At 29.9% G+C, this 68653-nt stretch overlaps 2 protein-coding genes and 1 long non-coding RNA gene across 7 annotated transcripts; 2 read left to right on the forward strand and 1 right to left on the reverse strand.

Moving 5' to 3' along the window:
- Positions 1-18685: 18685 nt before the first annotated feature.
- On the forward strand, positions 18686-27216 carry LOC111033226 (facilitated trehalose transporter Tret1-like). 2 transcript variants are annotated; one of them, XM_022313873.1, is made up of 6 exons: positions 18686-18883; positions 19087-19126; positions 19252-19387; positions 22749-22934; positions 24199-25026; positions 25901-27216. In XM_022313873.1, the coding sequence occupies exons 2-6, from the start codon at positions 19091-19093 to the stop codon at positions 26140-26142; spliced, it is 1428 nt and encodes a 475-aa protein (XP_022169565.1). In that variant the 5' UTR covers positions 18686-18883; positions 19087-19090; the 3' UTR covers positions 26143-27216. The 2 variants fall into 2 exon arrangements, with proteins under 2 accessions (XP_022169565.1, XP_022169564.1); XM_022313872.1 differs by lacking the exon at positions 18686-18883 and having other exon boundaries at positions 18911-19126.
- Positions 27217-35943: 8727 nt separating this feature from the next.
- On the forward strand, positions 35944-43352 carry LOC111033229 (facilitated trehalose transporter Tret1-like). 3 transcript variants are annotated; one of them, XM_022313879.1, is made up of 6 exons: positions 35944-36037; positions 36103-36142; positions 37531-37666; positions 39827-40012; positions 40570-41415; positions 42519-43352. In XM_022313879.1, the coding sequence occupies exons 2-6, from the start codon at positions 36107-36109 to the stop codon at positions 42749-42751; spliced, it is 1437 nt and encodes a 478-aa protein (XP_022169571.1). In that variant the 5' UTR covers positions 35944-36037; positions 36103-36106; the 3' UTR covers positions 42752-43352. The 3 variants fall into 3 exon arrangements, with proteins under 3 accessions (XP_022169571.1, XP_022169572.1, XP_022169570.1); XM_022313880.1 differs by having other exon boundaries at positions 35944-36146; XM_022313878.1 differs by having other exon boundaries at positions 35944-36142.
- LOC111033230 lies at positions 43087-45944 on the reverse strand. 2 transcript variants are annotated; one of them, XR_002604387.1, is made up of 2 exons: positions 44016-45944; positions 43087-43551 (listed from the first exon to the last, which is right to left on the reverse strand). It is a non-coding gene; the product is annotated as an uncharacterized LOC111033230 (long non-coding RNA). The 2 variants fall into 2 exon arrangements; XR_002604386.1 differs by having other exon boundaries at positions 44012-45944.
- Positions 45945-68653: the final 22709 nt, after the last annotated feature.

Below are 68653 nucleotides of genomic sequence, written 5' to 3' on the forward strand. Positions count from 1 at the left end.
AAATTGTTTTGATGCCTATAAATAGCTTAAACAGAGATGCAATATTTCCAAAAATGGTATGGTGCGTGTGCAAAAAGCATGTATATTATATATTATGCAATATTGCTTTTATAATCATTCAGTGAAAATTTCATATAAATATGGATTTTTTTTTATTAGAGTTACACTAAAAAATAAAATCAATATTTTCTATCACTGGATTCGCATACATATTTTCTTTAATCGTTTGTTTGTTTTTCCTGTCACTTTTGAAAACTATTGGAATTTTACTAGATTCACCTAGTAGAAAAAAATATTCTAAATCGAAGCATTCTTACTGCCACCAAAATGTGATGAAAGACGGAAGTAAAAGAACACACATCATTGTGAAATCGATGAGCTCAGAATCTAAAACAATCATAAACGACGGAGTGTTCCATCAGTAGTGAACTACAAAGTATTTTTCCCCAAACCACAAACACCATCTGTCACTTGTATCAAATGCGAATTCGATACATCGTTGCGGTATTTGCAAAGCGAAATTCATGAACTGCAGTTATATACGATCATAATATTTTGTGTTTTAATAGATGTTAAAACTTCAGATACAACATAATTTTGGTTTTCGCCAAATTTACAGTCGACATACTCTTTTTAGAACAGCTGAGAAAGTAGACGGAGTGCGTATATACTTAAGAGGATCGAGGAGGGAATACAAAATATCGACTTTAATTAATTGTCTATAATTGCTAATCGTTGACAAATATTTAATTTAGTACCTACAGTAGAGCCTCGATAGTCCGGACTCCCGATAATGTGGCGAACGCGGTAATCTGGACGTCAAAATTCCAGGTTAGGTTATGAAAATTAAAAGTATTGTTCAGAAAAAAATTACCGATAACTATACTTCAGTTCTACATACATATTATTATAAACATTTTTTTTTTGTAATTCATTAGTTTAGTTTTAATTTAATTTAATTATTATTCTTGTAATTTAAAATGCAATAAATATAAAGATGGTGAAATTAAAGTTAAATCTTAATCATTTGAGTAGGTAGTTTTGAAAAACCTCCGGTAATCCGGAAAATCGATAATCCGGACGATGCACGGTCTGAATTCGTCCGGACTATCGAGGCTCTACTGTATTTATTAAGTTTTGATAGATTTAGTATTGAAGAATATACCAGGCACATCGCACACGGAATGAAGTACTCGTACATGCGTAGGTGCTGTGAAATTTTTACAATTTTTGTGAATGATTGTGTTAGACGTGACTAAATCAACGAAGTCCGGTAGGCCACCATTCTTAAGAAAATGGTTATAATCGTCGTTAAAAACATCACAATATTTTGACTATTAAAAATTAAAACTAGCGATTTACAGATTATTGACTGTCACACTTGGTGAATTTGCTTTGGTAAACTGAGGCGCAGAATACACGTTAATGTGAATCATTGTCAACTCAATGGTTAGCCAGTTAGTTGAGTTTGAATGACCAAGTAGAGGCTATCAGACAACATTAATCTCTTCATTTTTAAGTAACGTTAATATTTCAATTTACTATTAGCATAATATCCTAAATTATAGCCAAACTATAATTATTCAATTTTTTTCCAATTCGTACTCCTGTGATCTTAAATATACCACTCTTCGGAACGGAGTTACTCAGGTGCAGTGGCTTGGCGAACTGAAAATATTCCAGAGGCAAGAAACAAAAAGCCCGAAGACCCGCCCACCCCCCTACTGTAAACCCAAATAGAGGTGGGGAGGGGTGGCTTAATAAAATACTGTTTGAATTTGTATCAACTTGAATTACAATAATAATATAGTGCTCGAATATTTATTTAGTATCTTATACCGGAAAACCGAAGTCACGTCAGTGATGTACCCGAATTGCCTACTCAAAACGCCGTGCGGTGTACAAAGGATATAAGTGGTGCGTAACCTTTAAATACATATTAAATTAATTTATCTTTACTAACCTATTATATAAATAATAATTATATCTAATTTGTTTTTGGTTTTTTTTTTTTTTGGGTTTTTTTTTTTTTTTTAAGCTTCAAATTAAAATATTGTCTATTGTCTATTACTTTTACACTTGATTTCAATTTTTACTTCAGTCGCTGAACTGGATTTGATCATTCATTATCTAGTATCGATTCCATGTATCCGGATAAATCTGATCTCGTGATTTGACCAAACAATATTGTGACCTGAACATTTTTTTGGAAAGAGGAACTGAAGCACATTCATATTATATTTTCCAAAAAAGTAACCCTTTGCTTCCATCCTCATTCATTACCTTTTTTCATTAAACAAAAAAATTATTTTTGCCCTAGTATAATTTTTATTTTATTATTACTACCTAAATGAAAGTGTTCACTTTTTTACTAATTGAACAAGTTTTTAAAAAGGTACATTTTATACTTTTTAAATTGACTGAATAGGGTCTGTAATTTGAGTTATATATAATAGTCGAATATACAATTTAACAACAGAACATAAATACACTTTGCAAAACACTAAACAAGTAAAAATTACAAAATGTCAAAGGACATGTTTTGATTCGTCTCATTAAGTTTTAAGATATATTATATTAATACAAGTCATAGATTATCGATTTTAAATAACTAGTAAATCGACAACCATAGAAAAAAATTATTAAAAAAACAATAAAAACGTTTGTATGGGAGGGAAGACGAGTTCCCTATTTGATTTATACCTGTTTTTATTTCAAATACTTTATAGTATATAATATGTTACAGTTAAAGTGTTGAATCAGTTTGCTTATGAAATAACTGGGTAATTTATAAAATAACTAAGGCTTGTAGGTGATGTCAATAATTTATACTTTAACTAGTTATTTTATGCATTCCCTGGCATCACTTCGTCAATGGGTCAAATTGTAAATAACAAAATATCATGATAAATAAAGATAGTTCTAACATTTTCAACAATTTAATATAACATACTAAATCAAATAAGATCGATATATGTTTTGTCGGTGACCGCAATGTACGTTTATCGTGTTATTATAAGATTTTCGTTGTTGGTATTCGGTTCATGTATTAGACAGGCTTAAAGTTTAGAAATAGTTTTACAGTTACGCGTGTTCGCTGTTGGTCCGTCTGTCTCTACACTATTATTTTAAGTATTAACTATATTGTTCACAATGAATTCAAATTCGACTAAACGAAAGAAAAGTTTTTGATAAGCGTTAAAAATCGTTCATTAAAACCAAATAGTACAGTTATAACAAAAGAAAAATATGCAAGTTTGATGATAGACGTGAAAAATATGAAAATAAAAAAGGAATATTTTCGTGACTATTGGTTAGAAAGACATTACAATATTGTAAAAATAATGGCATTGAAAAATTAATGCTAAACGTAAGTAATCAAAATGAAAATGTTAAATTACATGTTATTACTGAAGAGATATTTGATTATTTACATGAAATTCATATTTCTATCGGACAAGGGGGGTAGAGATCGCGTGTTATATGAAATACATAAACGTTATAAAAATACGGAATTCAACACTTTAGCTGTAACACGTATGTATATTGATTGTGACAATCGATGGTGTTATAATTTATAAATTTAGGCCTCAGATTTATATGTAAAACATATTATTTTTACTGTGGTTCAGTAATTTAATTTGGTCGATTGGTGATAAATTCGTTTCATATGATTTTAATAAAATGAACCATATTTTAAATGACATCACGCGTTTTGTCATATAAACACATTATTTCCAATTTCTCAATAATTTTATTTTTTCCTACATATCTATTTATACAACTTTGATAATATACGTTTATATTTTGGTCAACTGTAAAAACGTATCGTAATTTTTTGAAAATTTCGTGTTTCCAAAAGTATGTGTAAAAAATAATATCAGTCATAAAATATAAAAAAAAAGTCGACAATAATATGGTTAAGTCATCGAGCCGGGTGAACCAAACAAAGAAATTATGATAATTTTTTTTCATTTTTCTAACCCACTTCCGTGGTACCGTAATGATTCAGCTTGGTTTGAACTGCCTAAAATTGATGAAAGATGTTCATCAAGAAAAAAGTGTTCAGTTGCTAAAACCATGCATATAGTTGCCTTATAATCGTATTCGTAGACCATAGATAGAGGGAAAATCTTAACATTATGTCAATATTGCCAACATGATTTTGTTTCAACAACCATCATAGGTTAAATATTTTGTTAATGTAACACAACAATCATTAGTTAAAATCACATTCTCATTGCAAATCTCCCATAGCTATTTTGTTGCACCTACCTACTGACCACAAACATATCATTGAGATAACAACTAAAACGATTGTTTTTAATGTTTTTTTATTCGGACGATGTATTTCAGTAACTCCAAATGCGTCATTAGTCGCAGTTACATAATATACTTATTTTAATTTAACCATTTGATTGTATTGCCATGGTTTTGAGATAACATGACGAAAATGATTTCAATAATTACGATAAAAATGAATATATCAAACCAATGTTTTTTTTTCCATTCATAGGTAATACACTGATAAGTGATAATCAATACAATAATGCATAATATATTATATTTTATACTTGAGTATTTAGTCGAAGAAAATTAACAGATAGGTAGATATGTAGAAATATACGTAGGTATGTTCATAATAAATGTCCGTGTATTTATATTTTAAATGTTTTTTAAAATATAATACATGACATAACACATAATATCAATTATATAATAAAAAAACGTCTATAAGCTGCATGAAATATATGAACAGCTATTTGATTGTTTATTCAGAACACCACCGCTGCCATCAATTATATCGTTGAAAGCGATACAAATAAAATCAAAACAATACTCGACTTCATTGGCTTGTAAACGCATTTCGGAACAAATGGATACTATTTTCAGACTGTGCCCACTGCTTTGCACATTTCAAACATGACGTTTTGCACACATTACATATTTCGTCGAAGTCGAGTTTGTTGAGTACACTACGATTTGCGTCAGGACAACACCGAAGAGCTATTGATTTCGACAATCTTTGAGTACCTATATATGAGTGTGATATCTTATTGCGGTCAAGATTCAGAATACGCTTTAATCAAACCTATCAAAATTGTAATTTTTTAAAAAATGTTTCATACGTACTTCTATACTTTATTTTTTTTTTTTTTTTTTTTATCAGCATAGAATATAAAGCTATATTTTTATTACATACCTACATATGGCATATATTTATATATTTTAGTTTTTTTAATTCAAATAAATCCAAGCCCTTATATTAAACATATAATAATAACCACCTGCAATATTTTTGAGTTCTATGATTTTAGTAAAGATTTTCAATAACAGTTATGAAGAAGAGTTTCATTCATACTGTTTTCTTTTCGATGATTTAAGGTATTCCGCAAAACAGTATACAAGTCACAATTTCCATCGCCGGGAAATAAATGTCCCGTTGGAAATTTGTGTTGGAAATGTTTGTTTTATGAAATTAATTTTAATTTTATCAATATAAGTCATAACTATTGATTATTTCATTTCAACAGCGGTTCTAAAATATAATTATACGATTTGTGTGTGCTCTATTGATTTCCAAGAGTTTGTTATATTAAAATTATTATCTTTGTCACACATGAGTAGTTTCGTATTGTTGTATTGGATTTCAGAATAAATGAATTGTTTTATGATGGTCCAGTTCAGTGGCTGTGGTTGTGGCACAATAACCAATTATTACGATAATTGAACCAAATCAAATTTAATGTTGTTCGAAATTCATTCGTTAAAATTATATTATTATGTTTTCTGTGTATAAATACTAAATAGTATTTGATCATGGCCTTCGGGTTGTATAGACAAGTTGAACAAAAATTTTATTCACTGCGCTATTAGGGTATTTTTTTTTTTTATCAACATTGGTTATATTCATTGTGTTAACAATAATTTCCAGTTTTTACTCACACAAGTACCTACGTGTAAAAATATAAACAAATCATTCAGTATGATAACATCCACCATCAAAAAAAAATAATAATAAAAGTAATGAACTTGAAAATCTTGTGTCACAAAAAATTAACCGGACAAATTTTCTCAGATCACCATTTTATTTAAACAGACAGATAGAATGATGCTTTAAATTATTATTTACATCTACAAACTATAAATAAGTATCATTATCTAGGTATCATATTAATAATGCAAGACATTGGGAGCGCTGTTATAATTCAGTGAGTGATATTTGCTTCTGTTTTTCTAAACCTTTTAAGCTCTTGTTTTATGTGCGAATACTTGCTTCCGGGTGTTCATGTTCTTCTCTATTTTTCATATAGTTAGAGACTTAGATAGTATTACAACGAAAGTATACAATAGGTTGCCACTCAACTATACTGGCTAAAAAAAAAAAATTTGTTTTTCCAATACCTTAACTAGTAATATTGATTCAAATTATGTTGAAAACAATTGATCAAATAATTGTCATTAAGATAATTACATATTTAGTGGTCGCTCAAGGTTATCAAAGTTGTATACCCGGCTACGATCAATTGATTACAACATTTTTATTTTTTAACTTTGTTAATATTTACAAATTATTTTGACACAAACTATTACTAACTATTATACTACGGTCTACTGGTATTTATATGCCAGGAAGAAGTTAAAGATTTTATCTGTGAAATCGAAAATCAATCAAATATATTATAATCGAATTAAATACAACATATACATTCAAATATTTATCTAAATTATTGGTATGTACGTACAGTAAATATTGAGAGTACGTACGAACCGCACACTTGTCACTTTGCACCTATTCAATTTTTCATTCATATACAATCTTGATTAGCTCCACAAAGTATAATATACAATACAAACAAATACTTAGTCTTCAGACATTTATTGATATTAACTTTTATTGAAAACGCGACCGTAGTTTTTGAGTCTATATACAGAGAATGGACAGACAATATATATATATATTTATTTATTTATTTTATTTTATTGATCTTTAAATACAACTCATTAGTTGAAATGTCTTGATTTCTATTCACAATTATTATACATTAGGTACACAATGTTACATTGGTCAAACAATTCGATTATATTTTGTCGATTATTAAATTGGTGATTTTAAAAATTGTATGATTTTCTTGTATAGGCTGGTTTCAGTCCAAGAGCTGCGTCTTGAGTTTCAATAAAGTTGAGATTTATTCACTCCTACAGATGATCTTCCGTGAGGATATGTTTGACAGTGAGTCGTGACTCGTGGGTAAGAAGATTCACAGATGGGAGGTTCGTCTTTTGACATGATAAATCCATGAATTAGCCTCATTTATTTTTATATCTTAGAAAAGACAGGTACAGTATTTTATATAATTTTAACCTAAAATTTAATTTCTGTTATGGATATCTACTCAAGTTATTTTTCAAAAATCAGACAAGCGACATTATCAGAATTCTTTTTTGCGATTTATGCGAAAAATGAACAATGAACATGTATAAGTATATGTACCCTTAATTAATAAGTTAATTTAAAAAAAATTATTACTGTTGGGAATTAATAATATAAATCTAACAAAAATCGAATTAAATAAATATGGCTAGCCGGTGCAGCTTGCAGATTTCTACAATAAAAACGTATAATCATTTATTTGAAAAAAATTTGGTTACCTATATACAGGTATACCTACTACTATACCTACTTATATATTTCTAAATTATTATAAGTGAGTTAATTAAATGAATGATGTTGATTTTTAATTCAATAATGTAATATAATTGTTTACGAAAAACGATGGTGAGCAGAGGTCAACCTATATTATAATAATAGTTTTAAATTACAACAAAATAACTATGATCGTTGTTCTTCGTTTGAATGTCTAATGTCGCCCAATTTTTAATTTAAAATAGCAATAAAAAAACTGTGCTTATATATATTTTTTTAAACTTAGCGATGACAGCATTAAGAGTCAACTATCTCCAATAATTTACACATTTTCGAGATTTAGACAAATTGTTTCTAATTTTAAACTTTAAATGCTTAAAAAAAAAACGTGTCCGTGTATCTTTAATGTTTTTTTAGCTGTTATTATAACAGTTTATGAGAAACCTCTTATACAATTTTCAAGTATTTAGATTAAGCGAAAATGCTTTATCAACAAAAAGTTTTTAAAAAACTAATAAAAACTGAAATGTTCTTAGAACTAAAAACAACTCAATAAGAGTCTACATATTTTTAAAATCGAATGGTGTATAGGAAATTCAATATTGTGATATGAACATTCGTTGAAATTTCAAGAATTTATACGGTTGTTCGTTTAGTTGTACAACAAATCTATTTAAAACCGGATTCATTCGAAAATCCCCGTTTTTCCTCAATTGTTTGTATTTTCCGACGCTTTTGAAAACTACTGTGAATTTTTAAAATTGGCTTCTCAGAAGTACCAACTATATTCATTTTTCCATCGGAAAAGATGCTGTAATTAAAAATCAAAGTGCTATTTATACTGGAAAAAATGTTACAAATAAAAAGAAATACCTCATTTTGAATTCAGTACGTTCATCGCCCGTGCTCAAAACATAAAATGTATTAGAATACAGTTTTATTTTTTTACTGTTTATTTGATAGCATTTGGCTTCCAGGCCATAAATTCTAATTTACATTTATTACAATTACATTTATTGCAATTACATATATTTTATGTTATATTTGGTGCCTAAATATAAAGTAGTTGCATAAATATATTTCCTTCGGGAAGTTGATGATGTTGATATTTGATTGGAGGTCCGGTCGTAGGACTTCCCCTAGTAGATTTGGTAGGAGTGTGGTGTTTATTTCTCGAGTTTTCGAACTTTCGGCATTCTGTTAAATATTTTATGTACTAGAACAATTTGTTCGCGATAATTAACACATACTAGTACAATGGAGCACCTCGCATATCATGGTTTATTTATATTTTTTTGAGAAAAACAAAAGCTCTTTGTACGATGACTGATAAGATAGCGTGATATTTTTTTGTTGAGTGCCGATATACATGATATTATAATACTTAATATTATTTGAATAAGCAACTTGAGATTTGTGGTTAAGTCGTTCGATGATGTTTACAGTGGGCTTAATTGCATTATTGAAATCGTATATATTTTTGTAATAAATTATGTAAATGTAATACAATAGATAATTACATGACCTGTTTGTTATTTCCAATATTAGTTTCATTTCATTTAAACAATAAGTGATGTAAAAATTCTAATTTTCTAGGAATACATACGATACTTAAACCAAAAAACTCATTTGTACGGTCGTTGAGTAGGTACCTACCTATACGACGTTTTGTTATATTTTGTGTAACGATATTTATATTTTTACTTTGTAACTTTACTAACCAATAAAAATATAAAGCTGTATCCTTACTTACTTGTATAAAGCGATACATTTGATCTAAATATACGGCCATATAGTATAAAAAATAATTAAAAATATTTCAATGGAGTTATGGATAGTTTTTTCTTTTAAACGTAGGTACCTAATTGGTTATGGATGATTCGAAATTGATTACCTATTGATCACACACATAAAATATCGATATATATTGACTTATGGACTTAAGGTTTACGAAATATGTAAATGGTTATAAAATATAAATTAATTGGGTACCTTAAATATTATATTATGGGTTATTATACCAATTATCAATATTGGGTGCATTCATCATTTATTAGTAATCAATAAAATAAACTTATAAAAAGGTTTTCTTGTTGTAATTTATGATTATAAGCTTTAAGACGTAATACGAAATAATTTTTTTAAATATTTTCACATAAATAAAATGTTTCAAGAGAATAGATTTCATGAAATTTCGAAATTACTTTATAAATACATATTTATTTGTTAAAATAGCAGTTATTATTACCGTCACAGTGATAAATGACGGAAGTTTGTGTTTAAAACTATATAATACCTACCTATAATTGTTTCATTAAAAAAATATATCTAATAGTTATAATATTATATACACGATGTGTAGGTTACCTATTGTTTGCACTATATCTTTGGGATTTGTGCATTTCTTGTTGACAGCTCGCTAAAGTGTTTACATGTTTACATTATTATATAGTACCTTACATCACCTAATCTATAAAATTAATTGTAGTGTATATGACGTTGATACAAATACATTACTAAAATATAAGACACGACTAATGAACACGTTGTTCAAAAACCAGTGTTTCGAAACCGAACTTAAAAATGGAATTTGTTCAAGTTCACTTTGCTTTTATTTTTATAAAAGTATACGCGTTTATGTCCAAGTTATTTTTTAAAAAAAATGAACTTCATCCAATAGTCGTTCGTTTTGATTACTATTTTATCAATCTTTAAATTAGAATTTGATTGAGTCATCAATAATTGGGGAAAAAAATGATGGGTTTTTGATGAAATTGTGTACAACAAAAACATAATGTACAATTTTAGTAAATTATCTTCTTCTTCTTCTTTCGGCTTGTGCTACTCTCCAATAGTTTTCGCCACCATCACCAGGCTATCACTTCACACTTGTCTCGAACACGTACTTTCTCCTTCCGTTTCTGCACTCCTGCAAGATACTTTTTTCAAATCTTTTTCTACCACAATAATCCACCTCTTCCCGACAAACTTTTGGGTCCCTTTCCTTCCACGTTCTATTTCAGTACTGACCTGGTTGCACGACGCCGCCTTACGTCATAATAATATTTCCTTATTCTCTGACATTTTACAAACCCGTCTATTGTTCTAATTTTCAATTCTTCTCTAGTTCTCGGTTTGACCGACCTATTTTCATACCTATAACCAGGCCACATATTTTGATATTCTTCTCAGTAGTTGATTTTTAAGCTCCTCCAATATTCTTTGTGGTTGTCCATACCTCACAGTCATATTATATGCAAGTGTCAGTCTTATTATTAGTGTGTACAACCTTATAACTTATGTTCGCTGTAAGAATATATTTAGCTTTAAATTTTCTAAGCTTTAAATTATAAAATTTATAATTTATATAAAATGTAATAATAATATAACATATTATTATATTATTATTATATTATAACATTATAATATATATAATGTTTATATTTTATTCTAATCATTAATTTAATGATTTAAATTTAAAATTGATATTATCATAAGCATATTAATTTCTAAGCGTTCCGCTTCGTAAGATTTTCTATTTTAAGCACCGTGTGTACTTATCAATCGGAATGTTTTTATGGAACTCAAAACATAATCAGTTAAAAATGCTCAGAAAAATATTAGTTTAAAAATATTAATTCAATGGAAATAAAACATCGTTTACAGTGTGGGGAGAATATGAGCGTATCAAACTTATTCAACTCTCGAACACCCTGAACTTCGAGAAATTCAAACGGTTCGGAGTTCGTCGGAAATAATTACTTGGACCGTTTGAAAAAATGTAATATTCGAGGCCGATATTACCTTAAATTTAAAATTTAACACGATTTTTTGTATACATCAAAATAGATTCGAGTTCGAGAAAAAAACGATGTTCGAATTCGCATCGGAGTTTGGGATTATGAAAATTGAAGTTTGACCCACGTCCTTAGTTTGAATAGTAAAACATTAGGCACCTATATTGTATAGACTGTAGTAACTGAAGTATTATAACTAATTTGACTTTTAGTCAATATTTGGCAGTGTATACGTAATTGGGCGTTAATGTCTTGAAAAAACATACCAAAAACAAATGTTGGCTGTCACGCACTGACGTATTATACATATTGTGTAGGTATACGTTTTAGATTTTAATTGAAGTTTGTAAATCGATGTTCAAGAAAATAATATTATCAATTGATCCTCGTAGATTGCTGTCTATTTAAAATTTAAAATTGATTATTCAAGTAAAGTATTATGCTGATTAGCGTATGCGAAGAGCCTAATAGATAATATATAATATAGTACTTAATATTAATTTTAAAAGAAGTCACACTTGTTAATTTTAAAATTATTTGATTTTTAATCCTTAATATACACAAGTTTTGAATGCAATTTATTAAAAATAAATATATACTTACCCCGCGTGTATATAGATGATATAAAACCCTATCACGTGCTAGATATAATTGATGAGTTGTATGACTTGTAGGCATGGAATGTTATACCTAATACATAATACCTGTAATAAAATTAGATGTTAAGTATGAACATGCGTGTGGTAAATTAAATCACACTCAATAGGAAATGTTGTGTTGTGCGAGACTGCATCTGGTACTTGATCGAGTGAGGAGATCGCATTAATGTAAACAATTGTTTTATTTAAAATAAATTGCAACTTAATAGTTACATAGGTAATTGATCGTATATTGATTGTATGGACAATGAATTGTTTATAACTAAATACAATTACAGTAATGTTACTCGAATAGTCCAAGTCATGTATTATATCCAGATGAAAATTATTCTAAGTCTCTGCTAGATATCTGCAATACAATAGTTAATGTAGGTGTATAGACTACAATAAAGTGTAGGTATGTACAATGTACATGCTAGTTTTCACATCATTTTATTTTATTAAAATAACTGTTTAACAGAACATAATCTGACTATACCCACTAACAATGCGTTTATGCGACGAATAATAGCATTACACCAATCTTAATTTTTAATTATCTCAACATTCAACTATTTAAGTGAAATATTATGTTTTGATTCTAATTGTTGAATACAATCAATACATCTTTATTTTTCTTTATCGTGTAGTATTTTTTTTTTTTACTTTCCACGTCTATCACAGTAGAAATTCTCTATAAAAATCAGTACTTGAACGTCTGAACTTTTGACACCACGTTTTTTAAATCAAACTTAATGATGAATAATTAATGATTCGTAACTCAAATATATTCGAAATCGTAAAAAAATTGTATGAAAGGCTAAAGTAGGCAACGAGTTGTAGGCCACGGCTTCTTTAATCATGGATTTAGAACCATTAGACAGGGCCATACTACTTTAAGTATCTATTTTAAGTTGTCACGTTTTAAAATTATATTTTTAGTGTCTAATGATAGATAACTCATTTATTTATGTTTTAAATCTTCATTCATACTATATCGGTGCACACTACCTTAGGTACCTGTTGGTTATTACCAGTTTTTCTAGTTCTTCTGTGAAACTTTTTAAATAAAATAACATTTTTTTTTGGTTAAAATTTTTTCAAAATAAAAATAATAAAGTGCATTCTATAGGTGCATAACATTGGATTTTTAAGGTATTTTATTTTTGTTTTGTTTTTTTTAGGTCATTACATATCCCCAGATCTAATAATATTATAATGTACGACGACGTTGTGGAATATCATAATTCTTTAAATTAAATTAGAAAGAGAGTAGTCAGATACTAAAAGCACAAAAATATAATTAATACTTCTTGGCTTGCTATAAAAATAAAGACCCTAGAGGTACACAAGAGACCCTGTGATACACATAATGGTATTAATTAGTAGATTCAGCTTTGCAAGACTTTCTCATCCGCGGCATTTCGAGAAAAGTGAGACTATTTGTTTGGTCGGGTGGTAAGGCAAATAAATGTGGTACACAAAAAAAAAACCTAAGCGTAGCAAATATTTCACTTTGATGTCGGTTAAGTACCTTGAGATAATAACGAGAAAGGTAATTATGACTGTTTATCGAATCGAATTCCGATGATGGTATTGTCTATGGCAAATCCAAGAGTCTTTGGCATTGCTACAGTGATACATTTTTTTTGTAATCAGTTCATCAATTCCGTTATTATTTAAATCAAAAAGACTTACATATTATAAAATATAATTAAATACATTTATTACATTCTGAGTTCATATAACTGGCTATCCTCGATAGGAAAAAAAACGTTCGACCAAAAACGTATAATATTCGATTAAATATAAACTAAAAATGATGAATATTATTTGGGTTTGAATATTTCTGAAGATAAGTTTGATTAAAAGATGAGATTTTGAACAGTTTATATTATCCAAAAACAATGAATATGTGTAATCCGCATCAGTGACTATTAAACCTATGCAACTATCATAATTTATTTTAAAACTATCCACACATAATTTAAAAATAATTAAGTTTAAACGCATCATCGTTATTCGTGACATTATAAGTATAAAAAATAATTTCATAATATAACTTCAAACCTAAATCATAATTTTGAAATAGGTAGTTTGGATTTGTGGAATTATTCTAGTAACAAATTGTTAAATAGTGAAGTATAAAATGATGGTATTATTTTAAATGCATATCGAACAATTCAAAAAAACCTATTTATCAGAATTGATCTAAATTAATTGTCTGTTTATATTTTTAGATTTAATTTTTGTTTGTCTGATGACCATATACATTAATTACCCGAAAACAATTAGCATATGTCATCCGCACGAGTAACTATAATTAACCATCCATTTAAAAATCATTTAAAGCGGTTGAGTGCTTATCTAAATAATAAAAAAATTTGGCCCAAGTACTACACTGTCAATAGGTTTGCCACAGTTGATTTCATATTCATTACCCAGGTACATATACTATAGTCTTATAAAAAATTACTTTTTGAGTCATCCGATTGCTTCACAACAGTTACGAACTATTTCTTTAATTACAAAATCAAGCTCAACATTTTTTTTAAATTCTTTATGGTCCGTGGTGTCAAAATCTTTAGTCAAAATCCATAAAACTGCAATTTATTGTTTCGTTGCAATATTGTCGAGTGCATCATAAATACATTTAGATACACTATTCATCGATGCATCACCAACCACAATAATTGTTGCTAAGCCGAATCTAAATTTGTATTAATTTTTTGAAAGAAGCTGAGCTATAATTTGATTAATAACACCGATTTGATAGTTTTTTCTAGAATCTCGAATCTCGATGAAATTGTAAATCATCGACGTCAGTCCATAACAAATGTACCTATTAGTACTTAAATTGGTTTGTCCCATTTTTAAAAAGTAGCTTAACGTTATTTTATAATGCGAGGAAAATATTTCTTCTTTTATACTTTCTTAAAGGATACTTGAATGAGGCTATATTTTTTTTAAGTTATAATGACAAATTATCAAAACCCGATGCTATTTCTTCCTTTAAAGTATTTATTAGTTCAATCACAACGTTTTTATCAACAAACTCAATAAAATAATGATAAAAGTTTTTATTTTAATGAGAAACAATGACTTCCATATCAACAGATTGTGAAAAATATTTTGACATGTTTTTAACGATCATTGTAAAATACTTATTAAAAATAAAATATTATATGCATTATTTGATTTTGTTGGTTCGTTTTGAAAGCCTGTGATTTTTTCTTTAAGTATTCTTTAAGTATTATATAAATTTCTTATTCACGTTTTTCATACCTGTAGTTCAATTTATTAGTTTCAAAGACCATTTTGAATTGTGTGACAAGGAACTAAATTAGTTTATTAAGATTTACTAGAAAATTACTTTATTTCAATTTAATATGGCTTGATAATTACCTTATTAGGTAACATATGGTTTCAAATGTGTTTTTTTCACTTTTTATGAATATTCAATTTTTTTCCGGTGAAATACAATACATCTGTCATCATTCATTGATCATTTTTTAATTCTATTATTTTGAATCACATTTTGTTTACTAAAACAAGTTATAACAATAAACCTACCTATTATTATATCATACAGTTTTTTTACTCAAATATAAATATTTTTATTTCCAACATCATAATAATATATATTATATATTGTCTCTTATTTGTTTGAGACCTGTACTAAACTGTAATTAATATGACTTGAGGTATTACTATCTGTTTTATACATTTTAGAAGTAGTTTGAATTCAAGTTGTCATTGAACTTAGATCTGTGAATCGTACAGTATTATGACCTGTTTTTTTTTTTAATGTATGGCTTGAATCAATTTTACCACAAGTCCACAACACTTGATAAATGCATGATCTGTACACGAGTGTGATTTGTTCATTGGAAGTCCTACATATTATACATTAATATGTAATATCAAAAATGTCATCATTTTCGTTCTCATCATTAAGCGATTTATAATTGCTTAAAATATGACTTAATCGAGCCGAAAATGCATTAGCACTTAGTAATGGTGACTTTATTATACAGGGTGATTTGTTTAAGAAGGTGCACTAATTATTTCAAAAAGTATTAACAGTTTTTGAATTTTTTTTTTTAACTTTTAGATTCATGTTTTTCTAAAACTACATGATATTTTTATTTTTTTCACCCTTACATTCATTGGTGAAACCACTATCAACTTTTGATTTTCAAATGGGAACATATGATAAAAAGGTCATAAACTGACAAAACTATTTTTTTTATGAATTTTCCCAATAAAAGTTTTATTTTTCGTTATTTGGTTCGCAAGGTGTGGTTAATTAAAGTTTGGTGGTATAAGGTGGTGTTATAGTCGGTAGTGCTTCAAATATCCAGCTGAATAACTGGAAAAATAACTAGTTTTCTTCTAATCAATCGTCGCAATTCGATGTGTATAATGAGTCGATAGGCTTATAAATGATTTGGGTCAAAGTAAGATTGTTAACATTTATCAATTATTACCCTGGGTTGAACGGTATCGAATTCATCACTTATAGATCCTGGTCCTTAAATATGAATAAAATGTATAATGACACCTCCTACCAAACTCTGAGGAGCTGTATCTCACAAACGAAGAAACGAAAAATAAAAATTGTAATGCTAATATTCATAAATAAAATGGTTTTATACATTTATGACCTTTTTATCATATGTTCCCATTTGAAAATCAAAAGTTGATAATGGTTTCACCAATCCATTTAAGGGTGAAAAAAATTAAAATATTATACATTTTTAGTAAAGCATAAATCTAAAAGTTTAAAAATAAAAAAATTCAAAAACAGTTAATACTTTTTGAGATAATTAGTGTACGCTCTTAAATGGATCGCCTTGTATACCTACATGGAAAATTAAATAGTCATTTTCACGATATTTCGTTAAGAATTAGATGGAAAATATAGACAAAGTGATTTTGGTTTTTTTTTAGAAGCAATGGGCAATTATTTATAATATAGTGACACTCTTTGATTAATACCATTACGTATAATAAATTAAAACTAGTATATTGCTTGACTATCAAAATATGGCAACAACACTTTTTATATTGATAATATCATTATTTTTATATCTATATATTTATATATACATAACAACAAGTAGTTATACGAATAATACAACCATTAAGTGGTTTATCATTTTTATAATATCATATGTTTGAGCCAAAATGTCATTATCATTTGTTGATGGTAAGTTGCCTATGAGCACCTATAAAAAATTAATCAAAAATTTACATAATTTTCAAGTGTTTATTTAATGATATAAGTTTCCCACATCCATATTCAATCAAAAAATTCAAAAGAAAAAAATGTTTAGCATAATTTAATGACACCATGATTTTGTTTTTTTTCGAAGAAGAAGAATAAATGAGCAATAAGCATAATTTACAAAAGAAAAAATTACTTAAGTTAGCAAAAACGCGTTTTATAGGTACTGATAAAAATTTCATTTAAATGATTTTTATTTATTTTCATACAAATTAAATATACATAATAATAAGTAAACGAATAATAATATTAATAAGTGATTTATAATTTTTATTATATAGTCGAGTCACAATAACTCGAAGCTCGAGGTAGATAAAAAATGGATTCAATTTATATATTATTTCAGATGCCTAACCCGAATTTAATCTCACCTAACCTTACCTCAAGAGAAAAAAATCAAGTTGTCAAGTGTTTCGAGTTATAGAGGCTCAAATAATTTTGACTCGACTGTGTCATATAATCGAGCCGAAAATGCATTACCATTTAGTGATGGTGACTGTAATGTAGACGTATAAAGATATTCTAAAGATATTCTAAGTAGATACTTTGAAAATAAAATGGAAATTCAAATGATATTTTGTTGGTAGGTAAGCGTTCATTTAATAATAATATAAGCTTTCCTAATCCAAATTCAACATAAAAAATATGTTGATAAAAAATAATGCCACCTTAATTTTATTTTATTTTTGGTGCCAATTGGCAATAGATAATACAATTACTGAATTATATCCAAATATGAAATAGGCAACAAATTGAAACCAGCAGCGCAGTTTTCAAAAGGTAGATGATCAAAGTCTGCAGCAACAACGATTTTTATATTGATATATACAGTCATATACCTATAGAATTCAGATTACGGATCGTATTTAAACGATTATTTCCACAAAAAAATATATTTCATAGGCACAAAGACGCTCGCATGCGTATAGACAATTGACATAATAGGTTATGGGCACCTGTAGCTGGCGTTCAAGTGGAAAATGTTTGTACATTTTATTAGCTGTTGCGGGGTAAGCAGGTACGCGCAAGAGAATACAAAAGCTACATCATAAATCATGTTTTTTTAATATTATGTTGCGAATGGACAATGGCAATTATTGTTACATTATCTCTTGTATTTACCTAGAGCTCAGTGGCCGTGCAAAAATTGAATTTGCAATAATGCTGCTACACTACGAATATTATGCAGATAACGAATCTCGACGACGTACTCGATACAATAATAATAATAATCATAATCATAATATAAATTGAACAATTCGTGAAATAAGTTCGGATGATGTGTACAGTAGTACGTATAATAGTATAATATTTCCATGTTATAGTATTGTTTATCTATTATTGCACACGGCGAACAGAGAGGAAACTCGCGTATTTCATCGATCTTTCCTCGTGTTTTCCACCCTGTATCAAAGATTACAATTACTAATCTACTTTGTTTTCGATGTGTAAGCTTGCGTATTTCTATCAAGTGGCCTAACCGCAGATAACCAATCTAATTTGTGTACAGGTATCCGGTATATAATAATCAAACGAATACGAATTTATACTTATGACTTCGCAATATTCTGAGTGCTAGGTTGATTCCTGCACAACGAACCAGCGTGTCAAAATCCAATTACTTTTAATATAAAATAAAATCAAATAGTGAAAATCGATATTAGTTTTGTGAAAACGCGAATTTTTTACTATTCCCGTTTTTTTTTTTTTTAGAAAAATGAAGCACAGAAAATTACAATGCCATTTAAAACTTGTGGGTATAGACAACAACAAAATGACTCATATTTATAACTATAATATATAACTCAACATAAATTTATGTTTTGAATCGTATAAACTATTACACTCGTCTTACTTTATATGTTTTGGCACATTTAGATATTCTGTTCCACCATGATGTGCTTCACTCAATTTCTGATTGGCAGTTCGTATTCATTTTCATCTACACTCGTGGCACAACTTCGAGAACCTTCGTCAACAATACATTTGACCGTCGAACAGGAATCTTGGATAAGTACGTGGATTATTGGACATTTGACATAATAATATTACTCTAGCACCTAGGTACCTATATCAAAGATATTGTTATATTTTTTCCAATCATATAAGAACTGTAGCTTTAGGTATTTGAGTAGAAATAAGTTTAAAAATGTATTCAAATACTTTTCTTAGTTTCGAATAGGTGCTTTAATATTGGTTTACTGTCTACGATAATTTTGGATTTATGAAGTAGGTACCTATACCATATCATTATCATATTATGCTACTGAATAACGTATACTATTTATAATTTAGAGTTGTACTTCAGTTTCATACGGTATATATGGCATTAAGTTAGCGAATACGCCCGGACAACTGACTCCGACAAATCGAATACAGCCGAGTCGAGATAACTCGAAAAACTTGACAACTCGTTTTTTTTTATTAATCACGAGGTCGGTTAGTTTAAATTTGAGTTCGGTATCTTGAAGCCATTTTTTATTGCCCTTCAACTTTGAGTTATCTCGACTAGGCTGTGTATTAAATCACGTGCCTATAAAGGTGCTTACCGTGGTACATTATAATAGTTGAGTCCCAAAATAACTCTGAACCAATAATGTAAAAATTGTATTAAAATAAAACTGAATTACCTCCTTCATTATGTCTGTCAAAATAATTAACATTTGCAAGGATCTTTGTCTCTAAATTTAATGTAATTTATTCATCAAATGTTTAGATTCAGAGCACAGCATGATTGGTTAAAGGTACAGTGACGAGTGTCGCTTGTTTTTTATAATAACCTTTTGGGGATGTAAAAATGTCTTAATCTTAAGAGTGGTTTGATAGCAGAAGATTTGTTCTAGTTGGTGCTTTGTGAGAATTAGGGAAAAACAGTAACATTTGTGCAAAAATTTAAAAATCGACGAATGAATAACAATACAGATGGGTACTCTGACTATTCACAAAAAGCTGATATTATTATTCGATCTTAGACCTGATGTTGTTTTGAAAATAGTTTTGCTCTCTTTGATCTTTTTATAGACATTTAATATTATCACCTTTAATTTGTTTTTTAGATGATCAAAATATTAGTATTCTGTTCTAAAATACTTGTTGACAAAGTATTTGAAATACTCGTAAACATTGTCAACTTTAAAATACTTCAACATTTTTAGTTGAAGTATTTGTATCTCTACGCAAATACTAATACAAATATAAAGATGCTTTATACAAGATTACCTCGAACCTATAATTCACTGTTTAAAAATGTAATTATGTTAAGTTGTTTCAATGTTGCAGAATCGTGTTCAACATTTCAAATTAGTAATAGAAAATAAAGAGGTAACTAAAAAAAATTAAAGAAATAAAAAAAAATTAGTAATTTATTTTTATTTTTATTATTTTTATTATTTATACAAGCTCCCTCAACTTCTAGGGTTATTGGTGTTTCTAAAATATGTTACATTTTAATGATTTATTCTAGCATACTATATATTTTTTTATTAGTGATACGGTAGGTTGAAATCAATTTTACGAAAATCTACATCAGAGATATATAATAATAATTAAATATATATTTTCATATATAATTAGGTACTATATAGTGGTCATAAACTTCATCAGATCAATACCAACGTACCAACAAAGACTGACATTAATAAGTTCATTGTAATCTTTAAACAGCTTAAATTTAGTCTAAATATTTTGAAACAAATTGAATTGATAAAATAATAATAATATACGTTATAGTTTAAAGTTCAAGTTCCTTTAAATCATATATTTTTAAACTACGGCATAATAACTAAATCAAGACAAATCGTAATTTTTCCTTTGGATATCCATTTTCGTCTAAATTTCAACTTCAAATAACTATAACAGAATGTTGCACAAGTATTTTTGATATTTTTTAGTTGCCATAAGGAAAACGTTACAAGTAACCTTGTATTACATTTTTAAACATTTGTAATGAAAATTGAAAATGTTATCAATTTTTACAAGATAATTTTTAATTTTGAACGAATTTTGCAGAAATTGAAACAAAAAAATTGTATCTTTATATATTTTAAATGTTATAAAATTAACTGGTGAGGATGTTAGGCTTTCAAGCTTTTTGACGAAGCATCAAAATTGTTTTCAACACTTACAGAAAAAAATTTAAGAAGATCAAAAACGTAAAATGCCTTGAATCAATTTAAAATAATTTTAAATACTGTACAAATTGAGTTGTGTATAGACAATTATTATTTAAGAAATACAGAATGTTTCAAGTTTCTACAAAATATACATTTTGTATTACAAGTATCTTAATAACAATAATCGCTATTTTACTTTTAAACATCGAATGTATAATTTACATTTGAACTTAAAATGCTCATAAAATATTTATACAACCTATCGTTTTTTTTATTATATAGTATCCAATTTTCCGGATTTGTCGTCAAAATTTAAAATTCTGACTCTAATAAAAAGTTCGTACTTTTATTTTCGACATTTTCTCATTTCTATTGAAAAACTTATGAGGAACATTGTATCAGATGTTCATGTTTTTTTAATGGCAGTCAAAAATTGTATCTTAAGTAAAAAAAAAAAGAAATTTAAAAATTGTACATGTCTTCAAAAAGCTTAAAAGGTGTCAAATTTATTGAAAATGCTTTATGTCTCTGCTGCTCTTCATTGAAATGTTTTTTGCATTGCACTATCTAAAAGCAAATATAAATAGAATGATACATAAAAAAAAAACATTTAATAATACATAATATTATATGACTGATCCATCTTTGGACTCTCGACTAATCTCAAGTATCTTCTAAAGTACTGTCCATATCCACTTCAGACATTTTAGGTCATAAATATTAATTTATTATGAGATTATCGTTGATGAATTATCTTTGGAACGTGCTATACATACGTGCTCATACTTTTATCTTAATTTGTAAAAACAGTATCGTTCTTTTTTCAGTAAACAAAATATGGAAATTCCCGTCTATTATTTTTCGTACACGAAATATATAATTGTGTGGTCATTATGTACAATACAAAAAGAAACTACTTTAAAAAAAAGGCTGATTGTATGTTTAAAATATGCCTATTTAGGCTAACTATATATGTTTATAAAAAACTCACTGTAATTTGATTATCCTTTTGAAAAAGCATCTAAATCAAGCAGTGAATAATATACACTAAATAGAAAATAGAAATAAACTATTATTAAGTAAATTTATAGCCAGTTCACGTGGATAACTTTTACCCATTCGCAATTATTCTTAACTTTTATCTCAACTTTAGTTTATAAGAAACTTATAAATACGTTTAAGATTTATTTTAGTAAGTGTTTTAATATTAATATTACTATAATGCTATTGATTTGCAATACAAATGTTTACAATTCATTTCAGCAAGTATTACGGTACTTATATGTCCTATCGGTTTACTCATAATTGGAATTCTAACGGACAAATTTGGTAGAAGAAAAACTATTCAAATTGTCTACGCACCAATGGCTTTAAGTTGGCTAATAATTACATTTGCTGAATCTTATACAGCACTATTGATTGGAAAAATTATACTTGGGATCCCGTTTGGTGAGTTTTCAAATATTTTATTTCTAATATTTATAGTATTACTCATACCTAGTCATAAAAAAATTAATTTCAAAAATATTCGATTACAATATTTGCATTACTATAAAACATGCGTGTCCTGTAGTGAGTCTGATAATTTAAAAAGTTGTTAACTATAGTATTTAAAAAAAACGCTCTATTATATTTTCTATTCGATATTCTAACAAAGATATATCATATACACTATGATTTATTAAGCATGACCGCTCCCCCCTTTTTTTCAACAATTCAGTTTTTCAAAAGCTGATTTTAAATTTACTTTTAGAACCCCCATTTTATTAATTTCTAGCTTTAAAGAAACTATACACTATAAATATATGGCTGGTGACGTAGTATATAATTGACTGTAAAGAGCTCATTCACTCCTAGACTTTCCTAGTCTGAAGTCACCAACTATAGTAAAAAAATGAAAATAACATGCATTCGATGCCTTAAAAAAAATTTTATTTATACATCTCAATATCTCATGCTTGTTTAGCCAAAATCTGTGATCATGAATAGGTACTTCAGTTAGGTGTAATCTTATGAGGCTCATGTTAGGTTATCATAAAGTATTAAAACCACTAAATATACATAATGCATGTTATGCTTATCAGAGTATAGTAATAAAAGTTATTATAATAACAAACTTAAAACAAATGGTTAATATTCAAAAACTATAAACATTTGAACGATAATTGTTATGAATTAATAACCTATTTTACCATCAATAATCAATCATAAGAATCCTTAAGCCTGATTAGAAAAAAAAACTTAAGATTCCATAATGACAATAAAGAAAATAATGGAAAAAATAAAATCAATAAAATCAAATTAATGAGGAATCATTAAATAAATACAAGAATACAATAGTTATTTCATAAACCACCTGCTAATATCTTACACTGTTTAGTGTTTGATAATGATTCTAAATTTAAGTTAGGTAATGGTAAATGCGATAATTTGATCAATATCTCGATATTAATATTATTTGTATGGTTAAGTATGGTCTTCGTTACATGAACTGTAAATGACTATGAACTGAAAAACTTGTGGAAAAGGTATAGTTATCTAATTAATTGTTGTAATGGACTCCACTTATCTCACAACAAGATTTTGCTTGGGCGTAGGGAGTAGGAGGAACCACTTGTAAATGCAAATATTTAATGTCATAAAGTCGTATTTAGTCGAATTAAATTAATAATTCCACTACATGCAAGCTAACTCGGTCGACTTCGCTCAACAGGGGTGAGCACGTGCATGTTTCTGTACATTTCCGAAATAACACCAGCCAACCTACGACCGCTGTACATAACACTGGTAACCATGACCGTGGGCCTGGGCATGATGGGGGAATGCATATTGGCCATGTTCTTCCGCTGTCAAACCATATCCGGTATCATGTTCGGGTTGTGCGTAATCAATTTCCTGACGCTGTTCCTGGTGCCGGAACCGCCGATGTGGCTCAGGGCCAAGGGCCGGGTCACCGAGGCGGACGAAGTGGACAGGTGGCTAGACTTGGGTCACATGACGCACACGTCGGCCACCGCGATGTCTCCACCTGCTGCTGCTGTGGTCGAACGGCCAAACTTGGCCACGGCGGTGGACGCCAGCGTGCCCGCAGCGGCCGCGTCGACACCGTACTGGTCACTGTTCCTGCGGCGCAACGTGTGGATGCCGACGGTGATCACGCTGACGTTCTTCGTCTGCCAGCAAGGTAGCGGGGTGTACGTGCTGCTGTTCTACTCGATGGACGTGCTTCGGGACTGCAAGGTGCCGTGGGACAGCAACACCGTCTCGCTGTTCCTGTCCTTGGCCAGAGTGATGGGCGGCCTGGGTTTCGCGGCCATGCACCGCGTCCCGCGCCGGACACTCGTCATGGTTTCCGGCGGATGTATGGCCGTGTCGCTGCTCGTAGTCGTCGCCTACATGAGGATATTCACCGGCGTCCAAGACCCACCGTTCGCAATGACGCTCATCATCGCATTCGTCATGTTCATGTTCTTCGCCCTGCTGGCCATTCTGCCCATGCCTTGGATACTGTGCGGCGAGGTGTTCCCGATGGCGGTAAAAGGTAACGATGATCGTGAATAAATCACCAGCTGCAGGGCCGTATTTAGGGGGGGGAGGAATTGGGACGTTTGCCCCAGGTGGCCAAATATTGATCTGTTTAGGGGGGGGGGGCGGGCACCGCTGTAGCCCGGTGTAATATTGTATCAATAAATATTTTTTGTTTTAGTAATGAATTTGTACTATGATACGGCCATAATTTGATGGTGTCACTTGTCAATCAACGATAAACTGATAAGTGCTAGCATAGAAATATGGAATATAATTATTTTAACATAACCACTGTAGTAGATAGCCAACCATGACATAACCATAAAGGATTATAACTAAAAAAGTGTTAAGAAAAATCAAAAAAGTGTGTCTATGTTTTGGTGGGGGAAGAGGAGGGGGCGTAAAAATATGGTTGATCCCAGGGAGCAAAAATTTTAAATACAGCCCTGACCAGCTTCAATTGTTCTTCGATTTGTCCGATATATTTAGAATAACATAAGTTGATAGAAAGAATGAAAAAATTGGCCATAACGAGGAGAGTAAAGTTGAGTTATGTTTGCCATGCAGTGCTAAAGTCGTCCGGAAGCCGGGCGTAGTTGTTACAGCCACGGTTGAAGATATTATGCAGGTTACTCGCCAGAGTATTTTTTTGATTCCAAGAGTTCACTTCGATTTCGGTCAATGAGAAGGCAGTTAAAGTTGCTCGAATATTTACAACAATAAAATGTTCCGTACACAATTAAGCCATGCACCGATTGTTTCAAAAAATGATCTCATGTTGTATTTCATTAAATGTACATTGCATATATTATACATAACCTACTATGCTTTAGATTCATTTGACTAATTTAAAGTTTTTATAATTATTGTTTCCACATTTTTTTCAGGTGTTATGAACGGAGTTGTACAGACATGTGGATATATTATGTGGTTCATGATTTGCAAAGTATATCCATCGCTGATCTCAAATTTAGGAGTAGAAATCGTTTGGTCAATATTCGCTTTCTTCTGTATATTAAACGTGTTATTTGCTATATTTATTATGCCCGAAACTAAGGGAAAAACTCTAGACGAAGTCTTGTTGTATTTCGAACCAGAGAAGAGAGTTAAGAAAGTCATCATTCCTTAAGACTACCTACGTTAATTTATCCACTTATGGAAACCGAACATTTTTATTATATTTTTTTATTGTAGTATTTAAGCATCGATACATAGATGTCGTTTTATTTATAATATACTATGTTATTATTAGTTATACTAATATTTTATTACCCATGTTGATGAAATATTTGTCAAATGATTAATAATTGCAAATCAACATCAGCTGTGACATTCAGTGATTCAAATCTTAATAGAATATAATATTATAATTTTTGTTGCCTCTAAAACTGTGCATGCACACTGTATATAAGATTATTGTTTATCATTAGGTAACTCAATTTTTTATTACATAAGCTTACTCACGTGGTATTAAATTGATATGTTTGTTTGTTCAATTAACAAAAAAACTAATTTGATATAATATACAGCGTAAGGAGTGTTACTTAATTTCCTTTTTATCTTTAATCTCAATTACTTAAGCTATTTTCAAAGACTATTTATACACTTTTAATGTCTTATTAATTATTTGTATATTTGAAGAGCTTCAATTAATACAATTTTCTATCAAGACTGAGACATGCATTTCGCGGTCAAAGCCCAAACACCAGATATTGAAATACAATTGACTAACGATTGGCCCCAGCAACAAACAGACAATTCACAACATTTCTGAAATTGACTTTTGCATTTGAAAACGATTTCGTTGAGGGAAATATTTTTATATTGATACACCAACCATACAAATCTGATTACTATATTCCGTAAGAATAAATGGGATAACGAATTTCGAAATGGCCACCCTGAAAATGTTCAAAATGTGGACTCTGGTTGTTACAAGGAACCTTTCAGTTATGAGTGTTTTTAGATCTTGATTAGGTTTTTTTTTAACTTTCAAAATTGTCATCAAACGTATAATATCCACTGTGGTAGTAAAAACTGTAATTGTTTGATTTATTTTCTCGTATTGAGTTTGATATGTGACTATCTGCACCAATAGTGTTTATGTGATCAAAATCATTAGCTGTATAAATTATGTTTTTTATGAAATGTTATTATGTATTCATATTAATTAATAAACTAACATAGTTTATTGTAAACTGTACCTAATGTATACCTGTATTTATACCTAATATTTTTATTATTCGTGATTTGATTTGTGAGAATTTCACAAAATAATAACTTCTTTTTCACAGTGTCTTCGCTGACCTAACACGGACTAGTCAGAAGTTTCCATAACAATATAAATTCTATAAAAACTATCTGGATTTGGTAGGAATTACTTATTTAAAATAATTCCGTAATAGATTATAGTGTGTACTTCAATACTCTATTCTTACCTAGTACTTACGTATTTATTTTGGTTTGAATGTTAGCCGATAAATTTCGTTCATCGGAAGGATAGAGGTAGGTATATAACATTGTTTGGTAAATATCCTAAACAAAAACTATCTGAGACTTTAGAGAGTAAATACTTAGTTTGCAGCTCAATCCATGGATTTCACACGGTTGGAATTTAACTTCATACACACATCCAAGGCTGGGCAAGTTAATGATATTTTTTAACTCAGTGAAGTTAAGTTAAATTAAAATCTAAATCAAGTTAATAGTTAAAAGTTAATTCAAAATGTTCTATCAATTAAACTAAGTTAAGAGTTAACTAAAATGTAATATTAACTTTTTAACTCAAGTTAAGTTAAAAAAAGTTTTTTTGTTTTCATATAGGAAAAATTAAAATATTCGTACCTAAAATTTTTCATGTTATTACACCAAAGAACTATTATTATTTTATGTGTTCAAAAAGCTAACAGTACTATACGGAAAATGTAGACTGATACCAGATTGTACAAACTCGAAAATGGTCGCGTTAGTTTAACCTAACCGCGTCTTTATATTTTAGTCGAAGTCGAAGTATAGGCTAGTACAATACTGAGTAGCGTATTTATTTTTATACCCATACAGTGATTACTGAATACTGAAGACTTATTAGTAGTTATTACTTATTACTAATACACGATAATTAGCTGTAGGCCTGTATGGGTAGTTAGATTATCAATAAGACAAGAACACGAACCGCGATTAAAGATATTTTTCATTTTTTCATCGTGACACGGACTAATATAATATTATAATAAAACCTGGAAATGACAGTATTAGTAGTTGTAACAGATATGTAATAATATGTATCGATATCGAATATAGAAACATGGTTTTACCACCACTAGTCACTAGGCGTCCATGCGGGAATTCTAGATTTCGGTGAAATCGACGAAAACGTCGAACTAATAATAAATTATACAAAAATAAACGGGGTATTACACTATTGCCACATAACAGTCTAGTCCGTCTAGCGTTATCTTCTATATAGATATTAATTCTTAATAATAAGTATAATATAATAATAATAATGTATAAAACAAATATAATATTACCAAAATAGTTTATAATAATTCATAGGAATATCTGTAGCTATAAGTTATAACCACCAACTGGCGACGATGGCAAAATAACAGGCATTGATAATATTCGTAATTTCATAATATAAGTATTTAAATTTTACACGAATTAAAAAAATTGAAAACACATAACATAATAATTAAAATTAAAATTAACTTAACTTGTTTAAATGTAAAATTAACTCAAGTTAATTCAAAGTTAATTTAAATGCTCCTAAAGTTATTAATTAAGTTAATAAACATAAAAAAAAAATAACTTAACTTTAACTTATTAACGCGTTAATGCCCAGCCTTGCACACATCCTTTTCTTCTTAACTATGAGATTTAAGAACTTGATTAATAGAAAAGGGCTTATCAGGTAAATTCAAGATATAAAACTACAAAAATATATAATAAAATTAAAATACGATGTATCTTATAGTATATAAAATTCATCGTTCACAATGTTTGTTATTGAACTCCTTCGAAACAGCTTGTCAAATTTTAATGACATTTTTCATGTACATTTAGTAGGTCATAGGCTATTTTTAAAGCCCTAGATATTAAGGTAGCCTTTTAATATTTGTCTCTATTTAATCCCTATTTCCCTTGGTCAAGGTATCAGGCGTAAACTGCTGGACCGATTAAGCTAATTCTCAGAAAAAGGTTCTCATGGAAGAAAAAATTAAGAAAAATTAGTTATTAATTTAAATAAAAGTGTAAATTGTATACCTATATACATATTGTACAGCACGGCGGCCCGAGAGTTTCCAGCAACTTGTAACCTGACCTTTTTGTTCGTCAAATTATGTGTTCCAAGCAGGTGGATTGCCTACCTGATAGTATAATGCTCATATTATCACAAGCGTGTCTCGTATAAAGTTGGCATTTTTAAAAGGCAACGAAGTGCACGGAATCAACTAGTATATTAGTATATAATATATATATATTAATTAATTAATTTTAACCGTACAATTACAAGAGGGTTGAAAAGTATGAGGTGGGTTATACACAAGAAATGTACAACTAAAGTATTCAAGAAGGGTGTTAACTTTTTAGAAATAGACCATTAAGTAAACTTTTTAAAAAAATCTAGTTTTTCATATTCTGCATTTTATTTTCAACACAGCAGAAAGTTTTAGGAAATATCATTTTTTTTATGATTTTTATACTAATTAAGTTATTGATAAATGATAATTCTAATAATGTCGGAAAAAAAATTGTCAACTACATTGTACGAAATAAAGTGTGATCATGATTGACTATTGACAAATTGTTCATGAAAACAGAAAATAATAATATTTTACTAGAGATAATGAAAATTTAGTTTTAGTCTTTAGGACAATAAGTGGACATTAAAACAAAAGAAAATAATATGTAACATATTTTCATTTTACCAATAGACAGTAAAAATGTTTCCTTTATTAATAAAACATTTGAAAAATATCTTTAACACAACCATGTACCTATATTGCCTATACATGACGCCGTCATTACCTTTTATGCTGAAATAAGACTTTAAAGCGTCATGGAAATTTTAGATTTATTTATATTTATTTATACTTACAAGTTACAAACATCAATATAAATTGAAAATAGCATACTAAAAAAAATATAGATTTTGATATTGCTTTGAGATTTCATATAATTATTTCATTTAGTCAATAATTATAAAATGAGTATTTAAAAAATAAACAACATTTTTAGTTTTTTACACATTAATAATATTATATGTTATTATTTTTCCATATTTTTGATTCTTATTAATACTTTGCTAATAAATAATTATGTTATTATATATTTACCCATTCCATAAAATGGGCAAAAGTAGTTGTACGTAGGGTTGCCTCCTTTGAAAGAAAGCAGCCCCGGAGATAGGCCGATAAGCAAAAAAAAAGGTCATCAGCTAGACGCTAGTATACACACCAGTACGTGGTAGTATAATCTAAAATCTATAGCTTAGTTGAAGTGAAATGATAAGTAATGAAATGCAAACAAAAAAATATTTATATAATCAGTAATCACATATTTTATCATTCAAAATTACAAATTATACTATAAAAATATAATTAAAAATCCCAAACAAGAAAAATTATTTAAATTTAAAATCATACTTAACATTATTTGTTGCACATTTTAATAATTGTTACCGGAAACTAATAAAAAAAAAGGCATAATAATAAAAACATGTCTATTTAAGACTATAAATCGTAGGTTATCTTATCTTTATCTCCGACCCGGAGAAAAATTCTCTGAACCCGGAGCCCGTAGATTTATACGTAAACCCGGATTCTCCGGGTGAAACCCGGAGAGGTGGCAACCCTAGTTATACGTTGCACATTCCAGGGACTGGGTACATTCCCCACGTTCGGGGAGTAACATAAATATTTTACAATGATTATTATTTTATTATAAATCATCGATTTAATTTTTTTTTAATTTCAATACAAATTTATGGTTGATAATTTGATAACAAAAAAAATCAATTTTGATATTACTTCTGATATCTTGGAGAATTTTTACGATTTGTATCGATATTTAAAATTGATTATGAAATTAATTTTGTGCCCTAGATTTTATTTCACAGCATCGGCGAGTTTACTTGAGCGAGATACTTGCACCCATTCTCGAACGTTAATCAATTTTATCAACGAAACAGAACTGCGTCATCTCATCTAAAATTATTAGGTACCTAAGAAAACAATGTACATATATAAATATATTTAGTAATTAAGTAATTTAGTGAAAATTAATTTAATGTAAATTCTGTATGTTAAAACCTTGTTGTTGATGACTCTAACAGTTTATAAAAATAAAAATATATATATTGTATGGAGAACTCTGTAAAAATTAAATCTTATATTATTGCAAACTTAAATTGAGAACTTGAAAATATTAACTTTTCCAAATCATAATTAAAATAAAAATTACGTGTTTCGTACGATCTACAAACATATTTCCACTGAGTTCAAAATTTCAAATATTGTTTTGAGAATCGAAATCGGACAACGTTAACCAACTTTAATTTTGTCAAAACAATAAGTAAGTTGTCCGAAAATTCGTATACTGAATGGTCTATAATGTATATAATGGACACTTGTTTGTTATAACGGACACTTCTGGTGTTTCTTTGATGGTACGTTATATTTGGTTTTACTGTAATAGTAATACAGGGTGCACACAATACAATTACAGGGAATAAGAAATATTTTCAATGATAAAACTGCTGGTTCTGCTGTATATAGTTTGCATATTATGCAATCAAAAATAAAATCAAGGTAACGTTAAACGAGTATTCAATGTAGTATAGATGCAAAAAAAACACAATGCCATGCGCACTCGAACTAGGACGAAAACCCGGTTCGTGTTGAGCATAGCTCTTATTTCTTATGTATTTAATATGATTTTGATCATACTTAGGTAATACTAAGTACTTACTCAATATATCTTACCTGAAAACCTCAGTAAAATATCAAAAATATCAATTGCCTAGATTATATGATTGAAAAAGCTAACATGGAAAATTATAGGTTACTTTTGGCTCAAGTTTTGGTTTTTTATCATGGTTCGATTTTTTTTGCTGATTCATAATATTGTTTTGTTGATAATAAATCAAAATCAATTAATTTTTAAGAGCTTACTTAACTCAAATAAAGGGAACTACATGTGTCAAGATAGATTTTTCTGGGCTGCTTTTATAATATAATTTTACAAAAATTACAAAATCAGACGATTTGTGGGCTTTGTTTTATTCTCTAGATAAAAAAAATATATTTTTATCTTGATCTGCATCTAAGTATTTTTTTATAAAATTATCTTTATGTTATCTAGATATTTTCTTTTATCTGAGCTCCGCACATGCTACTTTTAGCCTTCTAAGCAAGGTTTAACTTCAAACATTAACGAGTTAATAAGTAAAGTTAATTTAATTTTTGTTGATGATTATTAACTAAATTATTAACTTTGGGAGCTTTTGAATTAACTTTTAATCAACTTGAGTTAATTTTATGTTCGTAAAAGTTAAGTTAATTTCAATTCTAATTATTATGTAATATATGTTTTCAAATTCGTACAAAATATAATTACTCGCCTACATTATGAAATTACTAATATTATCAATGCCCGTTATATCTATTTTATTATTATAAAATTGAAAATAATGAACAATGAATACAATTTCAAATGTGTATGCATATGAATTTTTTTTATTCATTAAAAGTATTCTTTTTTTGAAAATTATATGAACTATTGAAGGAATACAAATTGCTGGTGCACATTTATAAGTCATAAGCATGTTAAACAAATTTGTACCGTTACCTTTTGAAACACTTAAAATAATTATAGTTTTTTGGTCTAATAACATAAACAATTTTAGGTACCGATTATTTTTATTTTACCTATATGAAAACAAGGCATTTTTTTTAACTAACTTATCTTGAGTTACTGAAAATTGCAGTACCTAATAAAAATAAGTACTCCACAAACTATTATATTATACAATTTCTCAGGTTTTCCATTTTTAGTATTTTTTAAATGTTTTTTTATTTTCTAAAAAGAAAAATATTTTTGTTTGTCGGTAGTAATTGTTGAAGACAATTTAACCCACTCATGAAATTACTTTTTCGATAAATGGATCAAAATGTTCTTTAGGAAAAAACGTTCTCAAATAATCAAAATGTCCTCACAATTTGATCTTTTTGGGGATCTTTATGGACCTAAATATCAAGTTACCTTTTAATTATGTAGTATTGTTTATCCATTATTTAACGAGAAACCGAGAAAGCTATTATTATATTTCATCGGTATTTCTTAGTCTTCTGCACCCTATAACTACGTTTCTCAACCCCCCCAACCCCACATTTAAGAAATTAAAATTGTTTTACGCAAATAATATTTAGCATGCAATAAGTGTAGTATTTAGACCTACGAAATGTCATGTGGTCTGCTATAAATTGAACAGGTCGCCAATCACGAGCCGAAACCACAGATCGGAGCTGAGTGGATTTATACAACTCATGTGGGACGATTAATACTGAATAGTAAGACCAAAAACACGTTATGAGGTAAATAAGTTCTCACTAACCTAAGCCGACAAGCATAAAAATCGGACAAAAGAAGTAAAAAAATTAATTAGTGGATACACCAATAATACACCTATACACATAGAATGTACAAAATCAATGAAATATACCTCCTACCGGCCCCTCTGGACCACGGTTACCGGGAGTATAATATGATGATAATAATAATAATAATGCGGTTGCAAAATACAAGGATACTGGCCAAGGTGTATTGAAAAGAAATCATTACAAAAGGGGCACATTTTCAGCCACACGATGTGATCCTACCATGCCACCCGAGTGACAAAATCGGGGCTCTACCCCTCTATGCTGTGGTGCTAAGGGTGGGTTACATAGAATTGTCGTCGCCCGCCGGTTTATTCAGTCGCAAACACACGTAAAGACGACGCAGGCAGTTGGACTTAAAGAGATATAGAGCATCATAGAAAGTATCAATGGGCTGATATTCTCATAAGGGCATGGTGCCCAGGTGCACCCACAAACAAAATTTGTATTTTAAGGTCAATGTACCAATTACGTTTGTATTCAAATTTCCCTACCAGCTACCTTCAGATATGAAAATATTGTTGTTTGATCTAATCCTATCGACATCAACATAAACAATCTACGCACTAAAATGCTTGAAAATTAAAAACTTATTCATTGATCAGTTGATTACTGGTTAAAGTGAACGATGGTTATAATATATTTGCATATTAAACATGATTGATTCATTTCCCATCCGAATATTTTTGTCTTTATAAAAGCAATAATCGAAACACAGACAAGCACGTATATTGCCATAAATAGTACATAACAAGATAAATATATTTCAAGTATAGCATATTATACAACAAAATTAATAATCAATTCTATTATTGTGGAATACAAATCTGACGAAACTATCAGAAAAGAATTCTATGGAATAAAAAATAAATAAATTGGATGATATAATTCAAAATTGAATTAATTCAATAAATAAAGCAAAGTTGAAAAAAAAGTGTAAAATCTAATTTTTTTTCAAATCGGTCTTTTTTGTCAATTGGAGTGGTTTTTTATGTTTTTAAAAGTTTATTAAGTTAAGTTATTAAGTTTTATTATTTTAAAGTTGAGCTTTTGGTGTGTAGTTGGCAGCATAAAAGTGTCTAAGGCTCTAACGGCAAAGGCTCTATCGGTTATGTTTAGAGGGGCTAGAGGAACATTTCTCCTGCCCCCTCCCCTTCACCATGGATATTTTTAGATTTGACGCACAGTCTAAAAGCGTGCAAATTACGAAAATTGCATGCTGAATATTTGCATAAAATAATGTAATTTTCTAAATGTGGGGGGGGGGCTAGAGAAACCCACGTCACACTGTGTCAAAGATTGTATAATTACTGAATTACAATGTTTTCGATTTTCACACATTTACACATCGTGATCAGAATATTCTCACGTAGGTCTAATCAAGTGGGATTACTGATAACCAATTCAATTTGTATAGGTGTAGATAAATAATATTTTAATGACTACAAATGTTTGGTTATGATTTCGTTACATTTAAGTGTGAGGTCGATTCCTACGTGTTGACATCTATTAGTCTTAATCTAGACTAAAATCAATCCGTGAACATATCCCATAATATTACGTAGTTGTAAAAACATGAGTCAATTGTTTATTATTAAAAAATAATTAATTTTTTTTTTTGGAAATTGAAACATCGAAAATTAAAATGTTATTTTAAAACTTGCGGGTATAAACAACAACAAAATGATACATTTGTACAGTTATAACTTATAATATACCAACCCACAGTGTTGGCAGATATCTAGATAAATGTATCTGGATAAAAATTATTTATGTCAACATTTCAAGTATCTACGGTCATTAGTTTTCCGGGTCTGGTCGTGAAAGCACATGACGTGCTAGAAAAATTGGCACAGGAAAAAGTTTGGAAATCGTATTATTTCACTTTTTCGGGGGGTTGGGGAAATGCACAAAAACGAAAAAGCGACTTGTAGGACGGGGGAATGACGTGAAACATTTCTCCAGCCCCCGTGGATATTTTTAGATTTTACGCTCAATCTAAAAGCGTGCAAATTTATGCTGATTACATGCTAAATATTTGCATGAAAAAATTATAATTTCCTATATTAGGGGGGGGGGGGGTAGAAAAACGTACGTCACCCTGTATTAAAGGTCATATTACAATTACTGAATTACAATGTTTTCGATGTTTACACGTCATCGTGATCAGAATATGCTCACGTGGGCCTAATGAAGTGGTCTTACTGATAACCAATTCAATTGGTATAGGTACAGATAAATATTATTTTGTTGACTACAAATGTATGGTTATGTTTCGTTACATTTGAGTGTGAGGTCGATTCCTACGTGTTAACATCTATTAGTTTTAATATAAACTAAAATCAATTAGTGAATATCTGTAATGTTAGTTGTGATAACACGAATTAATTGTTTACTATTCACAATTTTTTGTTTTATTTATTTTTTAGAAATATGAAGCATCGAAAATTAAAATGTCATTTAAAACTTGTGGGTATAAACAACAATAAATTGATGTATTTTTATAGTTATAATAAGTGTTGGGAAATATCGAGATAAAAATCATTTATCTTTTACCTTATCTGGATAAATTTCAGCTAAGTTTTATTTATTTTTATCCGGATCGAATTCTAGTTTTATATGAGTTCATATCTAGATGATTTATTTTAATGGACTTACAAAAAAATGTTTTGATATCATTTATATTCACGTCGTTTTCTATAAACCGTACACCTACAGTACACGGGAAACAAACGTTTGGTAAAATGTATTATTGTACCATGTATTTCAATATGAATCATTTGATTTGTATAAATGTTTGTATTTCATTAAAAATCTGGAATCGTACATCTTAAATATTGAAAAGGCTTAAAGATATAAAATTGAAAAAATACAATGTTGTGTAGGAACTACTCACTAGTAAGAGTAACTAATAGTAGCAAAAGCCAAAACGTCCATCCCTGCTACCCGTTTGACGATGGTCGTCTACATTAGCTGATACCCGTTTCATAGAATTGTGTGTATAAAATGTAAACTAATGATTATTATCATTGAGAGGACGTTATACCAGCATGTGTTGTCTCCGTCTTACAAGTGGTTAAAATGTATTCTCGGCAGATCGCGTTTAGCTTCGTTAGCTTAAAAATTAGAGTGAATTGACCTTTTATACAATTTAAAGGTAAGATTATAATTTGGACGACCTAGTGAGCTTTTTATTATTTTTTAATTTTGAAGCGAGTTAAAAGTATTTTAAGATGTACGAACAATAGTTGACGGTTTAAAAACACTTTTAACTCTCTTCAAAATTAAAATATAATAAAAAAAAAACCCATGGGCCATCACGGTATCGTCTAAATAATAATCATACCTTTACATTTTATTAGAAGAAAATTCGTGCTAATTTTAAAACTAACGGAGCCAAAGTCGATCTGCGGAGAGTAAAATTTGCTATGTTACACCCTTGCAAGACGGAGACAACACATACGGGTTTGACGTCCTCTTAATACTTACTGCGTAGAACCTAACAAAACAACAGTTTATTATTTTTGTTCGTCAAAGGTAAACTTTTTTGTATTATTATTTATGAAGTGAAAGAATACATTTTTTTCCTTACATCTTTTCTTTCTGTCATTTCAAAAATAAACTATATTGTTATTGAAACGTTTTAAATTAAGTGATTTTGTTTTTAACAACATTAAACAAGAAATTATCGGATATTTATCCATATATGTTAATTTATTAATGTATATCTTTATCTAGATAAATCATTAGTTATCTATTCCCAACACTGCCTACCTTTTGAGGTCTATGTTTTCGGGATGATATTGAAATTGCATAATATTATTATCGTCTTGCTTTACATTTTGTGGCACATTTAGATATACTGTTCCACCATGATGTGCTTCACTCAATTTATGATTGGTTGTTTGTATACATTTTCATCTACACTTGTGGCACAACTTCGAGAATCTTCGTCAACAATACAATTGAGTGTCGAAGAGGAATCTTGGATAAGTATGTGGATTATTGGACGTTTATCATAATAATATTATTACAATGGGCACCTACTACGTACCTTTATAAAATATTTTATATTTTTAAATCACTGTAGCGCCGGGTATTTGAGTAGAATTAAATTTAAAAATGTATTCAAATACTTTAAGTATTTAAAGTACTTCGAGTACTTTAATATTGGTTTATTATCGACAATAGTTTTGGAATCGTGAAGTAGGTTTCTGCTATACCGCATAGAATATATTAACAAAATATATGCACTCTTTGCAATTGTAAGTTGTGAGCCAGGTAAGTACTGTGGTATATGGTATAATGTTAGCTAATACCCCTAGCAACTGACTCTGATAAATGTAATACAGCCGAGACGCTATAACTCGAAAATGTTGACGACATGATTTTTTTTCATTCCCCGAGAAATTGGTTAACTTAAATTCGAGTTCTAAAATCTTGAAGCGATTTTTTTATCTCCTTCCAACTTCGAGTTATTGCCACTCGACTCTCAGTATTAAATCGTGTACTTATATCAATAGGCGCCAAAATAACTCTAGAAGTCTAGACCAATATAAATTTATTAAAATGAAATTTAATTACTATCCGACATCCCTATTTTAAATATCTAATTTTTGCACAAATCTGTGTCTTGTATTTTTAATTTAATTTATTAACTGAATATTTATATTCTAAGTAGAGCGATGTACGTAATGTTCATATGTGCAATGACAAATGTGTAGCAGTTTTTTTTTATCGTAGCTTTTTCGGGCTATAAAAATGTATGTATCCTAAGAGTGAATTCTTGGGGAAAATTTTATCTAGTTCTTATCTGAAAAACAGACATATTTAGTTTTTGAAAAAATTGATATTGTTATTTTATTATAATTCAAAAATGAATAACAGTGCCTACTGCCTATAATAGGTATTAAATAATATACCTTGATTCTTTTACAAAATATTGATATCATTATCATTTTCAAGACCTGCTATAATTTTGCTCTCTTTGAATTATTTATAGACTAGATACCCCGACAACTGGTAAAAAAAATACAATAAATCTAATTATTTAAAAAATTAAATCACACATATAAAATATATAAAAGATGTGTAACTAATCAATCTTTGAACTCTCAAACACTCTTAAGTATCTACTAAAGTACTGTCCATATCCATTTTAGGTAGGTAATCTATACATTATATATGTTATGAGATTATCGTTGGCCGAAAGATCTCTGTGACTTGCTACATCTAATAATAATTATACTTTTATCTTAATTTGCATAATCTATATTTTTCTTTTTTTAGCCATCCAAAATTGAAAATTCCCATTTGTTAAACTTGTTAATTTTACAGCAACTCTGCTAATTATAATAGTATGTTCTTTAAATTTATTAAGTACTGATTTGCTTATTTTTTATTTTTTTTCTCTTTTTAAATTTATTTTCATAGTTTATTATAGCTCTTGTCTCATACGGCGGCTTGTTATTTGTTATTGTTAATTTACTTGTAACTGTTTAGGTGTAATTATTGTATACTGGTATAGCTTTATAAAAAAAAAAATAATAAACATGTTAATTATAAAAATTATATTACTATATAGCTATCACAAAAAAATCACCTTCAATGGTTAGGTTTGGTTAGGTGAGGTATGATAATTATTATGTTTTGCCTGTTTGAGCTATCTCTGTATAATTTATTAAACACTCACTGCCTATAAGATGACCGTGTCTAAAATGCAATAACTAATCATAAACTTTAAAAAATACATTTTAAATATAAAATATGGATACCTAATTATTATCGTATTAGGTTTATTTATGCTCAGTACTGGTCGATTACATTTTATTTTTCTCGATATTTACAATTATTCTCAACTTTCTTATATCAACTTTAACTATTGTTTTTAAATCTTATCACACCTAGTGAATAAGTTTAGTTGGTATGTTATCCAAATTGTATATTGTTTAGGTACGATATGGTTATTTTAATTATTTTAAGAAAATGTTCATAATACAACAATATCATTGACCAAATTCTTATTTTTATTTCATCGAAATTCACATTAAATAGGCTAAAGGTACAACATACCTACGTCATTCTATGTCTTATGATTTTACTAACTAAAATGCTATTGATTTGTAATAAAAAAATGTTTACTATGTATTTCAGCTAGTATTACGGTACTCATATGTCCAGTCGGTTTATTCATAATTGGAATTCTAACGGATGCATTCGGTAGAGTCAAAACTGTTCAAATTATTTGCGCACCATTTGCTTTAGGTTGGCTAATAATTGCATTTGCTGACTCTTACACAGCACTATTAATTGGAAAAATTATACTTGGAATCCCGTTTGGTGAGTTTAACAATATGTTATTTCTATTAAAAATGTTTACTGATTATTAAACATAAAATAAGTCATTTGAAAACTGCACGAATACTATATTTCCATTATTATAAAACATGCATTAATCGTTCTGCGATGTTGAATTGTATGGTTTTTATCACTGATGGTTTATTTGAAAACGCTTAAGATTACAAAAACAATGGTTTCATTATTTATAGTTGATCTTGTCTAGAAACTTAATATTTTTACAATATTAAAATTACAATATCACAATATTAATATATATAAGAGTATAGTTTATGACCTTTTATCACGGTTTTATTAATATGTGGATTCGTGACACTTCGTTGCTTGTTTTAAAAACATTGAGTAAGATTATTATCTAGAGCACTTCATATCAACACTAGGGCGTTAATAAATATTTTTATTAAGGAGCAAGTCATGACCTTTTTGAAACTGTACATTTTTTGGTATCAAGTTGTAGGTATTCCTAACATAATTAGTCGAAATATAATAAATAATTCGGCTACCTAATGCCAACTAACTCAAACGGTTTCGCTCAACAGGTGTGAGCACGTGCATGTTTCTATATATTTCCGAACTATCCCCGGCCAACCTACGACCGCTGTACGTAACGCTGGTCCCCTTGACCGTGGGCCTGGGAATGATTTTGGAATGCATATTGGCCATATACTTCCGGTGGCAAACCATATCCAGTATCATGCTGGTGGTGAGCCTGATCAATTTCTTGTTGCTGTTCATGGTACCAGAACCGCCGATGTGGCTCAGGGCCAAGGGCCGGTCAGCCGAGGCGGACGAGGTGGACGAGTGGCTGGACTTGGGTCACATCACGACCGCTTCGGCCACCGAAGTGGCCGCGTCGGCTTATGTGGTCGAACGGTCGATGACGTTGGCCATGGCGTCGGACACCAACGTCCACGCCTCGCCCGAAGCGCCCAAGGAGACCACGGCGACGCCGTACTGGTCACTGTTCTTGCAGCGCAACGTGTGGATGCCGACGGTGATCACGCTGACGTTCTTCGTCTGCCAGCAAGGCAGCGGGGTATACGTGCTGCTGTTCTACTCAATGGACGTGGTCCGAGACTGCAAGATGCCGTGGGACAGCAACGCTGTTTCGCTGTTCCTGGCCTTTGCCCGGGTGATAGGCGTCCTGAGTTTCGCGGCGATGCACCGCGTCCCTCGCCGGACGCTAGTCATGGTTTCCGGCGGATGTATGGCCGTCTCGCTGCTCGTAGTCGTCGCCTACATGAAGGCATTCGCAGGCGTGCAGGATCCGCCGTTCGAGTTCACGCTCATCGTCGCGTTCGTAATGTTCATGTTCTTCGCCCTGCTGGGCATCCTGCCCATGCCTTGGATGCTGTGCGGCGAGGTTTTCCCGATGGCGGTGAAAGGTAATAATAATCACGATTAAATTACACAGTTTAATGATTGTTATTCGATTTTTACGATACAGAACATATAACATTATATCATAGATAGGTGAAAGAATGAGAAAGTAGGCATAGTGACAGGTTTTAGGGTAAAGTTTCCATTCGATAGATATCTTCGCCGTACAGAGTTGAAATCGTTTTGTTGTTAGCAGCTGATGCGGATCACTACATCCCCATTACACCGATTTTAGGGAAGTGATAAATACTTTTGACTATACATAAATAATTATTAGGATAAATTTATTTTATTCAGTGTGTGGTATCATCAGAACTAAGCTTCAAATTATGTTTGTCTTAAAATGCTCAGCTGTGTATATTAAAATCCTAGGTCATAGTTTTTTTTTTATTGGCATCGTTCTGCGCCAATTATTTTCGATTCACTGTTTAAGTCTTAATCACTATCTTTAATTTAAAAAAATGTTAAAATAATTAATTGTACCGTAGAGTGGCTACTTTACCAATCCTTTTCCCACCTAAATTTGTGTTCATTTGGGATCTTCAACAGGTAAGAAAATACGTGAACCCGTTTTCCTGCCCTCTTAGGCACATCGTGTATTGTACTAACAACGCAACAACTACGTATAACTAACTATGTGTAATAATGATATAATAATATGTAATACACAGGAGAACGGCACTAACAATCCTGAAAACGGGCGTCTCTCTAGCCAGTTCAAGTTAATCCTTCTTGCCCAAATTCATCTCTACCGTGGCCACGAACTCCTTCTTCTGACGCACAGCTTAATCCGATTAACCTATGTTTTTAATATATATATAGAGACATAAAATGTATCTAATTCAAAACACTTCAATGCTCTTGCCAACTATTGCATACGCTTTTAGTTTCAATAAATTACATAATATTATTTTAATACCCACCAAACTGTAATTATATGACTTATACAAACATAGACCATGTAACTATATTGTTACAGAATAAAAGGAATACTGTATTTTATTGAATGTACATTCTACATATTATTCCTTTCTACATGACCTACTATGCCTAAGATTAACATAAGATATTTGTTTTTTTGTACATATTATAATCGTATTTCTTTCAGGTGTTATGAATGGAGTTGTACAAACATGTGGATATGTTTTATGGTTTGTGATTTGCAAAATATATCCATCGCTAATCTTAGATTTAGGAGTGGAAATCGTTTGGTCGATATTAGCTTTCTTCTGTATATTAAACGTGTTGTTTGCCATATTTATTATGCCCGAAACTAAGGGGAAAACTCTAGACGAAGTCTTGTTGTATTTCGAACCAAAGAAGAAAATCAACATTCCGTAATCTACGTTAATTTATGTGTATCTGAAAACAGAATTTATTATTTATTATATATTTTGTTGTGGTTGTATTTAAGCATCGATGTATATAAGCGAGGCTGGGCATTAACGCGTTACTAAATTAAAGTTAAGTTAATTTTTTTTATTATAATTAGCTTAATTATCAATTTAAAGAGTGCAAAAAGTTGACTTTTACTTAACTGAGTCAATTTTGCATTCAAACAAATTAAGTTGATTTCAATTTCACTTATTATAATTTCATATTTTCATATAAAATATTATAAATACCTATAATAATTATTATGAAATTACGAACACGGAATATTATATTTTGCACTTTATTTTGCCCGTCGTCGTTAGTTGGTGATTGTAGCGGACTAGACTGTTTTTGATAATGCTGAGTTTATTTTAATACAATTTATTATTAATTCGACATTTCTTTTCAACAATTTATTTGAATATGTACTATTTCTATTTCGTATATTTATCTGAATAAGAATTCATATATGTATACAATTTTATTGTATTAACCAATTTGTTTGTTGACAATCTACTTTGACTTTTCTGTTTAAATAATTTAAAAATATATGATTTTTATATATCAATTAGACATACGTTATATTCTAAAATCGTATAAATGCTATAGTTTTTATTAAATAATATATTGTACTAACCATATACTTACTACTTTGTATATCAAAGAGATTAATAAGTGATTTAGAATTGTGTAGTCCAGAAAATGATAACGTCATCATTCCCCTTGAAATGAAATGTCCACCACAAACTGCTTGGCAGTACTCAGCTCTAGTAAAATTAATTTTATTTATTTAATAATTCTACTGTGAACAAATAACTAAAAATATTATGTACCTAATATGTAAACATATCATATGAGTACTAATTAAACATAAATAATTATAATTGATTTAATTTGTCTAAAATTATATTTCTGGTACATATGTTATAAGTTAAAATTGTATATTACACATAAAATACAAATAGATTTTTGCCGTAATTACACAAAAAATTGTAGGTATCATTTTAATTCTACCTACCTATATGAAAACAGATATTTTTTTTTAAATTGACTTTTGGTTAACTTCTAACTTAGTAGAATTGATGGAAAATTTTGAATTAACTTTTAATTGTTAATTTTATTTAGATTTGAATTTAACTTAACTTAGCTGAAAAATATCATTAACTTGTATAATAATATGTCGTTTAAATTATATTGAGTAATTATTAGTTATATTAATATTTTTACCTACATCGACGAAATATTTGCAAATTGTTTAATAATGGTAAATCAACATCTTTAAGTTGTAACATTTGGTGATTCAAATCTTAATGTCAAATCGTTTTTACATTTTTGGTGCCTCTGAAACTGTGCGTGTACACTTTATATAAATATAAGATTATTGTTTATCTATAGGTAATTCAATTATTTTATTACATAAGCTTACTCACGTGGTATGTAATTCATATGGATTTTTACTTTTTATCAATATCTTTTACGCTTATACGAATCGTATGTCTGTTAATTTAACAAAAAACGATTTGATATAATATTCAGCGCTTTATTAGTGTTATGTATTAATTTTCTTTTTGTCTTCTAATCTCAAATACTTGAATTATTATCAAAGACTATGTATATAGACATCTAATTGCATTGCCTTATTAATTATCTGTACAAAAAAGAGCTTCAAAAATACAATTTTTTTTAAGACTGAGACATGTATGTCTCAGTCAAAGCCCAATATCGTCAGCTATAGAAATATAATTGTTAATCAATAAATTTAGTCTGTTGTATATACTTAGTACACTTTAGCTAATGTTTATCGTATTTATATTTTTATGATTTGTAATTTGATTTGTGAAATAATAACATTTTTGTCACAATGTCTTACCTAACCTAACACTAACTAGTCTGCAGTGGTTGATCCTAATGAGTTAAATGTATTAAACATGTGGGTAAACAGTACGAAGTAAGTCCAGTAAGCAATGTTTTCAACTAACGTATTAAAAAATGTTTAACATTTTAGAAACAGACCGCTTGCATTTAGAACACCAACTTGAAAAAAAAGGAGTTTCTGAGACGAGAATTTCATCATAATAATAATATGCGTTTTGAAGTTTTACATAATGTGCGTTTATCGTTCTATGTCAATCACTGAATATATACATACTATATAATACTAGCTGATTCCGTGCACTTTGTGGACCGTTAAAAATGTCATCTCTACTAAAGAGACTTGATTGTGATAATGCGAGCAGTATATTATCAGGTAGGCTATCTACCAGCGGTAAACGTTGTCTTGCCATATAAATTATTTCGAATGAATATTTTTGTAAAATAACTTAAAAGTCCAAAATTATTGTGAGCTTGTGGGGATGTGGTATACTGGCATGTGATTGAAAGAGAAATGGAGTACTGTGAACGACGACGGCCTATAAAAATAACAAAATAACCAAATTTTCATTTTTTTCCCTAGTCCTCGCCGCCTGTAAAGTAAATCTGTAAAAATGTATGTGGTGCGTTTGGCATATCGGTTAGGTTGCCCTCAATGAGCCCACTTTGTGTTAAACTTGGCCTTTGATTTCAAAAGCGTTTTTCCGACATTTTTTTTCGCAAAAACCTTCTCCTGGCAATTGCGAACGGTTAAAAAAAATTGAGCCAAATCGGCGCAGCCGTCCTCAATTGACGAATTGTTTTACATTTTTGGCTCAATTTTTATAAATATGAAATGTATAATACATTGAGTGCATCTGCAGATTCTGTGGGTATACAATATTATATAAGTACCGAACGAATTTATAATTCGGTTTGCAATGGCGCACGACTAGTGGGAGAAAAAAGTCACGAACGTGCCGACCCTAAACGCGGTATAACACATTAACACAAAACGAACGTAATAATATAGGTAGGAAGGTAATATCACTAATATGTTATTATCGCGATACGCACGTTTTGTGTTTGTGACGTGGGCTTTCGTCGGTCCTTCGCAATAATAACTCTCTTTGTCCGTATTACTGCACTATAGATTATTATGGATTCTCGTATGTGATTACGTAATTTCGCCTTTGCGACGACCGTCGGTGTGTAGGGCTACATCTGTAGTATATAGTAGTAGTTGTAGTCTGTACGATTTAATTAAAGACGGCGCTAAATGGCGAAGTTTTGTCATCTCGCACGCGAGCGCATAACACAGTAATAATAATAATAATAATAATAATAATATATTATTATGTTAACAACACTGTTTTGTTATTCAACGTGGACTTATATGGCTATATTGCAATGTATATATATGCAATGTAATCATTTTAAGAAGTCGAAAAGAACTGTTAACGCTGAAACAATTACAACTGTTTGATTCGGCAAACGTGTGCGGTAACATGGTTTATCATTTTAAAAACGGTTTCGTTTTCGTATTCGTATTGTTTTTTATTTTACAATGGTTGTATTGCTTCAAATGATTAATGATGAAATGTATTCTCGTCTTCAATATACGGCTTTCTCGGCAGCCTTATTTTAGTCCATCTTCGTCGATAACTATTTTACCGGGGTTTGGCAATCGAAATTAAATTTTTTGATTTTCATTTCAAGTTTGATTTTTAAAATTAGTTTATTTTTCTGAATTAAATTTAAAAAAAAATAATAACTTATTTTATAATTAAATTATTTTTATAATTCTTTATGATTTTTTTTTTTCGAATCGAAATATCAGTTTTACATTTTTACTGTTTAAATATTTCGATTTTTTTAAGATCATGCAAAGTACAAACGTGCAGATGATCGTCTTTTGCGAGAACTGTTTACACGTCGTGAGGCGAGGCTGTGAAATGATCAAAAAAAACAAAGCTATGTACAAATGAACTGTATTATTAACATGCTGGTTATTTTGTTGAATTATAAATTTCAATGAAATGTTAAATAAATTTGTATAAAAACTAAAAAGGTTACGTCCCAACAGAGATGTCCAAGTTTTTGATCAATCCGTGAAATGTGAAGGCAGTTTGCACAGTTCACGGAATGAGCATAATATGTTGGGAACTATTTTTTCCCATATCACGACCTATATAATTACTAATAAAACTTACCCAATTCATGAAATATGCAATCATATGTGTTTTTAGGGTAATATCCAAGAGTAACTAGTAATTATAACTATTTAGATTCGTTTATTTGTCATTGTATTTCGATACTATTATAAATATGGATAAAATATGCGTATCTGGAAGTAATCTAAAATATTAAAGTGTTAAATAACTATTAAAATTTCGTTAAATAAAATAGTATACGCACTTATTATGGAGTTTTATTTCATTTTTTTTATTATTTAACATGACCTTATATGCATTGCTGAAATAACAAAAGTTTCAGTTGGCGATTGTGTCTATGTCTTTGTCTCACAATACTATGGATGTGATGACCAATGGAATATACTATCAAAGTGGTTATTTTAATATTAAATACGGAACTTAAAATGTTGGAACTAAAAATCTGGTGTGATAGAAAATCGAATGCGTCGAAATGCTTTGAAAAAACTTATTTTAAAAGGCTAATAGAAAAATACTTATATCTTAAGGCTAATTTGAAATGCAGTGTTAGTGAAATAGTAAAAACTCTATCCATAGGTTCAGGTCAAGGAAAATGCTTGAAAAATTTTAATTTTATAATCAATTATAAATAATTGAAATAATAAAAAATTATATTTATTTTGAATATTCAGGTTGAAAAAAAGTAGATGCAAATGTTCAAAAAATAGCTTCGAATGCAATCCTGCTTGTCATTCTTGTCGTACATGTGATAATCGTGATTAAATGTATGTACTTAAGTAAAACGGTTCATATTACATTCATAATTATTTATTCAGGTAAATAATTATAAAATAAGTATTTGAAAAAAACGACGTTTTTGGTTTTTTACTCATTTATAATACTATACGTTATTTTTTTCTTATTTTTGATTCTAATTATCCCATAGTAAATTATATTCTCGTATTATAATTACCCCACTTCATGAAATATGCCAAAGTAGTTGTAAATCACACAATTCAGGGACTGGGCACTTTCACCATATTTGGGGAGTAACATAAACATTATTAAATATTTTTAATATATATACAATGTTATTTTTGTTATACCTATGTAAAAAAGCCGATTGGCGTAAATTTATAAAATAAAATAAAAATAAAATAAATGACTATTATTTTATTATAGATCATTGATTTCATTTTTTTCGAATTTCGAATTTTTGTTAATAATGTGATAACAAAAAAATTCAATTTTTATACTACTTCTGATATGTTGAAGGATTTTTAACGATTTGTATCGATATTTAAAATCAATTATGAAATCAATTTCATTCCCTGTATTGTTTTTCACAGCACGGGCTAGTTTTCAGATAATATTATTACAAACATATGGTTGTATACGTTTTTACGGTATAAAACTGTGTAAATTATTATAAAATAGTTATAAATAAATGACAATTCAATGTTATAGGGTGGTTACTTGAGTCTTATTTATACTCAAAATAGTTTTAAATAAATGGTATTTCTATTAATACCTATTGATGTGTAGTAGCAACAAGTTGAACATTTTGTGAACGATATCGTACGAAACCTGAGCGATTATAATTATTGAAATTTAGCAAACAGTATATTACATCAGATAACAATAATATTACACTAGAGGTAATGCAAATTGACGTAAGGATTATGAATGTGCTTAGAACAAAACAAAATAATATTATATTATTATTTCACTAATTGAGAGTAAAAAAGTTCCCTTGATATTCTTGATACTAAACATTTGAAAAATACCTTCGGCGCAGTAATGAACCTATATTGCCTATACATAACGCCGTCAAAACCTATTTTGCTGAAACAAAACTGAGAAGCGCCACTGGAAATTCGTATTTATTTTAATTTATTAAAATGTACAAATAAACATTTTAATCCAGGTTTTCCTTGACGTCTTGTTTACTCCTTCTACAGACTAGTTGATGGCAACGTTACAATACATTTGATTTAATATACAAATAATAAATTATTACTACATGGCCAATATCTATATTTTCTGATTCTCCAGAGTGCACACTAGTAATTTAATTATATTTTTAATGAATAGTGATTGTATGATTTTGAAAGTGGTGAGAAATGCGCAAATTGCGTTTTATTTGTAGCTGGTCGAAATATTTGAAGTCCAAAAAGTCAAACAGAACCTAACTCAAATAAAATGTTCAAAATTCAATACCTAATCAATCCGAACTCCCCAAAAAAATTTGTACCATACGTTTCGAACAAAAAATATATTTTATATTTCGGTTGGACATAAAACCAAACAGTTTGATTGAACGTGGGTCTAAGCGGACACCTCTCTCGAACAGACAGTATAATTATGTCTTGAGAAAATGATAGGTATTCCAATGTACCTGTCTATGACAGGCACTATATTTATGGTCTCGTGAGTCGTGACTGTCCGTTATATTCGGGTTTCACTGTAATATTATACACGCACAAGTTACAATATGTTTATTACAAATTCATTAAAATTTTAATTTTAATCATACTAAGTTAATGCTAATATTTACAAAATTAATCTTAAATGAACTAATATCAAAAAAAAATCAATTTCCTCGGTTATAGATTCTATAATTGAAATAAATAATATTAATATGGAAAAAAATTACTCATTTTTGACTTGAAGCTTTAGTATATTATTGTGGTTTTCATCTTTCAACGCATCATGAAAAACTCCTAGAAATGAAACCAATTATTATTCTACTTAATGGCTTCTGAGTGTATTTCATTAGTCGTAGTATTTATTCGTCGATTTTGTTCACTGAGGCTAAATCACTCAAATTTGGCATGCTAACTTTATGTAAAGAATATCTTTTTAATAGTAACTGGTGTCAAGCTATATCTTTATCGGCAGTTTTTATAATATTAGCAAGAAAACTATGAAATCAGATGCCTACATCAGCACCCTGTATGGTTTGGAAGTTAAACTACGAGCCTGCAACTTTTAACATATTGGTATGTACCCGTTACAATTATATCATGGTTTATTTTTATTTTGTTTTTATTACTATTCATGTTGGATTTCAAGTGTGGACTCAATTATATTATAACTATAAATTATAAAAGTAAGATATTTATTTATTTATTTATTCAAAGTTAAATAAGCACTCATAAGTCATAAATAATAGGTAGTATGTTAATAACACCTACACTAAATGCCCTAATCAAAAATCCGCTATACTATTAAGTATTTTATATGCATAACGTATGTATTGCACCTGATGAAAAATGTATTTCCCAAATATTTTAATTAAAGTAACAATAATGAGCTATTCAAAAAAATTGTATTATGTTATAAAATTATATTTACCGAGAAATCCAGTACGTACGAGAATAGTAACGTCTGTGTTAACAATTTAAAATTAAATTAAATATTCTGTGTCGTTGAATTTTTGATTTCAGTATCAAAAAAAAATGGTGAAAATCAATTGAGCTCTGATAAAGTAAATTTAATTATGTTATTTTTATTTAGTGAAAATCAATAATTAAATTATAAAAGAAAATTGTGATTGTAAATTACATTTAAAAAAAAAAATGCAACTCTGACATAATATATTATAAAGAACGTTTTTTATATATATTCCTTAGAACCACACGTTTCTGGTTAGTTTAAAATTACATTTAATACAGTACAGCTAAATATGTGCCTGTGTACGATGATAATAACCAGGGCTCATAATTTCAAATATTTGCATATTTCTTTTGAAGGGACTCTAAAGATGTATATGTGAGTTATAAATTTGTTTTAGGTAACTAACCAAGATGTTAAATACGAAATTTTATTTTGCATATTTTTGCATGTTTCAAAGTTTAAATGCTATTTTGCTTTATCGAGTTTTATTCAGTACCTTCAGTAACCTTTAAAACATTTTTGCTTCATAATAACAAGTAATTACAGTATTATTAAATAATATTTTCTAACTATACGAGTTTAAGCGACATGCTCCGAATAGGCGACCCTCGACGTAGCGAGAGTGTAGGCGCGAAACTTAATAATCCCCTATAGATAAACCACTATAATTTTTGAAAATACAGCACTAGTATATTTTTATTTTTATAGTTTCTAGAAATTCCGATATCGTTATTTTATGTTTATTTTGAAAACAGACTTTTATTCAGTAACATATTTCGATCGTTTCCGATTCTTCGTATTGTATCCACTCTAGTTCGTTTCGTGACTTCACAATCTCAATTTTTTATATTTGTGTTCGTTCACAGTTTATTTTACAACGGCTAAAGAAAAACAATCTGTTTCAGGTCGTCTTAGAAATATTGTTCGTGAATTTGGTGAAAATATATTTGCAACTGACGAAAGTGTTTTACTATGTACATTTAGTGATATTAATATTAACCACGAAAAAAATGTAATGTCACATAACATTTAAAAACCAAAAAAAACATATGAAGGCCTTTAAACCTGCAGAAATCCAAAGTAAAAAAAAAACCAACAATTGGTTATACCAACTCTACTAAAAAATCCTCATTTAGTGAAACACTCGTATTTTGTGCTGTTATCGGCTTATATACAACTGAATAAAGTTTTAAATCAAAGCTTTCGTACATTTTCGAAAGTTGATACCGTAAAAAAATGGTGCTTCGGAAACAAACTTGAGACTTGGATACATAGATGACATTTTTGACGAAACAATGAGTAAAATTAAACCCGAACTGTTTGGTAAAAAAAGTTAAGGTCAGTATTGACGAAACTACCGATATTGATATAGATTTGTTGCTAATGTAATTGTTGGTATATCTACTTGAGGCAAATTTACAGGGAAAACAGTATTAAGTACATTCAGAACAATAAAATTAGAAAAAACGAATTATTCGACTATTTACAGAGTATCTGACACGTCTATTGGAATCATTGGTATTCAATACGAGGAAGTTTTATTGTTCACATCCGCCGCCGCTCACTATATGAGAAAAGCTGATAATACCTTCACTGAAATAATTTTATTAAAAAATGATTCATATTATGTGTACGATTCATGGACTCCACAGAGTAGCAGAAGATAAAAGGGACAAGTTATGTAATGTCGACCAACTTATTTCTAGTGTTAAAAAAATATTCTGAAAAGCACCAAACAGTGTTCAATTGCTCAAAGACGAAGCTCCTCATTTAAATAGGCCACCGGGGCCTATCATAACACGTTAATTACATAAATTAATAGTTTAATAATGCGCCTTACAAGGATACGTTTATTTATTGTTATACAGTAGATTCCGCTTAATGTGGGCACGTTAGGACCAGCCCTGTTTGCCCACATTAAGCGGTTGCCCATAAAAACCGAAATTAGTAAAAAAAGTTTTTATTTGTATTATCATATTATGTGTAATTGAAAAAATGTTGAATAATTACTAGGTATACAAATAAAACTAAATACATATTATAATGTACTAAATAAAATTAATCTTTGGATGTAGAAGGTATACTTTGGATAAATACAATCTCATAGATATTCATCATCAACAGACTAAGAATATGTCACACCAGAATAACTCATGGTTACCAAATGTCCCGGGATGAACCCCCCTCAAGTATGACGTGCGGGGTCCAACTCACAACAAAACACATCCTCACTGAATGTTTTGCATACCTCGATGCAAGGAACCGGAACATTTATCCGGTGACTTATACGACATACTTGGACCAGTCCTGCCATCACCTTACATATTCGTGTTCCTCCAGGTGACAGAATTGAACAAACTCATTTAACCATCTGAACGACACAACTTTAAAATTTAAACTCAAATAGTCTTATTTAGTCTAGACATTTGTAATTATTAAACCTTTTATATTATTATGTCACACTTATTTGTAAAAAAAAAAATGTATCTTACCCAATGGCCTAGTTGCCGAGAGTGAAAAAAATCTCATAGATACGACGAAACTAAATTAAATTAGTCCTTTTTAGATACATATGTGTATATTCTAACCCTATGATAAAATAAAACTGCCCACATAAACCGAATCGAGCGTCCATATTAAGCGGTTTTATTTAACATCGTCAGTATACATTTGTATTAGGACCAGACATGTTTGACCACAATAAGCGGATGCCCATATTAACCGGTGGCCACATCAAGCGGAATCCACTGTATATCGGTTTATTTATCAGTAAGTTGACGAATACGATTTTTTTTAAATATGTACCTCGTCTGAAAAAATTGAATTATTGAGAAAAAATATTGGTAAAAATATGCTTTTATGGCGAAATATTATGTAAAAATATGCATTACCTATTGAATCTACCAGATTTTATTGAAAATCATTTGAAACGAATTTACCACTTGTCCAAATTAAATTATTTAATCACAGTAAAAAAAATGTGTTTTCATATAAAACCAAGTCTCGGTTGTATGCGAAGATGAAAATATTATTATACACGTACGCAGCATTTATCTTCTTCTCCTGCTCTGTAATGCTCACTAACACTTAACAGACAATAGGCACTTCCTAACAGCAGATAAATAAAATAACAGAATTATCGTCACTTGAAAAATAAAATTTATCATCTTCGTGGAACAATGTTTATTTTATTTCTAAAAGTTTCATTAAAGGCCCGTCAAACTTTGATGACAGTGTTAGAAAAAGCTTTTAACGTAAATAATATATTTGACAACGGATCGGTTTCAAGTCACCACGGTTATCCATGTTCTCAGAAACGTCAATATTTTTTAACCTTTAGAAAACCACTAGTGAAATAGTTCTGCTTTACGAGTAGTGGGCCTGGTCTAATATTTAATGATTCTGTACTTCTGTATGATGCTATCTTAGTGGTACACCCAAAACTATACTTACAAACTGGCTATCATTGCAGTTGAAAATTTTGAAATTTTGTTCCATGTGAAAATAAATTCTCGTATTTTCGATAATTTTAATTTGTTAAAGGTAGGGCTTGAAACGGATTTTAAATATCGATAAAAGTCGTTAAAAATCGTATAAGAAATCAAAATCGAATTGTTTAAATGGTATTCATAATTTATAATGAGATTAAAAAAAAATTAAATCAATAATCTATACCAAAATAATAATAGTTTTATTATAATTTGTAAACACAAATTTATTTTAAAATTAATAAAAAAAAAAAATTTAATTTTAAGTTCAACAGTAAACGATAATAATCATTAATCAATAATAAAATAATATTGTTCATCTGTAGGTAAGTTAACTTTCTAACATTTATTTTTCCTAGGTGCGTTCAGAATGACGCATAATATGGAATACGCGAACGACAGGTTTCTCATAGTTAGAAATCAAAATTATAATCTTAGGTAAGAGTAAAAATCAACAATTAAATCGAAAAAAAAAAGAAAAATCATGTTAAAGGTCCAATTAAAAACCATCGAACAATTAAATCGATGTATACTATGCAACAATGTACAAATTATAAATTCAATATACCACATTCAGGATTAAAATCAGAAAAAAAAACAAATAGGTATTATCGAAGAGTGAAATTAAAATCGAAAATAGAAATATTTTTTTTTTCAATCCCTGGTAAAATAACAGCATACCTGCGCGTGCGTCGTATTACATTTTTTTACGTGTATCGACCAGATTTTTATTACAAAAGTAATGAGAGATGCGTTCGGTTCTATTATAGTTTATCCGTCTCGAACTTCGTGCCTTTATATTTCCTGCGGTATATTATAACGACGTCGGGAGAGGAGGAGAGCTGCGGCGTCCTCTGCAGTTTATAGCGATCAATTAATTCGGTCGATTGTCGAATCACGGCCCATCATTATCCATCGTGTTTAAAGGTAAGACTATATAGCGGCGCAGCCCATTTGCGGACCCATTTATCGTATCCCATTCGCGCCCCAAATCATAGCCCATATGCGCCCGATTCAGATCGGGTGAAAATCGTGCAACTTTGCGCCATTTATTGAATACCGATATCGGCGTGTAACGATAATATCTAAAATAATATTTGATCGTTGCCCATGCTAATCTACGACTTTGTTTAGTCGCTCGTTATTTTAAATATCACTTCACACTTGAGTAGAAACGCTGTTTCTGGAGATATAAGTTGGCTTTGTGTAAGAAACCCCTGCAGTGCATATTGTGTAAGAACCAATGATTCAAAAACGAAGTTAACCGAAATTAAAGACATGATCCAGAAACTGGAGAAAATTCAATCTTACTTATATTTTGTATCATTGACATTCTTATTATTGACTAGTGTGTGTTAAAAATCCAGATATATATATATATATGTGTAGTATTGTAATTGTATTTATTAATTACGAGTATTTCGATTTTACGTAAAAATTTAACTATTTGAAATTTATAATTTAACGCAATATGGATAGTACTTAGGTACCGTGATATGATGTATGCTAGCTGCGTAGTATTTATCGTTATTTTTAAAACGATTACTTTTAATGATTATTAATTTTGATATTACGTACGATTTTACTTTTTTAAACGATCTTAAAGATAACTGACGGCAACCAACGTTCCATGCGAAATGGGCGCATCTGGGCTACGAATCAGGTTGTTAAGTTTTTTATTTCGGGCTCCAATGTCCGTTATAACTCTCGGGGCGCAAATGGGCTACAGCCGACCATGGGTGTGCGGATTACAGGTCCTACGCGACTGTTCGTCGGCATCTCCGTTCAGATCGATCGGAACTGAATCTCAGAGCTCACCCTAATTTTTTTTATGATTATAAATAATAATAATAATATGTACACTACAATGCCAGCCTTTTCGACTGATTATTAAAATACAATATTAGTGCGCTGAAACACGTTCGCATTACCACAATACCGTCCGAAGTCTAGTCGCAGAATGGCTGCAGCAATTTAAACCGAAATCGTGATGGAAATAACTTAACAATATCGTGACAATATATATAGGTATACCTCGTGGCGATTCTCTTTAACCGCTTGTTTGGAAAACTTCAGCTGCACGACGTACAGTTCTATAACATTTTATTGTCCCAGTGTTTTTATTCAAACCTTTATATTTCGCTTGTCGGTGGAACTATAGCGTGCAAACGATTTTTTTGAAATTCAAATGACAACACATATTGTTATTATATTGTATTCAATTTCAAAATGCAAAACTTTTTTCCGAAGTTTTTCTGTGTCGCAAGCACAGGCACCACTAGACCTAAATTCAGGGGAGAGCTAAAATTGTCAACGGCTGACTAATTTACGTACACCCGACCAACCAATTAATTTTCGACTAGTGCTCCTTTAAAACACCTTTATATTAATTACTTAAGAATAGACAAGTTTCCTTATTTTTTGAATGATATTCCACGAGCATAATGGCATTGATAACATTAACTGTAGTAAATAACATTATCTAACCACTCCACAATCAATAAAAAAAAATATATTTTAAAACCTAAATGCTAAAATAACTAGAAAAACTGGAATGCTTAAGATTGTGACGACATTTTGTTTTATGTTTTAATTTATTAGCACATTTCATTGGGAATTTGAAATTTTCATAAAATATTTGTATTAATAATTAATAATAGACATATCATAAGTTTCAAAATATTTCGGCAGTTTTCGGACTACGTAGGTATTGGCATTGATATTGTTGACTTAAAGTTTTTTTATTTTATTTCGATTGATGTATGATAAAATTTTAAGTCTTGTAAAAAAGCACACAAATTTAATTCCTCAAACGTTTTACTGGAATTTAAAAACAATTTACTGCTAAGGCATAATATACTTCTTTAGTCGAACATCAAATTTTAACAACTAACGGTTGTTTTTTATTATTTTAAAAAAAATTTGTTTGAAGAAATTCGAAACGAATTATTATTACATAAATGATCAAATGATCTATACAAAAATTCAAACTCAAAACATTTAGACTAATATTAAGCTATTTATAGGCGTTTCAAATTTTAAGTATTGGATAATTACAATGTTTAGTCACAGACAAAACATAATACAAGATTCAACTTTACTGGTTTAAAAAGAAATTTACAAATAATGGAAATACATATGCATGTTATAAACGTTTGAGTTCAAATATGTCAAAATTACCAAAATTAAAAAATCATTTTGTAATTTTAAATTTTAAATTTTAAAATCTTAGGCTTGAAAATGAATTACAAAATTCACTATTAAGGTCTCCACACACTGCAGCGGTGGTGGTGAAATTCTTTTGTCTTGGCGGTGCCGCCGCGGTGGTGGTGAATTGTGTCCGGACTCATTTTACCGCCACCGCAGCAGTGTGTGGGGACCTTTAGCTGTTGTGACATAAATCTGTTCTTAACAATAGATATTATGAGCATATTTGTTGATAAAAATTTCAGTTTCAAAATTCGACAAAATTATAATATACTACTAAGAACTATTTAAGTTATTTTGCTGTAATTCAAAAAATAATATTAGTCGACATGACACTTTACAAACCACTACGTATATTTTTGTTTTGTACTTATACCTATACTTAGTACCTACCCGAAAAAAATTTTAAAAATAATAATCGAAGATAATGATATACCGCATTATTAAAGTGTGAAAAAAATTCAGTTTTTAAATGTATCATTAGTGTTGTGTATCATTAATGTGAATAATAACGCAAACGTAAATTATAGTCTTTTATTGTCAAACATATAAATCAAAATGTCGTATAATGAAATTATGTGCTGGCTACTGACCGATGGACAATCCCCACCGATCGTAATATGATACTTATTATTATTAATAGTTAAACACTACGTTTCTTATATTATATAAATGCTGAATATGCAACAATTAGAATAAATGATTCAATTTATTTAAATTTAGTTTATTTTTTATTTGAAGTCAAATAAATAAATGTAAAAAGTCAAAAATAATAATTATCAAATGGCAATCTTATATTTAATCGTATTACTAAAATACGAAAGATCAAAGGCATACTAATATAATCAGCCACGAAGTCAAATCAAATATTTTACATAATATTATATATAATAATTCTTTTTTTTAAAAAAAACGTGTCGATAACTATTACGTAGTTGATTGTTTAAAATGTTTAAGTCTATTAAATATAAATATAACAACAATTCGTGTTTGCCCTATGGCTCATTCAAATTACAAAAATGTACCCACCTAAAAATGTTTCAATATTTTTCCTTTATTTTTAGAAGATACTGCGTGGGTAGTATACGTGTCAGAGCGAAAAGCTCAACAATAAGAGTGCCGACAACAATATACACTTGTAAATTAGAACGGTTGCGAACTGATTAATATTCATAAATTGTGATAAGCATTTGCACACAGAAATAAATTTTCATTCTCAGAAAATAAAAGATGGTTACGATAAATCTGTTCTCGATTTTCTCAAGTATCCACCTACAATTGAAATTATAATATAAGTTTTACATATTTTAGACTTTACTTCGGCGAGCCTTCATAAATGGTTAGTTATAAGACGTATTATCAATAGTCATACGTCATACAAAAACATGTTTAATGTTTTAAGTCAATAGTTTACTCGAATAAATTGTTTACACTTTACGATAATTACTTTAGCCCGTGGGTGTTTTTTACAGAAGTAAATGTGACGAGGCCGAAATGCTCTGAAGAAATTATTTATATATTTTAAAAGTTTTTCTCGGTTAATTTCAAAATGAAATACGCTTGTGAATTCAGTAGTAATTTATCGTAAGACAATAACTACTGGTTTTCAAAACAACAAAACGTATACGCATTTCTAAAAAGTTGTATTCTGTATGAGTACTTTAAAACGAAATAAAACATTACAAATTTATAACTATTACTAGTTACTACTCATTATTATTCATTGATATTAAATCAATAATAATACAACGACCTAGTTTCAATTATTTTTCATTTGTACGACATACCTAGGCATAATTATAACAATTTTCTAAAAGAATGCAAACTACCTGGGTATCCCGGATTCGAGGGAAATTTGAATTGCGTTAAAATAACTTTTTAGGCAAACCTTGTACAGGTGATCCTATGATTTTTTTTACACAACTCAATTCGTTATAAATAATGAGTTACATGATAAACAATAATAATATGATGGCGATAAAACAAAATGGCGTCTTTCGAGAGTTTGACTTGACGATGTAAAATGAATGTGACTTATCGCATTATCGCAAATGAAATATTTATTAGCTTATTACATTATTCCACTAACAATAACCAACTTACTGCCAATCAATATCCGTCAAAGTTCATATCAATCTCACTCCCTAAAAGTTAACAATCATCCCTTTTTATTGCTTCAGCTGTCCTATTGTGAACATATTACTATAATAAACGATTCCGATCGTCTATTGTGTTTTCTCCGGGAACAACATTTATTTGGAAGACAGCTAGAGGCATCCTATACCTGCATCGTAAATCAAAAACTCACATTAATTACACGTGGTTAAGTACATAACTTATTTAAACCACAATAACATAAATTTAATAGAAAAACGAATTTTAAATATCGCTATAATACGCCAATACTTACATGAAATAATTACAAAATAACGTCGTATCTAATTACTCCTCCACAAATTACACGATTTATTGTGTTTTGTAATTTTGTCATCATCTTCCAATGACATTTTTTTGTTACACAAGTTTAGTTACATTCGTGCGTTGTAGAGTCATTTACCCCGAAAAAGTGATTTCGAACATGACATTTTACAATGAATTTATCTACGGTATCTTAAAAGCAACAAAATGCATTGCTGTAAGACTAATAGCTTTGCCGTCTCATTTTGATTTGAACGAAGAACAATGTTCCAATAATATAAATGAATGAGATAGATCATTACAAATCACACTTAAGTGTTTTACAGTTAAATATTATGAAAAAATAGATTTATTTTTAGATAAAAATGTATAGTTATTATATAAATAATACATTTAATATTGATTATTTTGTGATAATATTGTACTACTGCATAAGGCTATTATTAAATAATAATATTGACAGTAAACAAAAGAATTGATTCAAACTTTAAACACATCATAACATTATATCCATTGCTCACTAAGTGTTCATTTTTACTACATATCGTGATGAAATATTTAATCTTTTTATACCTTATCTATTTGATAAAAAAAAAAAAAAATGCAGGTAAGTGAACAACATACCTAAATTACCATTGTATTAGTATTATTAATCTGTAAGTGATGATAAATTATTGCACTAAAAGATTTTATGTTTTAAGTGAATCTGAGATATTGTTTTATTTTTAGCGATTTTCTGGAAACATGATGAAAATGAAAATCGAAGTACTTAGTACCAATATTCTAATTGTTCAATATAAAATCCATCGACATTGCTAAACGAACAAATTGAAACGCTTGTACAGCCTCAAAAGTATTTTACGAAATACAAATAAAAAATTTAATTGTAAAACCAATTACTCAACTCGGTTTCTAATATAATGTTTAGTCATATGGGCTCACCATATAGTACAAAAGTCCAGTTTTTTTACTGAGCGTGTTTTTAATTTTCGTAAATAATTTTATACGTATTCGTGTAAATAAAAATTAAAGTAAAGTATTCGAATACTAATACTACTTTAAGAATATAGTTTTTTCCCCGATATTAAAACACGTTTTGGAATGGTTGGAAATTAATGTGGATCAATCATGTTTTATTGAAAGAGAAAAACAAATGTTTATAACTTATAATGTGTCCAATTGTTAATAGAATAATGTGTTTCGTATAAATACATATACACTATTTTTCGAGTTAAAAAAAAAGTATGTTTTTAATGAATACAAATTATTCAAAAAAATGATTCAGAATACGCATTCGAATAATTTTTCAAAAAGTATTTAAAATAGCATTCGAATAATAACAAGTATTCGAATACTTTACGAGCTATAGATATTATGTACATTAGAACTATGAACCATACCTTATATTACGGTCAAAATATTTGAGACCATATTATTTTTTATTTCAATTACCTGGTGATTGATGAGAAACCAACTTCGTTTTTCTATTTTATGGTACCAAAAATATGGAATTTAAAACGGTATGATTCATTCACAGTTCACGAGTAATAAATGTGACCAAAGGTGATGTCATAGTTAAATAACATTGTATAATATAGGGATGAATGGTATGTCAAGCTTAAGTCAGCTATTTACTAATTACTTAAGATATTAAAATGTGTAAATAATTCAAAACTATAATCCTTTAAGCTTTAAGCATATTATTATACAGATACATAGTAGACAGATAAAATTAAGTTCATGATGCAACAATGGATTATGCAGAGCTAAAAGTAAAATCTATAAAATTAGTAATTTGGTCAATGTGTACAAATATTAATTTATTTATTACCTAGTAACTCTAAGTAAAAAGTGATAGATTTAAGTATACACACTCAGCATTTTGAAAAAAAAAATATTCTTACAATTATTTGTAATCATTATAATTTTTTAGTTTTTACATTTTTGAATGACAACAAACATTCACGTAGGAATATGAACTAAAAATTGTTGTTATTCAAAAGAGTAAAAAAAAAAATAAAATTGTGTGTAAAAATTTTTTTTCAAAATGGTGAGTGTGCATACTTAAATCTATCACTTTTTACATAGAGATACTAGTTAATCCATAAATTAATATTTGTACATATTGACTAAATTACTAATTCTATAGATTTAACTCAACTGTTGAAACAAATTGTAAATAGCAAAATTTCATTAAAAAAAAAAAATTTGGCTGTGTATAATCCATTATTGCATCATGAACTTACTTTTATCTGTATAATATATTAATATATTAATATGTATCTGTGTAAAAATATGTCTAAAGAATTATCGTTTTAAATCTTATGCAAATGTTAATATCTTAAATAAGCAGTAAATATCTGACTTAAGCTTATACCACTCATCCCTATATACAATATACATATTATGTTATTTAATTATGACATCATCTTTGGTCACATTTATTACACGCGAATGAATCATGGCCGATAACAATTCCTCATTTTTTTTTTAAGTATAAAACAGAAAAACGTTGTCGGTTTCTCATTTAATACCCATTTTTTGGAGGTAGGTACTTATCTCAAATGCTTGTAAACTTGACACGTAAAAATCTAATTGAAAAATCGTAAAAATCTTATTAACTTTCAACAATGTTTTTATCAATGACATAAAATTAATAACAAAAAAATATTTCCAAAAAAGTTTAAAAAATATACTTTAATTCCAACACCATACATACAAATATCATATAATTATACTAAACAGAGATAAAAGGTAATTAATATACTATTATAGGTCATAACTTAAAGTAATAGCTGAGTTAAATATATTGAATAGTTTACTATGTGTTTAGATTAGCCGTTCGTTAGCCTATTAACCAGCTCTTACAAATTTATCAAAAAAAAAAAAAAACAATTTAAACGCATTTTTAACTGTATTAATTACTTACAAGTTACGAATACTATACATTACAACACTTGTTTAATTACAGTTTATCAGAAGATAAGACAGAAAAGTAACACGTCATGATGAAACTGTATACCTATCACCAACATAGTTGATACACTGAATGAAAACTGTGTAATTTTTTTTTTCAATTAACTGTTCATTATAGTTGCCATCCGCGAGCATAAAAAATGAGCCGGTGGCCACGTGTTTGACATACCTGCATAGGAATTCCTGTGTACGTTGTAATTATTTTTTCTTGTCCTTACTTAATTATAAAACAAAATGGTATAACATGTTTCAAGTAAAAAATATATACACCACCGTCAGGCGAGGATCTAAGGTGGGGACCAAAGGGGGTGTATTTCCCCCCCCCCAAATCTCTCAAAATAGGTTTGTATTACGTACCTATAATATTTATATGACAAATTGGATCAAATGTTTTCTTTTATACAGAGTGATTTTTTAAGCATGCTCAACCCATTTTTATTTTAAAATTATGCATGTATTCAAATTCTGATTTTTGGAATTTTTAAGTGTAGTTAAATACGATATTTTGGTGTACTTAAAAATTTCACAACATTTAAGGATTATCCTGTGGCGATACCAACTTTTGTTTTTCAAATGACCACCTATATGTTTTAAAGTAAAATGTGATTCAGATAATTTTTCTAAAAATGTTGACGTATTGTAATCGAAATTTGATCGAAAACTTCCTTAGTTATTCTTCTTTGCATACTAAGGAATAAGGATAACTGATAGACCTCGACTATTGTACTATAAATTATAGTCTATAATGCTTTGTAAAATGGATATGAGCCAGTGGCCAACATACTTTTTGTTGCAGAAAAACCATTTTACGCCTCCCCCCCCCCTTTCATGGTTAAACATTTCTAGATCCACCCCTGACCGCCGTAATATTGTAATGTAATTTGTATAATTCAAATCTTGTCAGTACAGAATATTTTACATTTTTACCTAGTTTTTAAACGAATATTGATATAAGTTTTTTTTTCTGAGTAGGTTGCGTCGGAAAAATTTTCTTCTGTATTATTTTTTAACGGCATTCATGTACTATTGTACTCGACTTTCTTCATCTCCTTATGAAAAGAGAAAAATCCATTTTGTCAGCTTCAGTAACACGTCCAAGTCAGCTGTCTAGTATTTGTATTAATAATAGTCGTGCACAATATTTAATCGCAGATGCGGCACACAAAATAAAGTGGTCTATTTATTTTACAATCGACCAAAAACATTTTGAACGACAAAAATCGTTAATTGCATGAAACGTTGATACACGACTACACGAGTAGGCTGTTTATTATACACAGGTGGCTGTAATAATATAATTCGTAATTGTGCAAAGTGTATTAATACATTTAATAAAACAATTAGTTCAGATCCATTTTATCTACTTTTAAATTAAACTCGATAATGCATTTTTTCGACTGAGAAGTAAATCTCACATCGTCGTGGAACGCAGAGGCCAAACAATCGGACCAAAAAAATGTTGAAGATGCATCACATGACACATATGGTGTACCCGTGCGCCACATATGGTTTTACACAATAATTCATATCTGTTCACCTATCCGTTTACAAAAATCGCACCAATCTTTCAGTTTTTAACCGAACTTTGTATATTGTCACATTTTAGATTCTAAAGGGAACTTATAATGTATATTTTACTACGATGTATAATTGGGGCGGAGGGAGACATCCAGTATAAATTCTCAAATATTTTCAATTTTGAGGAAGGCAAAATGGATCTAGTTAGTTATTCGGTCGAGTCAAAAGAATGAGAAATTCTCAGTACCTGCTTTTCTTAATAACCGAGAAAAAGAAAAAAAGAAAAGAAAACTGGGAATTTGTAAGAAAAATCAATATTTGACAAAATATAATAAGGACTTTAAACTTGAAATTTTTACCAAATGTTTGTATTTATTACACATGATATAATTTTGTACATAAAATTAATTTTAATACAAGCGCATAGGTAATATTACAATTAAATGCAATCACTTTTTTTGAGTCAATTAATAATAGGTATTTTAAATTGTTTCCTCTTTTAGTTTGTTTTTCTTTAGATGCCGATAAACAATTTTCGCTGGTCAGGTCAAAAAGCTTGAAAATTTAATACGAGATCCCTCGTAAGTTTTTATTTCAAAATACAAAAAGAGGTACGTAATATATGATTCACGATTTTTTTTACGTGCATTTTATGCGATTACTTTATCCTTTTTTAATACCCCTGTGCACCACCAATAAACTATTTCAATAATAAACCGATGTTCAGGATAATGCATATTGTGAGAGTACGGAGCTTTCTCAGGGCTCCGCACACCACCCACAACTTGAGGGGAACACTCAAGTTGTGACCTACGAGCCGCGCCGCGCGACAAGCCTAAGATCGTTGCGGCGGAACTCGTAGGTTTTAACACCGTATGGGGTAATGAAACGCCATTTAATAAGTAAATAATAAAAACTGAATTTATGGTAATAATAATAATAATTTGTCTTAAGCAATAAACATGACAATAATAATGAGAAGTGGCTCCCGCACACAATATTACAATGGCTGAATAATTTCGATATAATAAATAATAATTGTTTTGGCACATGGCAGTTATAGGAACATAATAATAAAGGGGTAAAGAATAATTTGGCACACACGATTAGTGCATTATAATATCAGGTCGGCCCACGAGGCCCGCCATCACCTGTGGTGATAATAATAATAATAATAATAATAATAATAATAATATGGCCACCGTTGGGTTACCGCCTGATATTGCATATGTAGTGAAAAATGATAAATAATAATCTAAAGAAATATACTGTAACAGCCGTAGATGAAAAGGACCTGGGGGGGGGGGATATTATTTTGATACGTTACACTCGAGATGTCGTGTTGAGTTGTGGCCTTTTTGACAGCAGGATGGGTGGGCTGAGTAGCCGCCAACACACACGCGGTTGGGCATCACCCATCGTGCAGCCGAAAACGATACTTGGCCGGAGCTCTGACCACCATTAGGCCCGTGGAGTATACTTAGCCCATCATGTTATTGGTACAGCCGGTCTTGGAAAAAATTATAATAATATTGACGAGAGCCGGACGTAGTCGAGTCGGGAGCTGCGATTGACAGACGTTGTGTCGGCTCACGACCGTTGGGAAAAAATGAAAAGAGCCGATGGTCGTTGGTGTCCAGCCGCTGGTTGTGGACGTCGTCTTGTGTAAGTGGGGCAGGTCAGTCCTGCATGACTAGGGGTATTGACAATTATGTGGGTACAGGTTGCACTGTCGGTACCGCTAGTGGCACGTCTTCCTCGAACGACGGGGCAATCCGACCGGCAGCTGTTGTGTTGCAACTGAACCTTTGTGTAGAGAGGGGGGGGGGGAAAGCAGTATGCGGAGACATAACTTTGTAGATTATTGTTAATCAAGCGCGCAACAATTATGACGATAATAATATGGTTTTGACAATAATAATAATAGCAATTTATAATCGCAATAGTAATAATAATTGTTCACGAAAAATCTGTGACGTTACAGAACCCCCCCAACAAGTTATTAAAGTTGAGACTTAGGGTTAAGAACTGCAAATCACTTGTTGTAAAATAGAAGACACTGCGTTTTTTGTGGACCATAGATTGTTAACATAAGAAATCACTACACCAACGTATACCACTGGGACTCTACACCACTCACTCAAAGTAACAATAATAATATCATAAATTGCTCTGCAATAATAAATAAGAAATAAATCAAGGAACAATTAAATAGTTTTGGCACTAACATTGAGATGATAATAATTTGATCTAGCGCAATATAATAATAATTCAAAAAGCAACACATTTATGTAATAAAAAACCTACCGATAATAATGACCTGACTAGTCCAGGGACAATGATGGGACCAATACTAAATAAAACCTAGTTCCTAACAGGGGAATAGGGGACATAGGGACTCTAGATCTGTCTATGCCTTTACTGGGGTCACGACAGAAATAGGTACGACTACACTATGGGGACTTAGTGTAGAAGGGGCAAGACAAAAAAAATAAAAATAAAACTATTGTGTTCAGGCAAGGTATCGGAGACCTTACATTGTGTGATTAACTCTGGACATGGCAATTTTACACACATGGTTAAACCATGGTGGGACCTAACAATTATTAAGGGGGGGGCTAACAAGAAAGTTCCTGCATGTTGTAGTGAAAGGGCGGTCAAGAGCGTAGTCTGTTGGCCCCTTTACTCCCAGGGGGAGTCGTCCCTCCAGATCATAGATATACCCGACTATGAACCGCCGAGTGCGACCCGGTCACCCCTACACAATCACTCCCAGGGAAGCCAGTTTTTACACCAACCGCCCCGGGGGTGGGTAGAGCATGAACCGCCAGGACCAACACTAGGTTGCCGCACTTGATCGGCCAAGTCGGATCCTCCCTGGCTCAGGATGTCACTACAACACCGGTTTTTTTAGAGAGAAGAGTGTCTCAGACTCTTTGCCGGACAGAGAGTAGTATCAGTACTCCCTGTACGACGGGGGCCCTACCGAGCTGGGGGGACAACGAATTCGAAAGAAGATCATGAGAGAAAGAAAAAAGGCAAGGTATAGAAGGGGAAAAGGGGGGAGAACGCGGAAAGTTACGAATTAAATGACCCGGGCCTACTATAGTTGTTCGCACAACAATGTTCTAACACTGTTGCGTTGACGCGCCATCCTATACATAATAAGATCTGCGTGGTAGAGGATGTACTAATGCACAACCCCCCATTAGGCCTGGAGTCCCGGGTGAATATAGGTCACTCTGAAGGTACTGTTATAATAGAATAGTATAAAACATTTAAAATTTTGAAAATAGAGTTTGATAGATTTTTTTATTTTTATTTAGACGATAATTATTAATTTGAAATTCCCTAGGAACTGTAAGACTATTTTAAACTATGATATTGAGATAATATTGAACGAGAAAATTATAGACACTCCTGATAAGTTTACTGTGTAGGTGGTATGTAGGGTTTTAAATGAATAACATTGTGAGTGCCTTTGGGGGTACCATCATCAGGGTGGGCTAACTCATAAGCATTAGTAGTTTTAATATTTGTAATTTTGAAAGGGCCATCATATAACAGGAAGAATTTAGAAATCTTTTTTTCTACCAAGTTGCTCAACTTATGAGTGCGAACCAGGACCATATCGCCTACTTTGAATAATGTGGGGTTTAAACGTGCTGCTTGGGCTTTCTTTCTGGCTTCGGCTTTGGATAATTGAATGTCTTGGGCTAATATTAATTTTCTATTGTAATCTAAGGGGGGGTCGTTGTAAGGGAACTGTATGCATTGAACGAGGGGATTATATTTAGATTTATTCAGAAATAGTTCCGAGGGAGTTTGATGGGTCGACTCATGTCGCACGTTGTTAAGGGTCCATTCGATATACGGCACATATTTAGGCCACATAGAGTGTTGTTGGTGACAGTAGGTGCGGAACATTCTACCTAACTCTCTCATTACCCGCTCGGCCGGGTTCGACTGAGGGTGGTAGACACTGGTGTGGGATACGTTGATATTATATTTCCTCAGAGAAGTTTGCCAGTGCTTACTGATAAACTGGCGACCATGGTCGGACGTAATATTTTTCGGAACACCAAAATTAGGGAAATAGTCGGTAGTTAACTTCTTTATACAGATTTTCGCGTTGGCGCGCCTTAAGGGGTACAGTTTAATAAAGCGTGTGAAATTGTCGACTACCACAAAAATATAAGAGAATTGGAATACGCCTACAGGGAGGGGACCATAAAAATCGACGAGTAACTTCTCAAGGGGTTTGGTGGAGAGTATGGACTGCATCGGACCGGCTATTTGGGTGGTTTTCGGTTTGCATTTTTGACATATGTCACACGCTTGCACGATCATCCGAACAGTTTTATTGAAAGATGGGAAATAACAAATATTCCTCAACGCTTGAGCAGTCTTGAGTGGGCCAATGTGGGCATAATAGTCATGGAAAAATGTTACAACCTGTTGTACTAAATGGCTAGGTAAGTATATAGACCACTGAGGTTCGCCTTTGTACTTTTGAATGAATAACGTCTCATTTTTGATAATATAATAATTGTGCCACACTGGTACTGGATTGGCTTTTAATAATGAAATTATCTTGACTAGTTTTGGGTCTTTCTGTTGTTCATACGAAATGTTTTTGAAGAGGGTCGCAATATCCGGGGGAATTGGTGGAGGTAAGGTATAGTGTAGTATAACTGGGGTATCTCTCGGAGGTTGCTCATCTCTACCAAGTGGATGACGTGAGAGGGTATCTATGGGGTTGTCTTTCCCAGCACAATAATAAATTTTCAAATCGAATTCTTGCAAAGCAAGGGTCCACCGTGTGAGGCGACTATTTTTTAGTTTGCATGAGAATAAAA

The sequence above is a fragment of the Myzus persicae genome, unplaced genomic scaffold (genome assembly GCF_001856785.1).
Source record: "Myzus persicae strain clone G006 unplaced genomic scaffold, MPER_G0061.0, whole genome shotgun sequence".
Lineage (NCBI taxonomy): Eukaryota > Metazoa > Arthropoda > Insecta > Hemiptera > Aphididae > Myzus > Myzus persicae.

What these genes read in the sequence shown, in the direction of transcription:
- LOC111033229 (XM_022313878.1), top strand. Translation starts at nt 36,107, where the DNA reads ATGAAGCATCGAAAATTAAAATGTCATTTAAAACTT. An exon ending in TAAAATGTCATTTAAAACTT is followed by an intron (nt 36,143 to 37,530) that starts GTGGGTATAAAC and finishes TGGCACATTTAG; the next exon opens with ATATACTGTTCCACCATGAT. An exon ending in CGAAGAGGAATCTTGGATAA is followed by an intron (nt 37,667 to 39,826) that starts GTATGTGGATTA and finishes TATGTATTTCAG; the next exon opens with CTAGTATTACGGTACTCATA.
- LOC111033226 (XM_022313873.1), top strand. Translation starts at nt 19,091, where the DNA reads ATGAAGCACAGAAAATTACAATGCCATTTAAAACTT. An exon ending in CGAACAGGAATCTTGGATAA is followed by an intron (nt 19,388 to 22,748) that starts GTACGTGGATTA and finishes AATTCATTTCAG; the next exon opens with CAAGTATTACGGTACTTATA. An exon ending in TATACTTGGGATCCCGTTTG is followed by an intron (nt 22,935 to 24,198) that starts GTGAGTTTTCAA and finishes TTCGCTCAACAG; the next exon opens with GGGTGAGCACGTGCATGTTT.